Source organism: Geotrypetes seraphini, chromosome 12, assembly GCF_902459505.1.
Source record: "Geotrypetes seraphini chromosome 12, aGeoSer1.1, whole genome shotgun sequence".
NCBI lineage: Eukaryota > Metazoa > Chordata > Amphibia > Gymnophiona > Dermophiidae > Geotrypetes > Geotrypetes seraphini.
In genome coordinates, this window is record NC_047095.1 from 67,871,042 (window position 1) to 67,938,713 (window position 67,672).

Consider the following 67,672-nt stretch of genomic DNA (forward strand, 5'->3'; position numbering starts at 1 on the left):
AAGATCATCAAGCGGAGAATCAAAACTGGCTCTTTTCTAGATCTTTCTCCATTACAACATTCTCGGAAACTATTCCCTTGGCCACTAGAGGTCTCTCTTCTTAAGTACACTACACAGCATTCTTCATCTGCTACAATACAAAATCAGATGGCAGTGAGCGAGAGTGGTTGATCATTGGAACAAGCTTCCAGTGCAGGTGATCGAGGCAGACAGCGTGCCAGACTTTAAGAATAAATGGGATACCCATGTGGGATCCCTACGAGGGTCAAGATCAGGAAATTGGGTCATTGGGACATAGACAGGGGGTGGGTAAGCAGAGTGGGCAGACTTGATGGGCTGTAGCCCTTTTCTGCCGTCATCTTCTATGTTTCTATGATGGGTCATTTGGCCTTTATCTGCCATCATGTTTCTATGTTTCTATAATCAGAAAGTTCTATGACATCACAATGCAGGTGTAAAGAGCCTTAGCCTATAGGAAGAGGAGATGCAAATGTTAAGAGCCTTAGCCAATAGGGAGAGGAGGAGAGAGTGGCTGCTGCAGACACCAGAAAGTATTTCTTCACAGAGAGAGTGGTTGATCATTGGAACAAGCTTCCAGTGCAGGTGATGGAGGCAGACAGCGTGCCAGACTTTAAGAAGAAATGGGATACCCATGTGGGATCCCTACGAGGGTCAAGATCAGGAAATTGGGTCATTAGGGCATAGACAGGGGGTGGGTAAGCAGAGTGGGCAGACTTGATGGGCTGGAGCCCTTTTCTGCCGTCATCTTCTATGTTTCTATGTTTCTATATGAGCCTGATTTTCCCAGGTGGGTAGAGCAAAGTGCTGGTAATGGTGCTTTATTGGTCTATGAATGAGCACTTGCCATTTAGCTGGCACAGCTGAAAATATTCCCTCACATCTGGAGAACTACCTGCGGCCTGGAAAATGGCCGTGGTCTGACCGATCCTAAAGAAACCGAACGCAGACCCCAATCAACCAAGCAGCTTCAGACCAGTCTCAAATCTTCCATCTCAAATCGAAGATCTTAGAAAAAGTTGTCCTACAACTACAAGTTTCAAGTTTATTAAAATTTTTGATTAATCGCTTAATCATACTTCAAAGCGATGAACATACATAAAAAAAAACCAATTAAAATGACAATATTAAAAAGTAATACATTATTTAAACGTAAACATTAAAATAAACTAGACTATATACAAACTTAACAAACAAAACCAAAAAGGTGAAGGGGATTTGAACCACAAATTATTATAGAAAAGGAGGTCAGGTAAAAACACAAGGTTGGGAATTTATGGTGAATTTAAGGTGAATGGTCAAATACAACATTATTAATAAATTCAAGATTAAGAATTATTGCTCGAAAAAGCTCTGTCAATCCACCCATCGGGTTCCAGGAAATTCCACAGTACCGAAACCGTCTTATTAGACATTATCGATGACCGTTGGACATTCCTCAATAAAGGTGAAGATGCATTGCCTGTTCTTGAACTCAGCGCCACCTTCGATACCACTGACCACACTCTTCTCATCTCCAGAGTAGCCGGCATTGGTATCTGTGGCATGGCATTATGCTGGTTCTCCTCCTTCCTAATAAACAGATTGCAGAGTGTCCTGCAAGGATCTATCATGTCACATCCCAAACAACCCAAATATGGTGCACCCCCAAGGCGCTTTACTATCACCATTGCGCTTCAACCTATACATCGTATCAGCACTCGATATTGCTTCAAAATACAGCATTAACATCCACTCATTTGCCGATGATATCCAACTCTACCTCCTGCTAAATACAAACCGGGACACCCAAATAAAAAAAGCTACAATGCTGCCTATCTGAAATAAAAACTGGATGACTGCAAGCAAGCTACAACTGAATGCATCTAAGACCGAACTGCTCTGGATTCATAAGAAAAAGTGCACCTACCCTTGTCCAACCTTCTGGAATAATGCAACCCTCAAAGCTAAGGTCCATCAAGCCCAGTATCCTGTTTCCAACAGTGGCCAACCCAGGTCCCAAATACTTAGCTAGATCCTAAGTAGTAAAACACATTTTATGCTGCTTATCCTAGGAATAAGCAGTGGATTTCCCCTTGCCATCTAAATAATGGCCTATGGACTTCTCTTTTAGGAAATTATCCAAACCTTTTTTTAAACCCTGCTAAGCTAACTGATTTCACCACATTCTCCGGCAACGAATTCCAGAGTTTTACTACACGCCGTGTGAAGAAATATTTTCTCCAGTTTCTTTTAAATCTACTACTTAATAGCTTCATTGCTTGCCCCCTAGTCCTTCTGGTTTTCTCCATAAGCCCCAGGGGACAACTATGGATCAGAGTGGCAGCCCCTGTACTATTTCACCTCTATAGACCCCTCCAGGTGAGGAAGACCCAGCAAATCTTTTCTGGACTGCTTTGTGGGAAGAAAAACCTAGATTCTAATTTAATGCAATATAATGCTTGAAATGTTTAACTTGCTTAATCCCCAAAAAAGTCCAAAGCTGCACATAATACAATTAAATATATATAAAAATATCATAAATTATATCATCAACCAAAGTAAATATATAGTCCATAAGATTACGTTAACTAATCATTAGTCAAACATTTACCAAACAAGTACATTTTTAAACATTTGCAAATGAGATATAAGAAGAATTTTGTCTTTGAGCCAATAGCAAGAACATTACAACTGCCATACTGGGATAGACTGCAGGTTTCTCAAGCCCAGTATCCTGTTCACAACAATGGCCAGCCCAGGTCACAAGTACCTGGCAAGATCCCAAAGAGTAAAACATCCATCTTAATAACAGCTTATGGATTGTTAGGAAATTATCCAAACCTTTTTTTAAACCCTGCTAAACTAACTACTTTCCTCACATTCTCTGGTAATGAATTCCAGAATGTAATTACATGTTGAGTGAAGAAATATTTTCTCCTATTTGTTTTAGATCAACTACTTAGTAACTTCAATACATGTCCCCTAGCCCTGCTTGATATGAAAAAAAAATCCCTCTAGTAAATTCTTAAAACATGCCTCTTTAACCTCCCGTTTTATGAAGCTATTTTAGGGGTTTTTAATCGCCAGCCAAAATGGTAAAAGCTCCAATGCTCATAGAATTCCTAAGCATTGGTGCTTTTAACACCACAGCCAGCGGGAAAAAAAACCCCTAATGCGAGTTTTTTAATTGGGGGTGGGGGGTGTGGGTGGAGGGTAAATGAAAGGAAACACAACTTTGATCAGTCCATTGTTTGATTAATTCTCAACCTAGATAGGACATGAACTGAGTGAAGTGAATAGAGATTAGGCCAAGTAAAATTTTGCAAATAAAGCAAGTTCATAGTCTGTTATTGAGAAAGACATGGTGGTAGCCACTGCTTGCCCTGGATCAGTAGCATGGAATGTTGCTACTCTTTGGGGTTCTAGAATCTTGTTACTCTCTGGGATTCCGGAATCTTGCTATTTAGGATTCTGTATGGAATGTTGCTATTCCTTGGGTTTTGGCCAGGTACTAGTGACCTGGATTGGCCACTACGAGAACGGGTTACTAGACTTGATGGGCCATTGGTCTGACCCAGTATGGCTGTTCTTATGCTCTTACGTGTACCAAGTAAGGACAATCAAGCCAGTGTAACATCACTGATGAGGTTGGCTCTGAGGCACTGTGGAATGAGGCATTATGCACCCCTCCCCCTCCCTCCCATGTCCCCTCTCCCTACCTCCTTCCTGTGACCCATTGCGCCTCTCTCCATCCCTCCCTTCTGTGTCCCATGTTCATGCCCTCCTCCGAAGGGTGTGTACCTGTGTCCTGGCCAGCTCTAAGATATCCAAGTAGGCCTCCTGCTCCTTCTTTCCAGACGCACTTCTTTCTTCACAAAGCCAAAGGCTGCAGCAGAGTATGGCCAGAGGTCCTGGTGTGCTGGGTGCGTGGCCTGCTAAGCTACACAGCTTAGAGCAGGGGTGTCCAATGTCGGTCCTCGAGGGCCGCAATCCAGTCGGGTTTTCAGGATTTCCCCAATGAATATGCATTGAAAGCAGTGCATGCACATAGATCTCATGCATATTCATTGGGGAAATCCTGAAAACCCGACTGGATTGCGGCCCTCGAGGACCGACATTGGACACCCCTGGCTTAGAGGAAGCATTGCTTTATCCCTTTTCACTTTTTATCTAATCAACTTTCTATCTCCTTCTTTCATCCCCTGGCTTTCACCTTTCTCATCCTCCTATTCCCTTTTATCTGTTTCCCATCACCACATTTCTACCATCCTATACTCATTATTCTGCTCACTTGACAACTCTCCCACATGGATCCACCATTTCTAGCATCGCCCTCCCTTGTCACTTACTCCACCCTTGTAACCCAACATTTCCTTCCTCTCTTTCTTTCTCTCTCCCACAAGTCCAACATCTTTCTGCCCTTCCACTCCCTCCTCCCAAATCTGACATCTCTCATCCCTCCCCCTCTTCTAGCCCCAGTCCATATCCTCTCCGCCTTTCCCTGTCCATCTCTCCTCTGCTCTCCCGGAGTCATCCATCTCTCCTGTCCCTGAATCTCTTCCTCTTCCCCATTTTGCCCCTCCACATCCATCTCTCCCTTTCTGCCCCTCTGCTGTCTCTCCCTTTTACCCCCTTGTACCATCTCTCCATGACCCCCCTCTCCCCAAGTCATCTCTCCCTGTTCCCCCCCAAATCTGACATCTTTCCCTCCTGAATCTCAAATCTCTCCCTCCCCCAAGTCCTATACCGCTTCCTCTCTGCCTTCTACCCTTCTCCCAAATCTGACATGGTTTCGGCCAGCGGTCCTACTGGTCGGCTCTCTCTGCCGTGTCCCTTCTCTGCTTCTTCCTGACATCTCCCCCCCCCTTGTGTCTACCTCAGATGTCTTGTAAATCATAGCGCCAATATGCCATTGGCCCTGGCGTCTTCTCTCCACTGTGACCCACCCTCTCTGACAACTTCCTGTTTCCGCTGGGGCAGCCGCAGTGCAGAGAAGACACCGGGGCTGACGGCAGGGCAGCACTGTGTTTTTACAAGACATTTGAGGTACACGGGGGGAGGGGGGAGGGACAGAGTAAATGCCGCTCCCAAGCCTGCCTAAGTACACTACTGCAGCCTTGGAAGTCAGCAATTTGGGGGGAGGCCTTGGCCTCTGTGCCCCCCTGCCCCCATTCCGATGCCTATATATAAACAATCCAGTCTGGCATGTAGATTCAGTGCAGGGGCTTTTAAGGTCATTTGCACTAACATGTTCCAGATCAGATCTGTTTAATCATTTCCCCTAGGCCTTTGGTTAGGCCAAGAGAAAATGCTGACAGCTAGCAATGTAAGGCTGACGGGTGACCGTGGACAGATTCAGGAGTAATCTCCTCATCAAAAAAGCTGGTGGATGCGGGATATGGCCTGTCAGTGGAGGTGGTGACAATGGGATGAAAGCATGGGACATGAACAGGGTATCTCCAAGGGGGAGATGCGGATTGTAGCGCTTAGTGGACTGGATAGGCCGTATAGTCAATTTCCATTGTGGATTAGAAAAAATACAGACGTAATGAAACAATCGACAGATTTATCCGCTGTCACTTTTCTTGGTTTCCATGTTTGGTCGATGGCCCATGACCACCACAGCAGCTCCTGAAAATAGCAGTGGAGTTGAGCAGTTATAAAATACAGCTCTAATTTTAATTGGACCGAGACAATGAGAGCATTCTCCAAGCTGCTGTTTGTATAAATATCACTGCACATTAAGCAGGACCTTTTTTTTTTTAGCAGAAAGAAAACAAATATATTGTACTTCTAGAGCAAACAGCTCTTTCCATAGCAGCAGAAGTTAATAACTAACTATGAAAGAGAGCTCCTTGGTAGTTAGTGGCTACATTAGCTTCTGCAATGGGAAAGAGAGGCTGCTTCAGCTCATGTGGGGGACTCAAGCGTCTGACGAGAAGGACCTCGGAAGCCATTTCAAATCAGAGAGTTTTCTCAGAGTTCCATCTTTTCCTTGAGCTGGTGGTGCCAGGCAACTGTGCCAGCCCTGCTGTCACACAAGACAGAAAAACCAAGCTTTGAAAATGGTTTTCAAATAAATATAAAGCAGATCTTGCATGAGCTGGGTTTAGCATGATCCAACCCACAGGTCTTCGTGCGGAGGTCCCTGTAACATTTGTGAATTCTTTCAGCCTGCAGGTCTTGTATCAGTTTCTGAAGGGGAAAAAATCATTTTGAAATATGAGTCATGGAAACATAGAAACATAGAAGATGACGGCAGAAAAGGGCCATAGCCCATCAAGTCTGCCCACTCTAACGACCCCACCCCCTTGAATTTACCCCCCTAGATCTCCCACAAGTGTATCCCATTTCCTTTTAAAATCCGGCACGCTGCTGGCCTGAATCACCTGAAGTGGAAGTTCATTCCAACGATCAACCACCCTTTCTGTGAAGAAGAACTTCCTGGTGTCGCCATGAAATTTCCCACCCCTGATTTTCAGCGGATGTCCTCTTGTGGCCGAGGGACCTTTAAAAAAGAAGATATCATCATCCACCTCAATACGGCCGGTGATATATTTAAACGTCTCTATCATGTCTCCTCTCTCTCTACGTTCTTATGCCTAAGTCTTCTCTCTGTCCTATCCATGCTTCCCTGAAGTCCGGATTTACCTATGTGTTGAGTGGAAGTCTGCAAGTCAGTTTACCAGTGAACAGTTTTCAAAAACCCTGTTTTAACTGTGGAAATAGCTTTGAACGTTACTCTCCAAATCATTCGGGCTTCCTCTCCAATGACAGTGATATTATATAAGGATCTACTTCATCTGAGAAATGTCAGGTTTATGTTAGTGAACCCAAGCAAAAAAATCTAACGAAATGCAGTAAAATGTCGAACAACAAACCAAAAAGAAACCTGCAGCAAGAAAGTACAAGATTCCAAAGTCTTTAATCCAAAGATCAAACTCAAAACACAATACTTTGTTATGAACAGTTTGTATCCAAATTACGGACCAATTGTGTGGGAAATCGGGACCCGACACGGACAATGTTTCGAAAACACACTCCTTCCTCAGGGGTCCTAAAAAGTGTACAAACCACTTGCAGGGGAGCCATAAGGATAACGATTGAAAAAAGAAACGATCTAGATGACTGAAAACCGAATCGGCTAAGCTTCCAACACAGCACCGTGGAGGTACTTAGCCGACTCGGTTTTCAGTCATCTAGATCACTTCTTTTTTCAATCGTTATCCTTATGGCTCCCCTGCAAGTGGTTTGTAGACTTTTTAGGACCCCTGAGGAAGGAGTGTGTTTTCGAAACATTGTCCGTGTCGGGTCCCGATTTCCCACACAATTGGTCCGTAATTTGGATACAAACTGTTCATAACAAAGTATTGTGTTTTGAGTTTGATCTTTGGATTAAAGACTTTGGCATCTTGTACTTTCTTGCTGCAGGTTTATGTTAGTGAAACTTAATGAGCATTTCCTCTTCAATAAGAAACTGCAGTTAATTGTTACATCGGGCTATCATGATACCAGTAACCTTGGCAACTCCTACAACTCATTCCAGGAAGCATTTGACAAAGTGCTTCCTGAAAGACTTCTGAGGAAATCAGAAAGTCATGGGATAGGAGGCAATGTCCTATTACAGATGAATAACTCTTCAGGCCCCCTTAAAATCTGAATCCCTCCCAATTAAAGTCGTACCCACTTTAAAGCTGCAAGGAGTCACTCTTGACTGTAAATAATACAGTGGTCCAGAAATGCTTCCATCGCCTTAGAATGATACGTTCCCTTTCTAAGCTACTAGATCCAGCATCTCTGAATACATTAATCCACTCTTTGGTAATTTCTTGTATAGATTATTGTAATGCCCTTTATAAGGGCATTACAAAAAAGGAACTAAGATGCCTTCAGATAGTGCAGAATACTGCTATCAAGATCATTTATGGCGCAAAGAAATACGACCACGTTTCTCCTCTTGGCTACCCGTTGAACATAGAATTAGCTATAAAATTTTACTATTAACTTTTACAACTCACTCAAACAATCAACCAGAGTTTATTAATAGACTAAATCTCTTCATTCTACGTCACAGAACCATCATTAAAACGAATGAACACGTTGAGATCCAACAACTTCGCTGTCACTGCGCCCTCTCTTTGGAATTCGCTGCCTAATCATTTACGGATCGAATCCACGATAAAGCAATTTAAAGCAAAACTATAAACATTCTTATTTCAAGATGCTTTTGGATAAAAACTGTCCTTTTAAGGACTAAAACAATTACAGCTTCTACCCTCACCTATTGTTTTACCCGAAGTGTACTTTCTCTAAGTGTAGTTCTATCTTTCTTCCCTAATTGTCTGCAGTTAGTATTTTATGTTTTTGTATGTGTCTACTAACCGGTTCTGTATAGGTTTTGTTTCTTTTAAGATATTCTTTTATTACTGTACATCGCCTAGAAATATGATTAAGCGGTATAAAAATGTTTTTAATAAACTAGAAACTAGATAGAGACAGGTTGTTCACCCTCTCCAAGGTAGAGAGAATGAGAAGGGGATAGATTCCGTACAAACGAAAGGAAGTTCTTCACCCAGAAAGTGGTGGAGAGCTGGAACACTCTTCTGGAGTCTGTTGTAGGGGAAAAAACCTTCCAGTGTTTCAAGACTAAGCTGGACAAGTTCCTGCTCAACTGGGACGTACGCAGGTGAGGCTGGACTCATTTAGAGCACTGGTCTTTGACCCGGGGGCCACCGTGTGAACGGACTGCTGGGCAAGATGGACCACTGGTCTGACCCAGCAGTGGCAATTCTGATGTTTTCCTGTTCTTGCCCCATTCCTGCAAACTCTATCCTTTTCTGCACAAGCCTCAAACACTTTAAATCATAAGCAACAACATTCTAGAGCTGAGATTGTGATGTCATAATGCCTCATTCCACCAATGTCTAAGCTCCGTCCTCACCTGCACAAGCCTCAAACACTTTCAAATCCTAAGCAGCAACATTCTAGAGCTGAGATTGTGATGTCATAATGCCTCATTCCACCAATGCCTAAGCTCCGTCCTCACCTGCACAAGCCTCAAACACTTTAAAGTCATAAGTGTTTGAGGTGTGTGCAGTTAAGGCAGGGCTTGCAGGAATGGGGCAGGGACAGTGACAGTTGCAAAACTCACAGGGACAGGACGGGGAAATTGAGTTCCTAGGGGGACGGGGAAAAATTTGTCCCCGTGTCATTCTCTAGTACAGACCACAATGGGATTGCCAACAGACTACCTTCCTGATAGAATAAGCCAGTCCTGGTTTTTCCTGTTACACTACTTCTCTTGGGGAAGTTAGATTGGTCTGCAGGAAGGGAGCCAGTTGGCAGTCCCATAGTCTACCTAACCTGCATGAATTGAAGCATAAAGGGCAATCCGTTCTGAATGGATTTTGTTTTCCAGAATGTGAAACTCAACTCCTTTAGGGCTGCCAACCATTGTACAAAGCATCTAATTCATTACTTCATTCTGCTGTGAGACTGAAAGTGTGCAAAGAAGATGCCCAAAACTCTCTGATCGTGTACCGATGGTTGCTAAAACCAGTTTGATTGGTTTAGTAACTGACGGAATTTACTGACCCGATTCTCAAAACGGCTTACCACGTGCTTTTCCGTGCGGTCGTACGTTTCCCAATTCTGGCATGCAAACAACCTCATTATTATTAAAATGAGGTCATTCATATAAAATCCAGCCGTCCAATCGATGGCCAGGGGAGGGGCCTTAGGCATCTAAGCTAATCAGGGTTGTAGGCCCTTCCCCATGCATCCCAGGTTGCACCGGGAAGGGGAAGCCCGCCCTTTTGATGTGACAGGTCTACGAGCAGGAGGGAGTGGGCATCCCTCCTGCTGTCATTGTAATTTAGAGGTACATGGAGATTCGGGCAATGTGGGGCATCTGCTGGCAGGAAGAAATGGGCAACTTTCCTGATGATTTTTGGTAAAGGGGAGGAGAGAGGTTAGTTTTGGGGGGGGGGGGTCGGTTTGGCCAGGGGCAGGGGTCGTGGTGGAAGGAGGGAGTTGGCATCCCTCCTACCAATTTTTATTAATGTGGGGAGGGGTTTCCTGCCCAGGGGGGGGGGGGGGGTGGCTGGCACAGGGGGGGTTTCATGGCATCAGGAGGGAGTGAACATCCTTCCTGCCTTTATTTTAGTTCCGGGGGTTGATGTTAGGGACCATAATTGGGGGGGTGGGGGATGGATTGCAGTTTCCTTTTAATGAGGACAGATATCGTACATGTGTAACACACGTTCACCATCTGTGCCATTAAAAAACCAACAACCCCAATAGCTGCGTGGCAAGAGGCTGCTTTGGGGCTTCCTCTGCCACTCAGCTCTTCAGGCTCCCCCAAACCGGCTCTGCACATGTGTCAAAATCATTCTCACAGTGACCAATCGGACGGAATTACAGCGAACCTGCGTGAAAACTATTTGCATGCAACCTTGTTGGGACATCGGTTGCTGTTTTAGAATCTGCCCCTCCCCCCCCCCCCCAAAAAAAAAATCATCCCACAGCGACCTGCAGGGTCTTAGCGGCCATGTTTTGTGCATCTAGCCCATGGCTGCCTGTGCACAGAACCCGACCATCTGCAGTTTTATTAGGGTGCTGTGCAGAAGGGGAAAGGGACTGGCCCAGAGATATTTCTCTTCCTAGCTCCAGAAAAAGGAGGACGGATTGAGACATTGGGGGTTTCACTTTCACTTAAAGCAATGGAAGTAAAACCCGGATGTCTCTCTCCGTCCGCCTTTTCTGGTAACCAGCCATTTTGGAGGGCCAGAGTCAGCAACTGGTCTGTGCCAATATTCATCGCAGTGGTGTAACGGGGGAGAGTGGCACCTCACATCACTGCGCTGTGCCCCTTCCCCCACTCTTTCCCACTGCTTAGGTGCCCCTCAACTCTGCCGACTGAACCCCCTCTCCCAATTTTCGCCGGTGCAGCAGCATATGCTACGTGCTGTTCGCACCAGCATCGGTTTCAAGTTTTCAAGTTTTATTAGGATTTTATATACCGCCTATCAAGGTTATCTAAAGCGGTTCTACAATCAGGTACTCAAGCATTTTCCCTCTCTGTCCCTTCTAATGTCACATCCTGGCCCCCCCCCAAAAAAAAAAAAACACACATCCGACCCATGAAAACATTCTGTATAAAAAATTTCATCAAATGTTCACCAGACAGGGAAAAAAAAAAATATGCTAGGATTATAATGTTTTGTTGTTATTCTCATGAACCACTGGTCCTCGTTGTTTCATCGTATCAGTAAGCGTCCAGATGATCCACAATGATCAAGCTCGACACGATTCCATGTTTCGCCAGTAGGCGTCTTCAGAAGCTTAATCTGGTCACGGCTCTGCTTCATTTACACAAACTTCTTATTCATTATACATGCAGCTTACACGGTTGAAACATCCAAACCAGGAACAGATCACCAGTCTCAAACGGAAGTCAACGAGGACCAGTGGTTCATGACAATAACAACAAAACCTTATAATCCTAGCATTTTTTGTGCTGTTGGGTGAACATTTGATGAAATTTTTATACAGAATGTTTTCATGGGTCGGATGTGTGTGTTGTGGGGTCTTTGCTCATGTGATATTTGTGTATTTATTTAATAGTATCTTTATATAATAATAATAATTTTATTCTTATATACCGCCAAAGCCGTAATAGTTCGAGGCAGTTTACAATAAAGAAAAACTGGACAGTCAGCGAAAATAGGCGAATACAGGTGAGCAGAATACAGAGGTGAGGAGACATAAGAGATTTTAGGTAACAATTCGGTTAGACAGTATTAAAGAGATAGGGCTTAAGAGTTCTTAGGTCACAAGTTTGTTTTTACTAAGTAAATCAATAAATGATGAAATATTTTGAAAAAAAGAATGTAAATAGCTTTTTTGTATAATTGGATTAAGTTATTGTGTGAAGCTATTGATAATTTTTGATAAGTCCTGGTGGTGTTTAATTACTAATAAACTCAGCGCTCTGAGTATTTCTTCTGAGTAATTAAGAGCCAACCACAGAACTGACTGTTGCAATATACTGAAAGGTGTGGTCTGTTCCTGGCCAGCCCATACCTGAGATATTGTAAGCCATACATAAATATATTTAATAATAATAATAACTTTATTTTTGTATCCCGCAATGTCACAAGCAGTTCAGAATGGTTTACAGAGGAAGAGACTGTACCTATACAGCGATGTTACAGAAAGTATAATCAGGTACATTGGTAACAGATTTCAAACTGAATTGGTGACCCAAGGTAGGTAAGGAAAAGTCCAGAAACATATCAGAGGTACAGCAGGTAATACGCAAGGTGGGGGTGGGGGGGCGGTTAGAGAAATTTATCAAAGAGGTAGGTTTTAATAGATTTCCTGAAGGCTTGGTAGGAGGGTGTACTTGAAATGAGGGTGGTGAAGCATTTTTTCCATTTGCCAGCTTGGAATGACAGTGTTCTGTCAAGGAATCTCTTATTGACACAGCCTTTCAAGGAGGGGAAGGCAAATAGGTAGGCGCTACGTGTGCAGGTGGTGCCTGGAAACTCAAACTGGTGCGACAGGTAGATCAGGGATGAACCCGTTAGGGTTTTGAAGCAAAGGTAGGCGAACTTGAAGATGATCCTTGCCTCCATTGGCAACCAGTGAAGTTTTCTGTAGAATGGACTTATAAGTTCCAACTTTTTGAGGCTGTAAATGAAGCGGATGGCAGTATTCTGGATGATTCTCAGGTGTTTGATGGTTTTCTTGAAGGATCCTAGGTATATGATATTGCAGTAGTCTAAGGTATTTAAGATTAGAGACTGGACCAGCAATCTGAAAGAGAGGAAGTCGAAGTAGTGTTTAATGGTTGCGGAGTTTCCAGAGGGTGCAGAAGCATTTTTTAACCTGAGCATTGGTATGGTCTTCAAAAGTCAAGCTTCGATCCAGGATGACTCCAAGGATTTTAGTGGAGGCATTGATTGGGTAGGTTAGCCCATTTAATTTCAGAGAGGTATTCATTAGTTTGTGGTTGGGACTTGCGAGGAAATGTTTGTTTTTTTCTGGGTTTAGTTTAAGTTTGAATTGTGTAGTCCATTGTTCTACCATAGTGAGAACGGATGAGGTGAATTGTTCAGTCTGTTGTGTCAAGGAGGTTATGAGGATGATAATTGTAATGTCGTCTGCATATATGAATGATTTCGATTTTAAGGTGGATAACATATGCCCAAGTGATGTCATGTAGATGTTAAACAGAAATGGAGAGAGAGGGGAGCCCTGTGGTTACTCCAAGATTGGGAAAAGGTTCCATCGCTGTGGACCTGGTAGGTGCGATTTTTTAGGAAGCCTGTAAACCAGGTTAGTACCTGTCCCGAAATGCCAACAGAATCGAGGCAACTGATCAGAATGTCATGGTCTACCAGGTCAAAGGCACTGCTTAAGTCAAACTGAAGTACCAGTGCGCTTTTTCCCAGAGAAAACAGATGGAAGAGGTGGACAGTTGCGCAGCTAAGACAGTTTCTGTGCTGTAGTTGGTGCGAAATCCTGACTGGGAGTCGTGTAGAATGTTAAACTTTTCTAGATATGACATGAGATCATGATTAACTAGGCCTTCCATTACTTTAAGGAAGAGAGGTATGTTGGCAATGGGTTTGTAGTTGGTGACCGAAGAGATTGGTTCTTTGGGGTTTTTTAATGATTGGAGTCACAAGAATGTGGCCGAGTTCTGTTGGGAAGTAGCCAGTGGACAAGCAAAGGGAGATCCAGTGGAAAAGGTCGGCTTTGAATGGGAAGGGGGCTGTTTTCATAATAATCGGTGGGCAGTTATCTAGCAGGCAGTTGGATTTAGCGTATGTAGAGTAGAACTTGAGGAATTGGTTCCAGTCTGGGTTTTCGAAATGGTTCCAGGTCATGTCTGCTGTTGAGCCTTCATTATCTAGAGCAGGTGGATTGGTTGATGGGTCTGCGTTTGTAGCAGTGAGAGACGTTTTCAGATTACTGATTTTTGTGGCGAAGTGGTTGGCTAGGTTTGTAGCAGAGGGTGGAAGATCTGAGTGGGAACGTTTGTGGAGATCGATATCGAATAAGGAATTGACTATTCTAAAGAGTTCTTTGCTGTTCAGTGCAGGAGAATTGATTATTTGGGAGTAGTGTTTGCAGCGCTTATCTTTAATCATTCTTTTGTACTCTTTGACTTTTAGTCGCCAGGTGTATCTGTCGTTATTTTTTCCTGATTTGCACCATATTCTTTCTAATTTGTGAACTTCTTGTTTAATTGCTAATAGGTCGGCATCATACCAGCTGTTTGATGGACGGTGTCTTTTCTTACATACTTTCAGTGGTGCAATGTCATTTAGGATCTGATTGCTGAAATTATTCCATCCTAGGATGAAGTTTGTGTCTAAGTCGGGGGGGGGGGGGGGTTAAGTTGGGTTAAGTTGACCTCTAGTCCAAGTCTTTTCTTTGTGGTTGATCCTTGGATGCCTTTTGGTTTGATTTTTGACCCAGAGTAATTTAAAATTACATAAAAGGTGATCAGACCAGGGGGTGTTGGCCCAGGCTTCACCATAGAGGCTTATGCTGGGGGAAGTAGGGGCATTGGAAAGAAATGCGATCAAGTGTAAGTGGTGGCCTTTCCTGTGGGTTTTTGTTGAGGGGGGGGGGGTTTGGAGAAACCTAGAGATGTGAGTAAGGAAAGTAGATCTGCAACGTTGGAATTCTCTTCCTGCTCGAGGTGTAGATTGACATCGCCGGCAAGAAGATTGTAGGCACCAGCTGCCGAGTTTGTGAGGAGGAATTCGTAGAAATCTTCTTTTGCTAGGTTCCATTTGTTTGGGGGAGTGTAGAATACTGTAACGATCAGATTATCCTTACAGTCTTCTTTGGTTAGTTTGCAGGTGAGGATTTCCAGGTCGTTGGTTAGTTTAGAGTCGAGAGTTTGGAATTGGAAGTGGTCAAGGAGGATGATAGCTAAACCACCTCCTCTCTTTGAGTTCCTTGATAGGGGAATAATTTTATAGTTTGGAGGGAGTAAGTTGCCCATGATAGCGTCCTGGTCAGAAATTAGCCATGTTTTGGTTAAGAGTAGGAAGTCTAGGTGGATTTCAGTTAGCCAATCTTTGATCAGTTGAGCTTTGTTCCTAACCAAGCGAATGTTCAGGTATGCACCAGAAAAATTGTGATGTTCCGCGGGAGTTGAGGGCTCAGTACATAGTAGATTTTTTAGGAGTCATTTTCTTTGGTGCGGTGATCTAGAGGGGTGTTGGGTGGTATTGACCAAGGGGATGGGGAAGGGTCCTGATTCCTTGTAGTCATGGAGGAAACAAGGGGTACGAAGTGATTTTGCAGGACTAGTGATTCTGTCCCAAGTGAAGTAGGTTGGGATAGGTTCGAACACTAAGGTTCTAGAGATCCAATTTCTCGTGCCAAGTAGGTAGAGGAGGAGGAGGGCTAAAAACTTTCCTGTGGAGACGGACATGTTGGTCCTGTGGTTAAAAGAGAGAATTAAGGAGGATGGGGTTAGCAAGCCTGGTGGTGGATGGGAAGAGGAGTCAGCTGAATTCTCTGAAGACAGGGGGACGGAATTGCATGCCATACTCCTCACTGAGCTTGTGAGAAAGATAGCCATGCGTTGGGTCAGGGCTGGAAGAAGATAGGTGGAGCTGGTAGTTGTCTGGCCCTGCCGGTAATGGTTGGAAAAGATCAGTACTTATTGGAAATTAACTAGGTAATGGAATGTCCAGACATTTATGGACTCAGTATAGCTTAGAGATAGTTGGTTGCATGCAAGTACAAAGTAAGTGATACAGACAGGACAGAATTCGAGTTGTCCAGACTACCTGAAGGCATGCGACTGAATATCTGGAGTCATGCAAGTTATTAGAGTAAGTTATTCAGACAAGTCAATATACGAGTTGTCTGGACTGGCTGGGGGCATGCAACTGAGAGTCTTGAGTCATGCAGGAAATTAGAATATTACCGAGGCATGCCAGTACTTAGGTTAGCCGGGTATGTAGATACTTAGCTGTTTGGCCCGTCAGAACTACGGGTAGGATCTTCGGAGCAGGAAGTAGGGCATTTGTGGATGGTCGTCAGCAGTAGACTCCCACATCCACTGGTAGGCCACGTAGAGCAGGCGTGGAGTTGGAAAGCTTCTTTGCGCTCCGCTAAGTTGCTTCGCAAAGGCGCACGCTAAGATATGCGCCTTTGCCGTGCGCTTTAGCTGGCACACTGAACGGCAGCGCGCCGTTTAGCTGTTGAAGTTTAAGAGCTCCCGGCAGGTACTGGGGGGGGGGCGGAGCACGCGCACACGCCCGGCCCAGCACGAAGTAGGCAGTCGAGAGCTCTGGAGACGGTCTCGGTGGGAGCGAGGCAGGGCAGGCAGCGATGGAAGCATCGCTGCTGTGTTAGTCTGCATAAAAACATCAGCAGACAAGACGCTGAGGTGATCTTTTTTTTGGACTAAGATAATTCAATTCACGCAAGAGTTAAGCTCCCTTGAAGTCACTATAGAAGTTGCTTATGGCCAGGTTGCCTGAATGAGCATATCAGTCATTCCTTAAGTTACAATATCCTTGTTTACTTTTATAAATCCCCATAGCAAAAAAGATAAAAGGAATCAGGCTTAGATACACTTGAGTCATTACAGAGCTTTGTCTGTTTGTCGTAATGTGTGAGGAATGAGAAAAGACAAGCGAGAGGACACGCTGTTACTATAAAAACAGTTGCTTAGTCTAGTCCCTTTTTATTTGCTTTTGCTTTGTATTGTATGACATTAGGATTTAATGCGTCGTGTTTGGACTATATCTGCAGTTTTCATGTTGGCAATATAGCAAGTAATGGGCAACGCAAGTTACTTCCTACGGATTGCTACTTGCCCCATTCAACTCTGGCAAACACAAGAGCAGAGCCATCAACGACAGGACCTCATAAATAGTCAGAGACTAATGTAATGCCAGGAGAGGAAAAGGTCTCAGAAACCCTGCAGACGCTCCATTCAGGATAAACATAGGGCCTCGTCTATCAAACTGCGCGGGGAGTCGCGCCGAATGGCCCGCGCTGCTCCCGAGGCTCATAGAGTTTCTATGGGCGTCGGGAGCAGCGCAAGCCTTTCGGCGCGGCTGTTTGCGCTAAAAACTGCTAGCGCAGTTTGATAGAAGAGGCCCGTGGTCTGCGTTAATTCGGGTTCAAGTCTCTTTCATAGACCAAAAACCCCTCCCTACCACCGAAACTTTTTTATATTTAATTATTTTGCTATTGTTATTTTACGTAGTAGTTTACTATGAGCATATCAATCTTCGTTAAACTGGTGCATGTTAAAAAGCCAACAAAATCAGACTTATCTTAGACAACCCCAATAAATGGCTTCTGCTGCTCAGTGAACTCATTTTCATTCACTGCATCCCCGACAGGCCTCGTTTCGCCACTCGAAGGGGCTTTTTCAAGGGTCAACGCAGGAATTATTGTTTGTGTGAAAACCATCTATTTATGAGGTCCTTTCATTGGTGGTTATGATACATCCATTGGTTGGTGAAACACAAGAGAAGGCCCACCTCTTCCTCATCGCCCCTCCCCCCCATGTCCAGCCCACTCCAGCACCTTTACCACATCTCTTCCCAGTGTATGCCCACACATGGCATCCATCCTTAGCAATTCCAAACAAACGAGACTGTGGAAACTCAATGTCTTCGGACCTTCTTTTGTACTTTTATTCAATGTGTCCTTGATAATAACAATTAAAAACACTATCCACATTTGTCATTGGAGGATCCAATACGGGCCGTGTTTCAGCTGAACACGCCTTCCTCAGGGATCCAAGATTATATCGTACAGTCTTTTGGCAAATGTGGAAAAAGATGAGAAACTTGGTAAACCAAATTCTGAAGCCCACATACAAGGCACGAGATCTCAGTGTTGACAGAAGGTCCGAGAACATTGAGTTTCCACAGTCTCATTTGTTTGGAATTGCTCTTCTTTTCCTGTGGAAATTTGGGTCTTCTGTTTTTTGTTGTGATCCATCCTTAGCACTCACTTCTCACACCTACTCAAGCAGACCTGTCTCCTCCTCACCATGTCCTTGGGGTTGATACAGAAAGCCTAGTTGCAAATGTTAATTGTCGAGAGATCGAGTGTGGCTGCTAACCACTATGGAAGATGTGGCCAGCCACATAGTACAGTATACGTATAGTCACGAAGCCGTTACAGATTCTGGACAATGCACAGAAGAAAATAGTGGCTTCTGCTGCATGGACAAAAGAAGGAATTTTTCGTCAGGTTCGGGGCAGCGTGGAAGGGTTAGTGGAAAAGATTTCAGGCGAGTTTATAAGATTTAACTGCTTGTTTTCTCGTCTTCTGCAACGGAAGTGCCTGCAAGTTTAAAAGACTGACAAGAGGTAATAGAGCCTATGCGTATGTCAGAACAAAAACAAGTCAAAGTGTATCATACATACAAAGTATAAAAAACACACACACACGCACAAAGAGCATCCAGAATAAGGGATAAGCAGAGCTTTATTGTAGGACCCAATACAGGCTGCGTTTCGATGTTAAACGCTTACGTCAGGGGTCTGAATAAACAATGCAAATACAAATATAAGCCCTCTTTTACTAAGCCACAGTAGAGGTTGTACCGTGACCTGGAGCGCTACATGTTCCAACGCTCATACGAATTCTATGAGCGTCAGAGGAGTGTCGGAGTATTTAGCACTTTGGGCCGCAATACAACCTCTATTGTGGCTTAGTAAAAAGGCGGTGGGGGGGGACAATAAATTTTAAAAACATCATAAAGTGAAAATATACTGTATAACTATTACTACTAATTATTTCTATAGTGTTAGGAGACATACGTGGTGCTGTACATCACAACACAAAAGAGACAGTCCCTGCTCAAAAGAGCTTACAATCTAGTCAAGAAAGACAATCTGGACAAGAAGGTGTTTAGGTGGGGGCAATCTTGCATCTTCCCATGGTCTCGCGAGACTGCCACACGAATTTGCAGCAGCCATCTTTGATCATGCCTCTCACAGGGCAGGAGCGGAGAAAGATTGTTCCTGTCCTACTTCACTGCTAGACCACCAGGGCTTAAGGTCTAGAGGGATCGAGGAGGTGGGATGGTTTACAGTAAGCCGGGACAGGATGCGGAAAGGATCGCTCCTATCCTGGCTCACTGCTGGACCACCAGGGTTTCAGGCAGGCCTGCAGTGGGCATCAGGGGCAAGGCAAGGCACTTGAATATAAATCCCCCTGTTTATATTTGAGGCAACCTTTTACCCTTTTTAGGGAGAAAACAAGTTACCTAGGCTTATATTCGGGTAGACTTATATTCGAGTATATACCGTATTTCCCCGTGTATAAGCCGCCCCATTGTATAGGCTGCAGGAAATCCTGATTTCTGTTTCAAACCTGTTAGTTAAGCCGCGGCGTTTACTGGAGTACCATAGCTCAGAGGTAGGCGATTCCAGTCCTCGAGAGCCGGAGCCAGGTCAGGTTTTCAGGATATCCACAATAAATATGCATGAGATATATTTGCATCTCAAGGAGGCAGTGCATGCAAATCCATCTCATACATATTCATGGTGGAGATCCTGAAAACCTGACCTGGCTCCGGCTCTCGAGGACTGGAATTGCCTATCCCAGCTGTAGCTGAACTTTAAAAAAAAAATCACCCTCCTTAAATACCTTGTACTGCACTGCTGCTCTTTTCTCGAGCCTGGCAGGGTTCACGGCTGAATTTTGTGGAACAATGAAGCAGAACTCGAACGTGCCGGCTTTCCTGAGCAAACTGTGGACGCTGGTGGAAGGCGCGGATGCCGTCAGGTTGGTGCCGGCCATGGAGCTTAGGCCCAGGCCCCTTTGCGGGCGCCGCTGTCCGACACCGAAGACATCTCCGCTGGACCGGCTGCCTCCTCAATCTCACTGTGCAGGGCAGGAGTGATGTTTTTGATCTCAAGCCTGGCCCCGCACTGCTTCCTGACCGGCTGCCCTGGCGAGGAGGCGAGTCGTCCTTGCCAGCTGCCTGCCTACAGAACATGCCTCTCGTCCTGTAGGAAGTCAGCTGGCGCTGATGACTCTCCTCCTGGCCAGCATCGCTCCTCCTCTTCCCGCACCTCCCAGATCCTGCACACCGTCACACCCCACACACCATCCAAGGTCGCAGCCAGATGGGCCTTTGCACATGCGCGGACGTTGACGAGATGACATCATCGCGTTGACGTCCACGCACTTCTGGGTGCCTTCCGGCTGGGGCACTGGATTTAGTGTGCCACCGACCGGAACGTTTACGAGACACCGTCCTAGCCTTGCTTTCTTGTTCTGGTGCCCTGTGTCTTCACGTCCATCCCCCCTTTTGTTTTCTGTTGCATAGTTGATTGGATCAATCGTTCATCTTGTACTCCATTTGATGACTGGAACGTAGGCCTCTCTTTCTTCCTCCCCGTGGCTGCCATTTTTTTTTTTTCTAAACAGCTTAGATTTACTGGGCTTGGAACGACAGCATGCGAACATGAAATATTACAGACAGCAAGATTTTCCAGCTCTTGCATGGAAGGCATTTCCAAAGCAGGAACATCAACAATCATTAATGGCTCATTGGGCTGGGGAAAATCCCCAGTTACGGTCAGTGTAATAATTAATCCAGCGGCAGAAAGGGAGAGCTATAAAGATCTTTAGATGTGGTGCCCAAGGTCAGCGTCATAGCACATCCCTCAATCACTATTTTCCAAGGTCAGTCCGAGGAGTGTCGCCCTTCTCATTTGCAATTACTCTGCAGCCTGTCATTTCACAGCTCCAGAGGGCCAAATGCCAAACTAATTGGTTTTGCAGCAAGATATGGCACGAATTCACTGCCCTTTTTGCATCCCGTTTTACTTCAGTTGAAAGGGAAGTGCTCTCTAGTCTCTCCGTCTTCACTCCTACAATGACAGCTTCAGGTTGACACACCTGCACCATTAGGAGGTAATGTAAAAAGATCGAGCTGGAGTTGGGCAATGCACACAACTGCCGGTAAGAACAGAAATAAAAAGCAAGTCCCTGTCCCTGCAGGAACTCAATTTCCCTGTCCTGTCCCTGCAAGTTTTGGCGCTGTTCCTGCCTCATTCCTGTAAGCTCTGCCTTAACCGCACAAGCCTCGAACACTTAGGATTTTAAAGCGTTTGAGGCTTGTGTGGATGAGGACGGAGCTTAGGCATTGGTGGAATGAGGCATTATGACATCACAATCTGAGCTCTAGAATGTTGCTACTTAGGATTTTAAAGGGTTTGAGGCTTGTGTAGATGAGGACGGAGCTTAGGCATTGGTGGAATGAAGCATTATGACATCACAAATCACAATCTGAGCTCTGGAATGTTGCTACTTAGGATTTTCCAGACATCTGGTTACCCTAGTGCAGGCGTAGGCAATTCCGGTCCTCGAGAGCCGGAGCCAGGTCAGGTTTTCAGGGTAGACACAATAAATATACATGAGATAGATTTGCATCTCAAGGAGGAAGTGCATGCAAATCCATCTCATACATATTCACTGTGGATATCCTGAAAACCTGACCTGGCTCTGGCTCTCAAGGACCGGAATTGCCTACCCCTGCCCTAGTGTAGGTGCTACCTGTGTGCAGAGCAGGATTCTGCAAGATAAGGCATTTGTACGCATAAACATATAAATGCAAAGCAGGGAGGTGGGATTTATGGAGCAGCAGAGCCAACATGTACACGTACACCTTATAGAAACCTGTCCTTTACAAGCGCAGCTACGGCTGTAGTTCAGGGATAGGGAACTCCGGTCCTCGAGAGCAATATTCCAGTCGGGTTTTCAGGATTTCCCCAATGAATACGCATTGAAAGCAGTGCATGCAAATAGATCTCATGCCTATTCATTGAGGAAATCCTGAAAACCCAACTGGAATACGGCTCTCGAGGACCGGAGTTCCCTACCCCTGCTGTAGTTAGTTCACTCATTTACCACCAGCCGCAGAGATGGCTTAAGCAGACATACAAGTTTAAGTTTCAAGTTTATTTAAAATTTGATTTGATCGCAATATCGTGATCTAATGTGATTCACAAATATAAAAACAGGGTTTTAGTAAAAGACACACATACACAAAACAGGAGGAGAACGGGTTGAATTACAATGCTTTAAGAGAAAAGAGAAGATATAGGATTAGAACAGTAGGAAAGGGAATTGTTACCCACTTAATTTTCATTTAGACTTAGAGGATATTAGCTCAACGAGGGATAGATATTTGTGTTCTATAGCAGTGGTTCCCAACCCTGTCCTGGACGACCACCAGGCCAGGCGGGTTTTCACGATAGCTCTAATGAATATGCATGAGAGAGATCTCCATATAATGGAGGTGCCAGGCAAGCAAATCTGCTCCATGTAGGGCTATCCTGAAAAACCTAATGGCCTGGTGGTCCTCCAGGACAGGGTTGGGAACCATTGCTCTTTAGAATTTGAGCTACTCCATTGAAAGCGTCCTTAAAGGGCCAGCTTTTTAAAAAAGACCTTTAAACTTATTAAGTGATTTTTCTTCCGCGTATAAATGAATCTCAAGGCAGGGGCTGAAAGGAGAGAGGAGGCCATGTCTGGGGATCCAGGCGGCTTTTCAAAACCTGGCCCTTTGTCTGGGTTTTGAAAAGCTTCTGGCAACGAGCGATGTTGGCATGGCCTGCGCGCAGGCATGTTCTCATGTCATCGCATCACACCAGCGCACGTGCGAATGCCGTCCGACGTTGCTCGTGCAGGTCGAGGGGCGGGACGGGGGATGGTTGGGGGCAGAGCATGGGCGGGCCTGGGGGCAGGGCCTTGAGTCCAGATTTTCTGTTTGGAAAAATTGGTCAGCCTACCTGAACAGCAACGCTGTTATTCCATAATCACATGTATGGGTGTGTTCATAGACTAGGTCCACAACCTGTGGAAAGAATTGCCACTCCTCTGTCCTTCTATTTCTAGAAACCTTCTGCGCATCTCGTACGATCGTTAGTAAGCTAAAGACTCTTCCTAGTGACCTGATCACTTGATTCCATGAATCTGGCTCACGCTACCATAAACATTTTCTGCTGCCACTTCCTCAATAACTGCAACAGCCCTCTAACCTGTGTTTACTTAATGCCGTCATACGAGCTAAAAATAACAAAACATGACAAAAACTCAGGGAACATTCAGTTGCTTTTCCCTTAAACCAGGGGTGTCAAAGTCCCTCCTCGAGGGCCGGAATCCAGTCAGGTTTTCAGGATTTCTCCAATGAATATGCATTGAAAGCAGTGCTTGCACATAGATCTCATGCATATTCATTGGGGAAATCCTGAAAACCCGACTGGATTCCAGCCCTCGAGGACCGACTTTGACACCTGTGCAGGCTTAAACAAAAGCCTGAGGGGCCAGATCAGGCCAAATCCTTGGGGGGGGGGGGGTTGTTTTTGCAACAATTCAAACTATGGGGATAAACAGTGGAGCCACTTTGGGAGGGGAGAAAGGAAAAACATGGGTCACTCATCGGATTGAAACTTTTTTTTTTGACAAGCAACCCACCAAACCTAGCCCGACTATCTTCTCCCAAATCCCCTGTGATGTCAGCAGGAAGCAAAGCAAGAGCGTGCTCCATTTTGTGTCCTGCCTAGCAGAACCGATATTTTAATTGACATCTACTACTAATTATTTCTAAAATGCCGCCAGGTGTACATAGAAGAGAGACAGTCTTGGGCAACTTCTGTAAAGGACGTCTAGCTTTATGCATTCACAACGTGAACGTCCATCGAAAGCGGATAACAAGCCCAATTAATGACTTTAACAAGCATTAATTGGACACGATTCTACAAATAGACGTCCTCAATTTTGTGGACGCCTAGCAGAAAAAGTCAGGCCTAAAAAATAGGCATGGCGTGGCATAGGCGTGGCTTCGATTTGCACGTCCATTCACAGAATCAAATGCCGCTCTGCGCCCGAACACGTCTACCTCTAACCCCTAAAATATAGCCATTGCAAAACCAGGTCTACTTTTGAGCACGAGCTGGGTGTGAGTTAAGTGGACGTAACTTAGGCGTGCCATAGACATTTGTTTATGGATGAACGGAGCTTTTATTGTTGGAGTATAGAGGACTCCAGGTTGATATTAAGCTCAAAATATGTTTAATAATGCATTACTCATGCAAAGCGTTTGGTGACGGCTGAGGATTGTCGCAGGATCGCAGCTCCTTCTTGTCTGTCTTTTGGATGCCGAGGTTGTGACGGTGAACGGAACGGCTGCGGTGTTTGGGCCCAGTTCTGCCCTGCGCTCTCTCTTCTCTTCTGCTTGTTGGCTGCGCTCGGGATGGCGCTTCTTGCTTCGGGCACCGAGTTGGCGTGGTTCTTGGGGACTGCAGCTTTCCTTCTGTGCTGGCGGGACTGCATTGTACCTGATGGCTGCACTGTTGGCTCCTTATGGCGCCGGAGAGTGTTGTGCCCCACTTTTCTGGCGGGCAGGGACCAAGGACGGTTGACGGAGGCTGTGTTGTTGGCATGCAGCATCGGATGACCTTTCGTTGCCTGCCTCTTCTTCCCGGTTTCTTTGCCTTCGGCTCTTGGGCCCGGATTGCAGCCGTCGATTCCTTCACCTCTGGCAGGGACGGCCCCACAGCCCACCATCACTTCTCTGCGTCGATCCTTCCTTGCAGATGTGGAGCTCCATTGGAACGGAATGAAGATTGGACTTAGTACCAGATTGGAATTTATTTTGCTCAATCACCAATCTCTTAAACTTATTTGTATATTTTTATTTTATTCTTTTTATTATTATTTGTACAACTATATGTACAATTATTATTATTTGTACAATTTTTATTATTATTTGTACAATTTTTTGAATTTTGTTATATCTTTTCTATTTTAATAATTGTTTACTCAGGTACTTTAGTTAGATTGTGAGCCTTCGGGACAGATAGGGAAGTTTTAAGTGCCTGTATTGTATTTTAAACCGCTTATATCTGTAATATACTTAAGCGGTATATCAAATGTTAATAAAACAAACAAAACAAAGCACATGAAAAAAATATACCCTATTTTTTGCTCCCTAAGATGCACTTTTCCACCCCCAAAAAGGGGGTGGAAAAGTGGGTGCATCTTATGGAGTGAATACACCTCACCCCGCCCCCCCGCTACCTTTTAAAACTGGTGGTGGTCCAGCGCAATCTCCTGCTGGACGGAGCACGACCTTTGTGCTTCCTGCCTTATCCCATGTCACTCTGTGATTGGCAGAGGTCACAGAGCAGTGAGGGACCAGGCAGGAAGTGCAAAGATCGTGCTCCTGCATTGTGTGCTGCTCTGCAGCAAAAGGCAGCTGTCCAGCAGGAGACCGCACTGGACCACCACCAGTTTGAAAAGGTATGGGGGGGGGGGGCTTTGGGCTGCTTTAGGCTTCCCAGCACCAGACGCACCCTTACTGTAGAGGAGGATAAACCAAGAAAAAAAATTTCTGAACCAAATTTTTTTCCCTTGGTATTTCCTCCTCTAGAGGAGGGTACGTCTTATGGTCAAGTGCATCTTATAGAATGAAAAATATGGTAGATATTGCATACTAAACCTCGTTTCCAAAAAGTTAAGAATATAAAAAGAAATACACTACTCACACAATGGCTGTAATTCAGAGCTAGTGGATGTGCCTCATGCATAATCTTGACATCATCAAGATGCACCTAGATGGCAGAATGTCACTACAAAATAATAGGAACCTCTATCTAAACAATAGGTTCTGTAGCTCAGTGGTTAAAGGCACTGCTTCCATGTTCTAAAGATCATGAGTTCAAATCTACCTTCCCCCCTCATCAAAGACTTTTATAGCTTCCTATTTGCTCTTATAAGAGAGCATAGATTGTGGACTTTGCCATTTACATTAGCACTCTGCCCTTTCCAGGGTCCAGAGGGAAACTTATTTTTACTCTGAGGTGCCTATGATCTAAGGCAGTGGTTCCCAACCCTGTCCTGAAGGACTACCAGCCAGTTAGGTTTTACGGATAGCCCTAATGAATTTGCATGGAGCAGATTCGCATGCCTTTCACCTACATTATATGCAAATCTCTCTCATGCATATTCATTAGGGCTATCCCGAAAACCCGGCTGGCTGGTGGTCCTCCAGGACAGGGTTTGGAAACACTGATCTAAGGCAGACATGGGCAACTCCAGTCCTCGAGGGCCGGAATCCAATTGGGTTTTCAGGATTTCCCCAATGACTATGCATGAGATCTATTTGCACTGCTTTCCATGAATATTCATTGGAGAAATCCTGAAAACCCAATTGTATTCCGGCCCTTGAGGACCAGAGTTGCCCATGTCTGATCTAAAGTATCTCAGATGGCAGGAACTCCTGCCTAAAAGGAAGCACCTGTGGCTCAGTAGTTGAAGGCACTGCTTCCATCTTGCCCAGGTCATAGGTTCAAAACCAAGTATGGTCAGCAGCACATTTTCCTATTTTTTAGTGGCATTCTGCCATCTAGGTGCATCTTGATAATGCCACAATAATGTCAAGATATATATATACACACATACATACAGTGGAACCTTGGTTTATGAGCATAATTTGTTCCAGAAGCATACTAGTAAACCAAAATACTTGTATATCAAAGCGAGTTTCCATTATTTCCTATGGGGAAACTCGCTTTGATATGTTCCCACCCCCCTCACCCCCGAGGCCAGCGGTGCTGCTCCACCCCCCAAAGACCCCCCCCCCCTCCGCGCAAACTGGCACTCCCTGCCCGAACAACTTGAACTTACCTCCCCCCTCCCGTCTGGCACCGGCACGCAGCCCACAGGTCAGGCCGGTGCCGCTAGAAGATCTTTCTGCTCTGCCGGCCTTGAGCATGCATCTTCCCGGCAGAGGCAGGAAGATCTTCTAGCGGCACCGGCACGTCCTGTGGGTTGCGTGCCTGTGCCAGACCGGGGGGGGGGGGGGGTAAGTTAAAGTTGTTCAGGCAGGGGGGGGGGGGTGCTCGCAAATCGAGTCAACACTTGGTTTGCGAGACAAGTTTTGCGAGATTGTTTTGCTCGTCTTGCAAAACACTTGCAAACCAAGGTTTGACTGTATATACATTTTCTCATGTGCTTTGCTTAAGTAATGTATTATTAAATGTCAAAAAAAATAGAAGCCCCATTCACCTATATAAGGGTTAGGGAACTCCGGTCCTCAAGAGCCATATTCCAGTTGGGTTTTCAAGATTGCCCCAATGAATATGCATTGAAAGCAATGCATGCAAATAGATCTCATGCATATGCATTGGGGAAATCCTGAAAACTCAAATGGAATACAGCTCTTGAGGTCAGGAGTTCCCTACCCCTGACCTATATGAAGATGTCTCAAGCATACCTAAGTCACATCCACCTAACTCAGGGGTAGGCAACTCCGGTCCTTGAGGGCCGTAATCCAGTCGGGTTTTCAGGATTTCCCCAATGAATATGCATGAGATCTATTTGCATGCACTGCTTTCAATGCATATTCATTGGAGAAATCCTGAATACCCAACTGGATTCCGGCCCTCGAGGACCGGAGTTCCCCACCCCTGACCTAACTGAAGCCTATCTAGCACCCAACTCACGCTCAAGAGTAGACCTGCTTTTGCAAGCATGATATACACATAATATATTCATTTACTTTGAGGAGCAAAGAGGCCAAAAGAGGAATTGGAAAAGTGTTGAAGGCACGCTTGATATTTATCCTAGAGAAATTACCGTTTCTAAATCAAGAGGATATAAGCTTGACTTTGGAATTGACATGCACTTTATTATCCGAGTGTGTGCCCGGATATTGTTTGAATCCCACTCTGCTCCCTGTGACAGAAGCAAAAAAAATAAGGATTAAAAGATAGCGGTGCCAGCATAAAGTCACCGCATACAATTTTAATGGAAAATAGTATGAAATCACCATTCTGATGACATCATAATAATGAGATGCAACAACATTATAGATGTGGTAAATACACCTAAAAGGCAATTCTGTAAAGGATGTCTAACTATTTAGACGCGTCTAGACTTGCTGAGCGCAATTCTCTATAGTATGTCTTCACATTATAGAATCGTGCTCAGCATTCGACTGCTGGACGTCTCAACACCTTCTTTACAGAATCTGGCCCTCTGTGTCTGATAGAGCTGCAGTGCTTTGAAGGGAGAGGCCTAGACATGCTGGTAGACGCAGAGGAGGGACTGTAGCTGCTTTTAAGAGATTTAAGGCCAGCGGCCTTAGTGGAAAGAACACAGCGGATGGTCTTTAATCCCTTCTAGTGAGTGCATGATTAGCCAAGCTAGAACTCTTCTCAAAAGCCCTCTCTAACCACGAAGCAGGAAGTGTTCCGGTGTTGAAACCCTTACTGCACATTGCATTAAAATGCACAGTTAATGTGGTCCTTATGGATTCTGCAGTCATACGATAACAATTTAAGTGTGCTGTGCACAGGACAACCTTTCACAAGCTCTGAGGCAGTCTAGAAAGGTTGGTCGAGAGGAGTGGGTGTCTACGGACATCCCCAAAGAATTCCCTGGTAGTCTAGTACCCCCTTCTGCCCTCTCCCCCCTTATATTTAAAACAGACAAACAAAAAACCCCACCCTCCTCCAGCCCCCGTAACTTAAATGAGGCAGAAATACCCGCTCGCTCCTGCCTCTGGCGACATCTTCAAAATGGTAGCACCCTACCTCAAACAGTGCGTCTTGCCAGTAGGGACAGAGCAGAAGCCACAGTTACAGCTTTCTTTCAGACCAAGCTCCAAAAACCTACTTCAAGAGAGACTCTAAAAACACAAAATCAGGCCAATAGCCACAAAATGTTGACCCTGTTCAACACGGGTCAAGTGCTATCACGATTAGCACTTAGGCTTTGGAACAAACTGCCAAAGGATGAATTTTAAAGCCTTTGAGACCCTCTTAAAAAAAATTTTTCATTTAGGTTTCAGTTCCGACATTCCTCAAAATAATGCTATATGTTAATAATAGGTTTTGTGGGTTTTTCCCCCCTGTTTCCTGTATTTTATGGCATTCCTTTCTTTTTCATTTAATTGTTAACCACCGAGAACTGTGGTGTCAGCAGCATATCAAATTTTAACAGAGACATTAACAAGTGCTACCGTTCTTCCTGGAGGGAGTGTTAGTCAGAATAACGGGATGAAAACTCTCTGAAGTTGAAATCCATAGGCGCAGTTGCTAAAACTACAGCCTCAGCCCCCTAAAGTTGTGGGTTCAAACCCCACCACTCTTTGTGACCTTGGGCAAGTCACTTAATCCCTCACAAGTCAAAACTCCACCTCTCTCTATGAGAAAAGGAATACAAAAAAGTTTTTAACGGCTAATTCTCAAAAATTGAGATATGCCATAACATCCATATTTGATATGTTATGTCTTTTTAGCACTTGCTGTGATCTGTCATCCTCCAATCTTTCCAGAAATAAGACAAATCAGCGACATCTGATATTTCAATCATTTATTTATCCTTAATAATGCAAAAGAGTTTCAGCCTCTGATAATCAGAGCTGGTATTGCGACATCATTCCACCGATAAGAGCCACCCTCTTCAGTAATGTCACAATGGCTTCAATGTCCTATCCTTGGGTCACATCTACTATATTTTGATTTCTAGAGTGGCGCAGTGGTTAAAGCTACAGCCTCAGCACCCTGAGGTTATGAGTTCAAATCCCCACTGCTCCTTGTGACCCTGGGCAAGTCACTTTATCCCCCCCAGGTACATTATATAGATTGTGAGATCACTGGGACAGACAGAAAAATGCTTGAGTACCTGAATAAATTCATGTAAACTGTTCAGAGCTCCCCTGGGTGAACAGCATCGAAAATTGAATAAATAGTATGAAAAGTTTCTGGTAACCAGAGCTGGTATTGTGACATCATAATGCCTCATTCCACCAATAACTATGAGCCAACCTCATGAGTGATGTCACAATGGCTTGATTGTCCTATACTTGGCTCACTTTTACTACATTATGATTTCTAGAGTGGCTCAGTGGTTAAAGCTATAGCCTCAGCACCCTGAGGTTGTGGGTTCAAACCCACGCTGCTCCTTGTGACCTTGAGCAAGTCACTTAATCCCCCCATTGTCCCAGGTACATTAGATAGATTGGGAGGGAAAAATGCTTGAGTACCTGAATAAACTCATGTAAACCCCTGGGAGAACAGTAGAGAAAATTGAATAAATATTTTGTAGTCAATTGTCACATTAAGATACCCAACATAATCTGCCTGCCTGCATTGCAATTTGTTCAGATGTCCATAACCCCCAGCAGAGATATGCTCCCCCCCCCCCTTTTTACAAGTTTTTAGCGCCAGCTGGCGCTCCAAATTCTCCGTGCTGCTCCGATGTGCAGAGTTCCTAGGAGTGTTGGGAGCAGAGCATTCAGCGCACTAGCCGGAGCTAAAAACCAATTTGGGGTTTTCTTAAAAAAAAAAAAAGGGGGAGGGGTGATGGTTAAGAAGATTAAAGCAAAATCGCCATTTGAGATAGTTTGGTAAGATATAGTCAAAACTCTCAAATTCACCACAAACTTTTGCAACTGGTTCTGTTTTCCATACCACCCCCTCTTTTATTAAGGTGCGCTAGCCGTTTTAACAGGCACGCTAAATATTAGCGTACGCTAAATGCCAATGCGTCCACAGAATATCATGGACACATTAGCGTTTCGCATGCCGTAGTAAAAAGGACCCCTAAGCGTCTTTAACAATGAGTCACAAGGGATGGGAATATAATTACTCTAATTTTGTGTTTCAGCTAAGCCTCTCTCTCAGAACCCCATTTTTAGACTACAGTTATTTTAATAAATCAAAATTTTATTGACCGCCCCCCCCCCCCTTTGGTGGAAGATGCATTTCTTTTAGAGTGTTTTCCATCGAGCCTTATTCCAGAAAAAGCCTTTTCCTCAAGGGCAGGAGTGTCAAAGTCTCTCCTCGAGGGCTGCAATCGAGTCGGGTTTTCAGGATTTCCCCAATGAATATGCATGAGATCTATTTGCATGCCCTGCTTTCATTGGGGAAATCCTGAAAACCCAACACGATTGCAGCCCTCGAGGAGGGACTTTGACATCCCTGCTCTAGGGCTACTCTCGCCCTCTTAAGAGATGAGTTTTAAAATGTGTGTATCCAGGACATAAGAGATACGAGCTCTGGTTTCTAGCTTTGTTCTGGTGATTTCGTATTGAAAATACTAGAACAGAAAATAAACAAAACGTCTACCATGGCAAGTACCGAGCTTGCGTGCATTTCCATGCGTACAGGTGACCTGTCTTTCCACAGAAAGTCAAAACCAAGAGAATGTGTTCCCCACTAGAAAAAAAAAAAATGGATCTATGTTCCATCAACAAGATGTGACAAGTCAACCCCTAAAAGTCATTGCAAGATAAGAGACAAGACAAATCATGGTGAAAAGTAATACGTTTTATTCACTAGCATTAAAAAATAGATCATTTTTTGTTCACCCTTCTACAAACGGGCAATAATTTAAACACAATTTTAGAAATATCTTTTTAAAATAGTACAAAAATGAAGCCTACCTGATTTACAAAATTGTGGGAACCAAGAAAGAGCACAGAGGAGTGTATAAAAGATTCCAAGCCAAGATGGCCGATTTGTGCAATACAGAAATGAACTCCCTTCACAGGCATATGACACACGTGACTTATTTCCCTTCTTAGAGAAGAGGTATGCTTGCCGGCTCTTGTGTTGGTGCCGTTTTGACAGTCAATTCAACTGTGAATCTTCCTTCAGGCAACGTGTCCCTCCACTTTCATTCAACGTGAGAGAACAGTCCGGCCGTTTTCAATTACCTACACTGTAGAAAGGAATGTGGGTGCTTTTGTATCAGAGGGTTTCGTTACTGTTTTCAAAGAGGGAAGCTACACTTTTGAAAGATGCTTACAATAATAGACTCATTTTGAACCTGCTTTCCCATGGGGCTGCAAGGCTTATACAAAAATGTTCTCCTCCTTCATTATGGGCTACTGGCTGCAGTTCTGCCCGATGGACCTAAGCTGGTGTATGCATCCGCTTCATGTGAACTAGCTTTCACTTAGGGCTGGGGTAGGCAATTCCGGTCTTCGAGAGCCGGAGCCAGGTCAGGTTTCCAGAATCTCCACAATAAATATGCATGAGATAGATTTGCATCTCAAGGAGGTAGTGCATGCAAACCAGGGATCTCAAAGTCCCCCCTTGAGGGCCGCAATCCACTTGGGTTTTCAGGATTTCCCCAATGAATATGCATGAGATCTGTTAGCATACCATGAAAGTAGTACATGAACATAGATCTCATGCATATTGATTGGGGAAATCCTGAAAACCTGACTGGATTGCGGCCCTCAAGGAGGGACTTTGAGACCCCTGATGCAAACCCATCTCATACATATTCATTGTTGCTATCCTGATAACCTGACCTGGCTCTGGCTCTCGAGGACCGGAACTGCCTACCCCTGACCTAGGGGAATCTAAAGACCAGGGCTGGCTCTTGCTCTCGAAGACTGGAATTGCCTACCCCCGACCTAGGGGAATCTAAAGACCAGGGCTGCCCAAGTCCGGTCCTCAAGATCTACTGGCAGGCCAGGTTTTCAGGATATCCACAATGAATAAGCATGAGAAAGATTTTCCTGTACTGCCTTCTTGGTATGCAAATCTCTCTCATGCATATTCATTGTGGATATCCTGAAAACCTGATCTGCCAGTAGATCTTGAGGACTGGACTTGGGCAGCCCTGCTAAAGACTATATTTTAACTTGCCCAGCTGAATCCCTTTGAGAAACATTGCAATTGTGGGGGAGGGGGGGGAGCATCAATCCAATTCATCTGACCCTAGTAACAGAAAAAAAAAAAAATAGTTCTACATCTCATAGGTCCAGTACATCTGAAGTTCATTCACATTTGGGATATCCTTAAAAACCAGGATCCAAGATCACTGCTGTTGGCTACATAGCTAATGTAAGTTTACACATCTCTCACCCTTCCAGCAGGACCATGTTCAGAGTAAACACAGAAAATCTCAATGGAAAAGAGTAGGTGTACATTTAAGCCATAGAACCCAGGTTTTACTAAGCCCAGATTAAAAAGGCAGAGAATTGGCCAACAAAACAGCCTGAAAAGCAGGAGGAAAATAAACGCAGCCTTATCTAAACAGGAAGGCAAACTTGGAGAACTCAAATGCCGTTTCAGAACTGGTCAAAGCTATTACATCCGAAGGCCCGCATTGTGCCCTGGAGATGGGTGGGCTAGGCCAGTGGATCCTGCAGATGAGCTGACACACACATGAATATCCATGCCGTGCACCAAGTGTATGTGATGTTGAGTAAGACAGGAGCTGAAGGGTGCCGGGTCGACATTTAAAGCATATCCCACTTGCACGAAAAAGGACGAGACTTTAGCTTGTACAAAAACTACAGGGACACGATGCATTCATAGGAATTTACGGACACCCACACAAGGTTCTCTTATGCCAGAGAGTTACAAAAGTCATACAATTGAAACCGTTCTCCTGAGGATGCCAAGATGCCTTATTGAGAGAGACTGGTCAATTCCTATTCTCAGATTACAGCCTCTGAAGCATCTACTCCACTGGAAACCATCTCAAAAGTGCATTTTGGACAGCCTCCTGTCAAGTATTCACACACTTTAAGGGCCACTTGATGGCGAGAGATATTTGGCACATTACATAAGACCTTCAGCCTGTTGCTGCTACGTACTCCAGCCTTCGCTTTTGACTACAGTAGAGTCTTCGGGGCAGGAGGCGCTCTGTACATTAAATTATTAAGGGTTATACCCAGCTTTGCAGCTAGAGTCATATCGTAATCATAGTGTCTCTAAGTATTGCAACTTGTCTGGAGAAATTGTCAAACGTCAAAGAGGCAAACGTGTACACACACACACACATCAAAATTATTTGTGCCGTCCTGGTCTCTCTCGATTCCTCTAATGGCCACCTTTATCGATGTGGCAATACAGGTACATGGAGACCACCATCGCTGCAAGCTACAGAGAGAAAACCAGATCAATACGTTAATGCCGATAGGAGACACCTTTAAAACATTTCATTGAAGTTGCAGATCGTCCCAAGTCGATGAACGAGCAACTACAGAATCCTTTTAACTCCGTGCTTCTCAACCTAATCCTCAGAGCGCACCCAGCCAGTCCAGGTCTTCAGAATATCCACGGTGAAAACGCAGCAGAGATTTCCAGAGCAAGGAAGCAGTAAGTGCATAACCCGATGCTTATTCGCTGCGGATATCCTGAAGACCTGGACTGACTGGGTGCGCTCCGAGGATTAGGTTGAGAAGCCTTTCTCTAGTTGATCTTAGGCTGTGCATTTCTTTGTTAACTAAAGCAGCAGTTCCTTAGGAGCAGCAGACTAAGCAAACTCAGATGGCTGTTGGACCCACTGTGTTGCGGATATGTTAAAACCCCATTTGCAGCCTCTTGACATGTGACTTATTTCTAGTCTGCTTTATAAACACCTAATGAGTTTTCCTTATAAAAGAAAGGCGATGCGTCTTAGAACCCAATATTCCCAACTAGTGGCTTAGCGAAGGAGTTTGGTGCCCAGCATCGCTGAGCTGTGTGCCCTCTGCTCTTACCTGCTGTTTGAGCACCGGCCTCCCCCTCCACCCCCCCCCCTGCTGTTTGAGCATCTGCCTCCCCCTCCCCCCGGTATGCCTCTTGAAACATTTGTCAGCACGAGAGGCATCTTTCCACCTGCTGCTTGTGCTGGCCTTGGCTCCCTTCTAATCTCATGACCCGTGACCAGGACATGTCAGAAGGGAGCAGAGGCCGGCACGAGAAGCAGGTGGAAAGATGCAGTGTGTCCCCTTCCCCTAAGTACGCCACCGTTCCCAACCATTAAGCAAAAAAGGATAACAAAAGCACTGAAACCCAAATCCTGCCACAGGAGATAGATAGCTCAGTTTCTTTATGCTGGTGCTCTGAAAATTTGGACTCATGGAGAGCAAAGGATCTACTCTTGTCTTGAGGCAACAACAGAGAAATTAACATACAACAAAAGCAAGACATTACTTTAGTAGGAGGTGAACGTACTGATACAAATCCAACGGATCCGTTCAATAGCCATATACTAGTCTACGGCAATGGCATATCAAAGGGCGGGGCAGGAGGCGGACCACCCCAGGTGCATGCCCTGGGGGGGGGGGGGTGCACAGTTGGCTGGGTCCAGAACCTCCCACAGGACCTGTACCTCAGCACGGCTGCCAGTCCACCCCCTCCGACATACTTGCTCTGGAGCAGAGCCGGCAGCCGTGGGGTAGTGCAGCAAGGTCCCACAATGACTATGTCTGCCAGCTCTGCTCGGAAGTAGTAAGTGATGTCAGAAGGGGGTGGACCAGCAGCAACTCCCCGCATCTGCCAGTCCACCCCCCTCTGACATCACTTCTTCTGAGCAGAGAGAAAGAAAGAGCAGACATTGGTGTTAGTGGAGAGGGTAGAGTGGGAGCCTATGCTGGATGGAAGTGCAGATGGGAGAGAGAAGGGAGCAGATGCTGGATAGAAGGGGTTAAATGAAAAGAAGGCGCACGATTGAGGGAGGGTGGGAGAAGAGGATTGAGTTAGTGAAATACTGGTAGGGGTGGGGAAAGACAGTGAAAAGGGAAATTGATGACAGGGTAGTAAGAACGTAATCTAGACTGGTGCAGAAAAATTGAGGGGGGAAAGGGCGAGGAGAGGGGGAAGAGAAAGGGTGAGGAAAGAGGGGGGGAGAGAGGAAGGGTGAGGAAAGAGGGGGGGAGAGAGGAAGGGTGAGGAAAGAGGGGGGGAGAGAGGAAGGGTGAGGAAAGAGGGGGGGAGAGAGGAAGGGTGAGGAAAGAGGGGGGGAGAGAGGAAGGGTGAGGAAAGAGGGGGGGGGGGCAAGGCGAGATATGCCAGACCATTGGAGGAGGGAAAGGAAGAAGATGGATGCCAAACCAATGGTTGGTTGTACTGGAGACCGAACCCAACATCAAGCATCCATCTTTTAAGATGGACCTAATTATACCAGTGGTTCTCCAGCCAGTCAGGTTTTGAGGATATCCTTAGTGAATATGCACAAAATGTCAGTGACAGGTATGCAAATCTGTCTCATGCATATTCACTAGGGTCATATTCACAGGTTTGAGAACCACTGCTCTATACCAATTAACTCTCTTGGGGTGGGGGAGGCAATTTAAGCTACTTTACCTCAAGGGCACATATTCCTGCTGCCACTCCGCCAACAACAGCCGCGTTCTGTTTGAGTGTGGCTATCAACTGAGTGAAACAGCCCTGTGGGAGACAAGTGAGCACCGAAAATGAGGTTGTTCCAAGGTCATCCAAAAACACACAAAACAAAATTTAATTTTAACCTGCAATACAGGCTTACAATTCAAAGAAAAACTAACAGCAAATTACATAGCACAGCTGCCCACTAAACGATCAAATGTTTTTTTGTGGCACATAATTGAAATTATAAAACTGCAAAACCAAATTTAAAATTGAGGTTTAAAAAAAAAAAAAAAAAGTTCTTTAAGCCATGTATAGGTGATTATAACAATGGTCAAAGTAAGAATACAATCGTTAAACGATGTGACGGTGGAGATTATTTTGTCTGCAAATTAACTCGTAACATGGCTCTAGAGTTGACACGCAAACGCACGTTTCATCCATCTGCAGTCGCTCTCTCTTTTTTTTAAATTTCTGTCAGAGCTGAAAATCCAAGTTCACAAAAGTAAGGTGGTCCCAACGGTAAACTTTTGTTGCTCAAGTTAGGCTAATACTGCGTAAAAAAAAAAAAAAAAGTTGCCGTTACTTTTCAAGGACCAATCACGTCAAAGAGCGACGCTTGTCTGGGTGGTTATATCCTTATGCACACAGACGCTCATAACATGGACAGACTCTTGCACACGCAACGTACATGTCATCTATTCTAGAGCAGGGGTAGGCAATTCCGGTCCTTGAGAGCCGGAGCCAGGTCAGGCTTTCAGGATATCCACAATAAATATGCATGAGATGGGTTTGCACGCACTGCTTCCTTGAGATGCAAATCTATCTCATGCATATTCATTGTGGATATCCTGAAAACCTGACCTGGCTCTCGAGGACCTGAATTGCCTACCCCTGCTCTCGAGTATACCCTGAAAACCTGACCTGGCTCTCGAGGACCGGAATTGCCTACCCCTGCTCTCGAGTATACCCTGAAAACCTGACCTGGCTCTCGAGGACCGGAATTGCCTACCCCTGCTCTCGAGTATACCCTGAAAACCTGACCTGGCTCTCAAGGACCGGAATTGCCTACCCGTGTTCTAGAGCAGTGATTCCCAACCCTGTCCTGGAGGAACACCAGGCCAATCGGGTTTTCAGGCTAGCCCTAATGAATATGCATGAGAGAGATTTGCATATGATGGAAGTGATAGGCATGCAAATTTGCTTCATGCATATTCATTAGGGCTAGCCTGAAAACCCGATTGGCCTGGTGTTCCTCCAGGACAGGGTTGGGAACCACTGTTCTAGAGTATACTTATGAAGAAATTTTTAAAATAAAGCAACATTCTGAAATCTCTTGTGGCACTTGTTTGAGACACACCGACTGCATCATTCAGGAAGATAACATATAAAGTTTTAAATAATTTTCTTAAATGTGTGTGAAAACTTGCAGTGAGCAGTTCTTCACGATGGGATCTTGATCTGATCAGATTTTTTAACAAAGTCTCAGATACTGATAACACAGTCCTGGTTATTTGTCATCCATTGGCATCAACCTATGGCCCATGGTTGGTATGCAGAGAAAATATTAACCAGAGTTTGGTCAGTTTTAATACTGTATTTTCAGAATGGCCATTCATTTTACTTTCGTTTTTACTGAAGGAGAGATTCTCTCTGGAGCTCTGAGCATTGAACGTTATGCAGAGTTGCAGCCTGCAATGGATAGCATCAACATTCACACGGCCCTTTGTGTATTAAAGTTGCCCTCTCCCGTCTCGAGATCCTCCGCTCTGATCTAGAATCTGCGCTTCCAAGAGGATGCGGTTGGAATAGAAACTTGCATGATGCCGGGGGATGTTAATTCGTTAGCATGCACCAGAACAAAAAATATGAACCTAGACATTAAAGAGTAATTTAAAACGAGTGTGTGAAAAAAAAGGCCAAACGCCAATGCACATCCCCAGCATGGGTGAACCCAATTTCAGGGAGGATACAAAGCCCAGATCTTTTGGACATTGGTTTTGCTAGTTTTGACAAGAAAACTTGATCGGGAAGACCAAGTTCTGGGTAAGACTAAAGATGGCCTAGAAACAGAGGTGGCAGATTCTAGGCTCACTTAGGGCGAAAAGGGCAGTGGAAGAAAAAGGTTAAAAATGGTTTAGGTCAGGGGTAGGGAACTCAGGTCCTCGAGAGCCCGTATTCCAGTCGGGTTTTCAGAATTTCCCCAATGAATATGCATTGAAAGCAGTGCATGCACATAGATCTCATGCACGTTCATTGGGGAAATCCTGAACACCCGACTGGAATACGGCTCTCGAGGACCGGAGTTCCCTACCCCTGGTTTAGGTAGAAGATATGGAGAGGGAAGCCGTATTGAGTTAGATCAGAGGACCCCCAGGCCAGTCGGGTTTTCAGGATAGCCCTAATGAATAGGCATGAGAGAGATCTGCATATAATGGAAGTGCCAGGCATGCAAACTGGCTCCATGCCTATTCATTAGGGCTAGCCTGAAAACCTGAGTGGCCTGGGGGTCCTCCAGGACAGGGTTGGGAACCACTGAGTTAGATAAAGAAGTCACAGACTGGAATGGTCTATCAAAAGGATGGCTGATACTATGTCCCATCTAAAGATTATGAGCCTAAGTTCTACTGCACACAAAGGCTCGGATTCTTTAAAACGGTGCTGGTATCGGCAGCTGCCTAAAAACAGCTGTCAGTTGCAAGTCAATCACACATTGGTGCCGTTTATAGAATAATCAGAGCTGTAAACCCCCCCCAAAAAAAAACAAAACCCAACGTTTTACAGACTTATATTTAAGGCACCTGTCTTGCACCTAGGGTCAGCTAAGGATGCCCAAAGCCCACTTCCAGTGGAAACCAAGCTCACGCCAGCTTCAAGCGTCCTTAGGCACTTCTGCTGATGTGCGAACGGTGCTTTCAAACGCAGGCGCCGTTCGCCACAACAACAAAAACCTTGCTCCCGATGGGTTAGATGGCAATGGGACACCCACCGCCGCCTAACTTCGGGATGCCATTACTAGAATCCGGGTCAAAGTGTTAGTGCGCTCGGCGATAGAGTCCCAGTTAAAGGTCTCGTCTCAGGACGGCCTGGTTTACAGCGCCAGCGGTTCTCACAATCATCTACTAGTCCGCTTTCTCAAACCGTCTCCGCCTAACGAAGACGTACGAGAAGTCTGCAGACACTGAAGGCAGATCCCACACATTTTCATTAGGAGGGATATGAAAAAGGTTGACCAGCCAGGTGGTACCTGAGGGCTGAGAGAGAATCTTTCCCTCTCCAGAAAGAGTAAAAAGCACCAGGAACGATCTGGTTTTACTGTGCTAATAGAAGCCCATGGGGAAGGGGTATAACGCGGACCTCATGGACCTGACGGACCTCGCGGATCTAAAACCGCACGTCCTTAAAAATCTGAGGTCTATGTCCGTGCCGCTCATAGTTTCTGTCTTTTACAGACCTCTATGAGATTTTAGCGCCGACGGATCCTAATACTTTTCCCTCCCTATGTCGAGACGGATCCGTCAGAGCTAAAATCTCATAGAGGTCTGTAAGAGACAGAAACTACGAACGGCACGGACACGGACCTCAGATTTTTAAGGACGTGCGGTTTTAGATCCGTGAGGTCCATGTTTTACCCCTTCCCAAGCCCATGCATTAGGCTCCATGGCCAATCATGTGTTTAAAACTAGAATACGACGACACACAGAAAGGCTTTCAAGATCTTCAGTCAAGGACATTCCAAGCAATAGGCTGGTGAAAATACTATTAATCTATTTGACTCAAATATGGTTATGTGTAGAAAAGTCTAAAATTGTAAGGCGGGGGGAGGGGTAGATTGTTCTATTCAAATGGTGCCTCACCTGCACATTGCTTTCGAATGCTTCTGACCATGTACAAGAAGACACAACGGTCGTGTTACAGCAATACTTGGGGTAAGCACCATTATTTTGTTTGCTGTAAAAGGAATTGTTGAAGTCCGAGAAGTTATTAAATCCACAGCACTTCAGCTGAAAGAGAAAATACATTAAGAGTGAAGTCAAAATTTAACACCTGAAGCTTTGGCATCACCCACCAGGGGCCACACACACACATACTTCACCCATCGTGCTGTTCCAGATCTGCGTCACATCTTGTTTGTTGCCATAGTCTTCTTTCAGTACCGGTACCACAAGGGTCTGTAGCAGGGTTTCGGCCTATCATGAAAGATGAAAAAAACAAACAAAACAAAACCACACACCTCACTGGACTGGGTGAAAGCAGGGGTATAAGTCTTAAATCAGTCTAGCTTGAGATTAATGATTGGGCAGGATGTAGAACTCAAGTCTAAGTCTGTGTACCACTTTTCTTGGAAGCCAGGTCTCAGAAGTACACTGCCAGGATTTCAACCTACAACTGGCTCCAAGTGAAAGGAATCTCATTTGAAAAAGGTGCCACCTGAACCCAATAACCTAACGGTGGACGCCTACGAGGCCTATCCAAGATTCCCATTCACTTCCTACTGCAATATCAAAGAAATCTAATCCCTGGCATTTTCTTCACCACTAAGGCATGTATGGGTTTGTGTTAGGCTCATTCAAAGTTCAGATAGCTCTCATCTTGCTTTATTCAACACTGGGAGAATGTTCTAGACCGGTGGTTCCCAACCCTGTCCTGGAGGACCAGCCAGTCAGTCAGGTTTTCAGGATAGCCCTAAGATTTGCATGCCCGTCACCTCCATTGTATGCAAATTTCTCGCATGCATATGCATTAGGGCTATCCCAAAAACACGACTGGCTGGTAGTCCTCCAGGACAGGGTTGGGAACCATTGGTCTAGAACATTTTCCTTGTGTCTCTGCTGAACTTTCCCTGTCCAGGTTGATTTTATGAGCAAATCCTTGTTCTTGACCTAGTCGGCTGTAGAAAGGAGAACCTGAACCTGCATTCTGCGCATCTAGGTAGCACTGCCGCCATGGAGGACACGCAAGTTTAACCTCACATTTCAAGAACCATATTGTATATATTTTGCAAAGTGTCATTTTGCACAGGGATGCATGAAGTACAGTACTTTTTAACGTTGAAATTAGGTTAATAAGTGCAGTGGGCGAGATCTTACGATAATTGCAGCTAACAAGAAGAGAAAAAGCGCTCGACAGGCCAATGGTTACCGAAGAGGAAAACTCCTGCTGCCTGCTTACGAGTTTGACAAACGTTTAGTCATGCTGGCGAATCAGGAAGATGATCTGGGACTCACCATCGATGTGTAGACCAGAGCAACGACAGCAGCTGCTACTTCAGCGATGAAGATAATGAGGATGATGGAGAAGAACTGGAAGAAACAAAAGTTAAGTGGCAACACAATGGATGTGTCCTGTAGAGGCTGTAAGGCCCAGGGTACAAGGATTGGAGGGGGGAGGGGGAAGACGACACCATTCAAATCTACACCACTGTTATTCTGATCTCCTTACTAATCACTTGAACAAAGATGTATAAAAATCTACATAAGGAAGCAGCTCTCCACCCCAAAAAAGGAGCACTCCCCTCTCCTCCCCCATTAGAACACTCAAAATCAGTCCATCTCAAAATTGTGCACCACAGCCGATTCCGAGTGTGCCTCCAGAGGCCGGCAAGGAGGAGAGGCACCAGCTTGCTGCTTACGGGACGCGTCTCTCGCAGCGAGAGGCACGGCCCGTAGGCAGTCAAGTTCCGGCGTCTCTCCTCTCCTCCAGGATCCCCCCATTGGCGAAGTGACAGGTTCAGGGTCGCGGCTGGATGATGTCGACATCACACAGGTGCATGGCGTTGCGTCAACATCCATGCACTTCCGGATGCCTTCTGGCTGGGGTACCGGGTTTAGTGTGCTGCTGCGTCAAAAAGTTTGTGGAACACTGAACATAAGAAGTTGCCTCCGCTGAGGCAGACCAGAGGTCCATCTCACCCAGCGGTCTGCTCCCGCGGCGGCCCATCAGGCCTATTGCCTGAGCAGTGGTCCCTGATTAATTTTATAACTTGCCTCTATTCCTATCCCTATAACCTACCTCTACTCCTATTTGTACCCCTCAATCCCTTTGTCCTCTAGGAACCTTTCCAAACCTTCTTTGAAGCCCTGCACCGTGCTCCTGCTTACCACAGCTTCCGGAAGCGCGTTCCATGTATCCACCACCCTCTGGGTGAAAAAGAACTTTCTGGCATTTGTTCTAAACCTGTCCCCTTTCAATTTCTCCGAGTGCCCCCTTGCACTTGTGGTTCCCCATAATTTGAAAATTCTGTCCCTGTCTACTTTTTCTATGCCTTTCAGGATCTTGAAGGTTTCTATCATGTCTCCTGTAAGTCTCCGCTTCTCCAGGGACTAGGGCATTTTTTTAAACTCCAGCTATCAAACGCACTGTCCCTGGCAAAAGGTATAAGGAGATGCATATTGGATACCCCCTGTTGGGAGGGTTTCCATGAAAATACTCTAAATCCCCCTTATTTTTTCCTAACCTAGGATGTTAACTGGGTCTTCAGGAATTAGTAGTGCCCCCCTCCCTTCTCCAAGATCCAAGAAGAGCTCAAGGATAAAAGGGTTGTTGGCTTTATTTCCAGTGCAAATATTCACCAAGAAGACATGGTGTTCCAAAGGGGGGGAGGGGAAACCCAAATCAGATGTTTTTAAATGAAAAACTCTTCTCTGCCACAAACCAAGTTTGCTACATCTCATCAAGAAAACCAGGAATCTTACTGTAACATTTGTTGATGGCGTTGAAAAAAATGAACTTCTGATAACCAGCCAGCATGGTTTCTGCAAGGGAAGATCGTGCCTAACGAACTTATTGCACTTCTTCGAAGGGATCAACAACCGGATGGACAAAGGAGACCCCATAGACATCATATATCTAGATTTCCAAAAAGCCTTTGACAAGGTGCCCCATAAACGTCTACTCCGGAAATTGAAGAACCATGGGGTGGAAGGAGACGTACATAGATGGATCAGAAACTGGTTGGAGGGTAGAAAACAAAGGGTAGGAGTGAAGGGTCACTACTCCGACTGGAGGAGGGTCACGAGTGGTGTCCCGCAGGGCTCGGTGCTCGGGCCGCTGCTATTTAATATCTTCATAAATGATCTAGAAACAGGAACGAAGTGCGAGATAATAAAATTTGCGGACGACACCAAACTATTTAATGGAGCTCGGACTACAGAGGACTGCGAAAAGTTGCAAAGGGACTTGAACAAATTAGAAGAATGGGCGGCGAAATGGCAGATGAAGTTCAACATTGAAAAATGTAAAGTATTACATGTGGGGAGAAGAAACTCGAGGTACAACTTTACAATGGGAGGGATGTTATTGAATAAGAGTACCCAGGAAAGGGACTTGGGGGTAATGGTGGACATGACAATGAAGCCGTCGGCACAGTGTGCAGCGGCCGCTAAGAGAGCGAATAGAATGCTTGGTATAATCAAAAAGGGTATTATAGCCAGAACGAAAAAAGTTATCCTGCCGTTGTATCGGGCGATGGTGCGCCCGCATTTGGAGTACTGCGTCCAATATTGGTTGCCGTATCTTAAGAAGGATATGGCGCTAGTTGAGAGGGTTCAAAGGAGAGCAACACGTCTGATAATAGGTATGGAAAACCTGTCATATTCTGAGAGATTGGAGAAGCTGGGTCTCTTTTCCCTGGAGAAGAGGAGACTTAGAGGGGATATGATAGAGACTTACAAGATCATGAAGGGCATAGAGAGAGTAGAGAGGGACAGATTCTTCAAACTTTCGATAAATAAGAGAACAAGAGGGCATTCGGAAAAGTTGAAAGGGGACAGATTCAAAACAAATGCTAGGAAGTTCTTCTTTACCCAACGTGTGGTGGACACCTGGAATGCGCTTCCAGAGGACGTTATAAGGCAGAGTACGGTACTGGGGTTCAAGAAAGGATTGGACAAATTCCTACTGGAAATGGGGATAGAGGGGTATAGATAGAAGATTACTGCACAGGTCCTGGACCTGTTGGGCCGCCGCGTGAGCGGACTGCTGGGCACGATGGACTTCGGGTCTGAACCAGCAGAGGCATTTCTTATGTTCGGGATTGCATAAGATCAAGGCATTGTTCTTTGCCAAGTTAACTCACGTACGTCAAGTCTAATTTTGAACACCAATCTGATGCCAACGTGGGTGGGGTGGGAGAAGGTCAGGATGTGCCATTTGTGTGCAATGACTTGCACCATGTTTATAAAGAAAAAGTGCACACTCCTCAGGCATAACTAATAGTGCATACTTTTACCGACATTGGGTGTTTGCTTTTTTTGCTTATACTAAACTAAACCTTAAGTTTATATACCGCATCCTCGCCATAAAGATAGAGCTTGGCATGGTTTACAGGTACTTTAATAAATGAGGAAGAATGTAAGAATTAGTGGTTATAAATGGGGTGGTGAGCTTTACATTTGAGAAGCCAGGTTTTCAGATGCTTATGAACGCTCCTTCTCTCCAGTCAGCAGGTGCAGCAGAGAAAGGCTCCAGTTTAGGTCATGACCCTCTGCGGAGCGTCGGAGAAGGGAGCTGCAGCAATATTGACTTGGCACGAGGAGAGGTAGCTGGAGCGCTGCACCCCCGCTACTGTTGAATACACATTCAAGGTGCCCGGCCAGAAACGGAGAGATGTTGGATCCAGGCTTGGGGGGGGGGGTGAAGATGCTGAACTGGCTGGGGGGGGGGGCATTGGTAAAGAGATCGAAAGACTAGACCAGGGGAATGAGGGGGGGGGAACAGATGCTGGAACCAAAGAGACATAGTATTGGTGTTAAGACATTTGGGGGGGGGGGCAGAGACAGTACCAATGCTGGAACCAAAGGGAGTTGAGAAATATGCTAGGATTGCAGATGTGGGGTGGGGTGGGGGGGGCATGAAAAGAGGAAAGAGAAACTGGACGTTGGGAAGATCAGGGACAATACTGGGCACAAGAGGTGGCACAGGGACAACACAGGAAAGATGAATACTGGACACAGACAAACAAGCATCAGAAGAGACAAGACCAAAACGAGGTACAGACAAACAAGAGGTAAGGGAAAAGTATTTACTAAACTAATATGTTAATTTTGGGAAATTGTGCATCTTTCCCCCTCCCCCAACCCCCACTACCTTGCGAACAATAGGATTCTATAACAGTTGTGCACACGGTACTTTGCGGGCCTCGGCTCAAATTATTTGGCATAGCCCTGCGCTGGTACCAAGAGACCAAACCTTATTGATTTATCATAGTAAAAAAAATAAATCTTATACCTGTGGCCGTTTCATCTGCCACAGCCTTCCATAAACACACACACACACCCCAACTGACTGATGACACCCAGGAGAGTCGAAGGGTCCCAGATTCACCCTATAAACACAGAAACGTCAATTTATCCCAACACTCACTGTGATCAGAAGGCATTTGCTCTCCTTTTGAGCACCACAGCATCCCAGGAAGCCCAGGACCACCAAGATGGCTCCAATGGCAATGAGGAAATAGCCAACATTAACGAACTGCATCGCAGAGGAGGAGAGCGCCCCAAAAATTTTCAAGAAGGAGCTGCTGTCCACCGAGACCCAGATCCCAACGCCCAGCAATGTACCTCCACCAAGCTAAGACAAAACAAACAAGTTAGTATGTTATTACAGAAAAAAAAAAAGGCATTTTATGGGTACAGAGGCTGTGTCTGAAACGTGGTCCAGCCATTTGAGCTCCACTTTTAGAGAACGACAGGGGGACAAATCGCAGGAACTCATTTTCCCATCCCTCAAATACTTTAAAATCATAAGTGCTTGAGGCTTGTGCAGTTAACCCTTTCAGGACCATAAGGATCGTAGGCCAATTTTTGTGGTTTTGACGACATTTTTATGGTAAAAAGGGCTTGCAGATGCCAAAAAATTGATTTTTTTTGTGAAATATCATTATTTTTATTTAAAAAAATCAAACTTCTGGCTTATGGACAGTGTGGCAAGTGAATCTTCTCGTCAATCTGGCAACGACGCTAATGAATGAATGTCGGAACCAGTTTGTTTACATAAAGGCAGTATCATATGGAATCCGTACATATCAAATTTAGAAATGTAGACTATCCCAATCAAAATTTATAGGATTTTAAAGTTATGGGACAAATATGTCCCTTGGTCCTGAAAGGGTTAAGGCAGAGCTTGTAGGAATGGGACAGGGACAAAATCTGCGGGGATGGGATGGGAAAATTGAGTTCCTGCAGGGCCAGGGATAAAATTTGTCCCCATGTCAATTCTCTATTCCTACTGTACACAGGAATGATTTAAGTTCTTCTCAGCTTCAATTTGTAACATGGGACAATATTCACCTAGCATTACAAAGGAGTTTTGGAAATCTTTAAGGACAGTTAATGTTACATCATTGCAAGGTGCATCAGTACCAGATTTACCTATAAGCTAAGTAAGCTACATCTTCAGGCCTCTGAGAATTGTTTAGGTGGAGGGGGGCTCTGAAATGATTAAAAAAAAAAGCCCAACCCTTAAAGGCCCCCTTTTACGAAGCCACGGTAGGCCTTTTTTTTGCTGGCCGTGGTGACATTAGCTCCGATGCTCATAGGAATTCTTTGAGCGTCTGAACTAATCCCGTCACTGCCAGCGATAAAGCCCAACACAGCTTTGTATGCAGTCTATAAATTTTTAAATACAATAAATTTTAAAGCGTTTGAGGCTTGTGCAGGCGAGGACGGAGTTCAGGCATTGGAGGAATGAGGCATTATGACATCACAATCTGAGCTCTAGAATGTTGCCACTTAGGATTTTCAAGTGTTTGAGGCTTGGCAGATGAGGACGGAGCTCAGGCATTGGTGGAATGAGGCATTATGACATCACAATCTGAGCTCTAGAATGTTGCTACTTAGGATTTTAAAGGGTTTGAGGTTTGTGTAGGCAAGGACAGCGCTTGCAGGAATGGGGTAAAACAGGAAAAGAACTCATGGGGATGGGACAGGAAAATAAGTTCCTGCGGGGATGTGAAAAAAAATTTGTCCCCGTGTCATTCTCTAATGCCAGTAAGGAGGAGAGGCATCGGCTGACTGCTTACAGGACGCGTCTCTCGTGGCGTGGATTGATTGGAAGAAATCCGAGCAAATCTTCCTGCCTCTGCTAATATAAACCTCAGTGAAGCAAAGATGAAATTATGAGCCCGAGAGCTGGCAGTTAAGCAGCTGCTGAGAAAAGCTTTCAAATGCACAGAAGGCGCAATGAGCAAGAGAGATTCATTTGTAAACTGCTTAGATGTGTCATAGGTGGGTTCTATGGTTTTTGCCAGCCCAGATTTTCAAAGGGAAAGCCCACAGAGAAGTTGGAATTTAGTACAGTGCAAAAAGATAGGGACGTAAGACTGGCCTTACTGGGTCCATCTAACCCAGTAGCTTTATCTTCAACAGTAGCCAATCCAGGTCACAAGTAGCTGGCAAAAACCTAAAAAGAGTAGCAACATTCCATACAAAATCCCAAAGACTTGCAAGATTCCGAAATCCTAGAGAACAACAAGATTCTAGAATCCCAAAGAAGCAACATTCCATGCTACTGATCCAGGGCAAGAAGTGGCTTCCATCATGTCTCTCTCAATAACAGACTGTGGACTTTGTCCAGGAACTTGTCCAAACTTTTTTTTTTTTTTTAAACCAGGTACATTAACGGCTCTTACCTCACTCGTTGTTACAATTTTCAGATCATTTATAAATAAGTTAAATAGCACCGGTCCCAGTGGCACTCTGTTTACCTACTCCATCAAGAAAAATGGCCATTTAATCCTACCCTCTGTTTTCTGTCTGATAACCAAATTTCTAACACACAACTAAACATGGCCTCCCATCCCGTGACTAATTTTCTCAGAATTGGCTGTTCCTCACTATCTTCCTTCTACCACCACGATGGCCATCTTATTTGGTATAGCCAAGTCAAATTGTTAAAAACGATTTGTGCCAGTCACTACAGACCGGACTTCTGATCTGTTGCGTTCAACCCCTGCCTCTAGATGGCAGTGAGCTGGAAGTCAGGACTGCAGTGGTTCAGCTGGGAATCCCAGTTAGTTGTACTAATCCTCTAGGAATTTGGCAGGTCTTCCTGCAGGATGCAAAGTGGTGCCCTCACTTAGCGAGATTGAAGGTAGGATCTGAGGAACACATTTCCTGCCTATACCTCCCCAAGCTATCCCATTACATAGGTGTATCCATCATCATGTGGGCATGAAGTAGAAACCACAAGAAGGATTTTTGGCCCTTATGTTTCCTCTTAGAAAAAAAGAGTCTCCATTGGACTTTTTAACGTGAGCCTTTGTTTGCAAAGCCACAGGATTTGCATGTTTTTCATAGGGTTACTAGACATCCGGGAAAAACCCGAACATGCCCTCTTTTTAAGAGGACTGTCCAGAGTCCTGGACAGACTTTCCAAAATCCAGTTTGTCCAGGTTTTGAAAAGCCTCATCGAGCTCCGGCCGCATCTGGAGGGCATCGGAACATGCACAGATGTCACACACGTTCGCGCATGCTCCAGGCCCTTCAAACGCAGCCAGAGCTTGTGGGGAAAGAAGAGGAGGTTTATGGGAGAGCGGGACTGGAGGCGAATAGGGCGGGGCCATGTCAGGATTTTTGTGGTAAAAAAAAAAAAAAAAAATTGTAACCCTAGTTTTACAAAAACAAACCGACAAACACGTAAACCCTCAGCCTAGACACTAAGAATTCCTGGCCAGAGAGCAGAGAGCAGTTCTGGTATAGAAAATCACAAGTTCAGCCCTTGGGGGAGGGGAAGAGAAGAGATTATACAGATCCCTAAGTTTATCCCAGGGATCTCAAAGTCCCTCCTCGAGGGCCACAATCCAGTCGGGTTTTCAGGATTTCCCCAATGAAAATGCATGAGATCTATTTACATGCACTGCTTTCAATGCATATTCATTGGAGAAATCTTGAAATCCCGACTGGATTCTGCCCTTAAGAAGAGACTTTGAGATCCCTTAGTCCAGGGATAGGGAACTCCGGTCCTCGAGAGCCGTATTCCAGTCGGGTTTTCAGGATTTCCCCAATGAATATGCATGAGATCTATGTGCATGCACTGCTTTCAATGCATATTCGTTGGGGAAATCCTGAAAACCAGACTGGAATACGGCTCTCGAGGACCGGAGTTCCCTACCCCTGCCATAGGCCATTATTGAGATGGACTTGGGGAAATCCACTACTTACTCCTAGGATAAGCAGCGTAAAATCTGTTTTACTATTTGGGATCTAGCTGGGTATTATTTATTTATTTTAAAAATTTCTATACCGTTTAGACCAGGGATCTCAAAGTCCCTCCTTGAGGGCTGCAATCCAGTTGGGTTTTCAGGATTTCCCCAATGAATATGCATTGAAAGCAGTGCATGCAAATAGATCTCATGCATATTCATTGGGGAAATCCTGAAAACCTGACTGGATTGCGGCCCTCAAGGAGGGACTTTGACACCCCTGGACAGGAGTGAGGGTTGAATGAGGGGCATCAAAGTCCCTCGAGGGCCACAATCCAGTCAGGTTTTCCCCAATGAATATGCATTGAAAGCAGTGCATGCACATAGATCTCATGCATATTCATTAGGGGAATCCTGAAAACCCAACTGGATTGTGGCCCTCAAGGAAGGACTTTGACACCTGTGGACAGGAGTGAGGGTTGAATGAGGGGCATCAAAGTCCCTCGAGGGCCGCAATCCAGTCAGGTTTTCCCCAATGAATATGCATTGAAAGCAGTGCATGCACATAGATCTCATGCATATTCATTGGGGAAATCCTGAAAACCCCACTGGATTGCAGCCCTCGAGGAAGGACTTTGAGACCCCTGGTTTATCCTAACCGCAGAACAGATGGTCGACCCCAAAATTAATCCTAGCATTTCCCCAACCACAATACACAGCACTGCCACTAAAGCCAGGCACTCGCCAATTTGATCCTATTAAAACTCCCCCCCAAGCAACCTTAAATAGGGCAAATGCCGTTATGTTGACCTTCAGAGCTGCGGTGTGGACTCGGGGGAGGAGAGCGAGACCCATAATTAAAGTTTGGATCAAGATTATTAAAAGAGAAACAAGGAAAGCGTCAGTGACGTTTAATTTATTAATTTTTTTTTTTTCAGAAGCTAAAAACTTAGGGCTCCTTTCACCAAGGCGCGTTAGGGCCTTAATGCGCGGAATAGCGCTCGTTAAAAAACCGCAAGCGCTAGCCGCTACCGCCCCCTCTTGAGCAGGTGGTAGTTTTTTGGCTACGAGTGCTATGGTGCGCGCTAATCCGGTGCGTACGTTAAAAATGCTGGCGCACCTTCGTCAAAGGAGCCCTTAGAGAAGATCTTTTAAAGATTCAACCATATTACGCCTCTCTTAAAAAATGCACATTGGCTTCCGGTTATCCATCGGATAACATACAAACTTTGTTTGCTTACTTTCAAGTCTCTACTGCAGGGGTGTCCAATAGTCGGTCCTCGAGGGCCGCAATCCAGTCGGGCTTTCAGGATTTCCACAATGAATATGCATGAGAACTATTAGCATACAATGAAAGCAGTGCATGCAAATAGATCTCATGCATATTCATTGGGGAAATCCTGAAATCCCGACTGGATTCTGCCCTTAAGAAGAGACTTTGAGATCCCTTAGTCCAGGGATAGGGAACTCCGGTCCTCGAGAGCCAAATTCCAGTGGGGTTTTCAGGATTTCCCCAATGAATATGCATTGAAAGCAGTGCATGCAAATAGATCTCATGCATATTCATTGGGGAAATCTTGAAAACCCGACTGGACTGCGGCCCTCGAGGACCGACATTGGACACCCCTGCTCTACTGTATATAAGACTCCTGCATTCATATATAAATTACTAATACCTTATCACCCAACCAGAACCTTAAGATCTATTGACCAGAATTTATTGACTGTTCCATCACTGAAAATTATAAACACCAGACGGCAGTTTATATTTTCAGTAACTGCACCACAGACCTGGAACGCTCTTCCAATTTTTTTACGAAACGAGCAAGACTTGGTAAAATTCAAAAGTAATTTAAAAACATTTCTTTTTAACGATGCTTTTAATACTTAATTTAATAATTTCTTAAAGTCAGTAATTTTAATAGTTTACACCTTAGCGCTTAAATGTCTTCCCTACTGTGTTTTTCCTTTGTTTTGCTTTTACTTAACAAATGTATTTCAATACCCTTCTTACCTTATTTATAGTTTGTACTGTTTGTTTCTTATTGACTATCTTTTTAATATGTACATCGCTTTGAATTTGATTAAGCGATTAATTAAGAAAAATAATAAACTTGAAAGATCATTTTAGATGGGAAATGAAGACTTGGGATCCCTATATTCAAAACCTTTCACCTAGAGCAAGAAATTTAATTCTTAATGAATTATATTGAAGCCATTATATTCCAAAATTTGGCTGTTTTTGTCACCTTTCATCTTGGGTGGGAAGAGAGAGGGATTAGGGTTTGTATCACATCAAGATTTTAGTCAAGCTATCCATCGATTGCCTAAAATTATTACGGGCTATATTTGGAGGGAATGTACATATAGAATGCTACATAGGGCATATAATAATAATAATAATAACTTTATTCTTGTATACCGCCATACCCAGGGCGTTCTAGGCGGTTCACATCAATTAAACAGAATTTAATCAGATCTACAGATCGCACAAGTGGAAGCATTCCATGCGGGATTAGTTAATTCTCCCAATTGTATTCAATGCGATAATGCTCCTAATACACTCTCTCATGCTTTGTGGCAGTGTCCTCTTATTAAGACATTCTGGTCTGCCCGCCTATTATATTTGGGTTCATTAGTGGAATCCCCAAGGGGGGTGTTATTTGGTAAAGCTGCTGCTTGTGGGGTATATGGACAAGGGAGATGCGTTTTATTTCAAAAGGCATGCATGATTGGTCACAAATGTATTTTGCAATATTGGTTACAGAAAGATCCTCCTAGTTTTGGGCATTGGAGGAACCAACTTCAGTTACTTTATTCGAGGTTTGGGAGGTTCGTAGATTTCCTAGACAAACTCGTCTTTTTGAAAATCTGGACTTTAGATCATTTGTTATTCTCCTGTCCGTTTGTTATAAATTTTTGGAAATCAATTTGGGACCAAATTAATTGTTTATTGGATAATCCAGTGGCATTGTCATACGATACTGTGCTGTTTGGTATGGCAATGAGAGCAAAAAGTCAGATTTATTCAAATAAGAAATTATTACTTATAATGACTGGGGCTGCCATTCAACAAATTACTTATAACTGGAAGAACCGGAGTAGACTAAATTATAATTTTTGGTGGAATTCCCTAGGTCACATATATAAAATGGAAAGATTTCTTGCCATACAGCGAGGAGGTTTTAGGAAATTTCAAGATGTGTGGGAGCCATTAACAAAATATTGTACTGATTAGATGACATCTTTTCCCTTAAATTTACAGGTTCAATTATGAGGGGGGGGGGTAATTTATGATTACATATTGTATAAGGTATTTGATTATATAATAGGAAAAGGTGGGACGGTGGGAGATAAGAGCATATCATTTGTGTTATTGATGATTATTAAGTGATATATTTATCGTTAATCTGTTTAAACATATTGACACAATTATTGTAAGTTTGAAAATGAATAAAGATTAAAAAAAGAAAAAAAAAGAAAAGGAAAAGAAAACCTGGGACCCCTATATTCAAAATCTTTCCTCTAGACCAGTGGTTCCCAACTCTGTCCTGGAGGACCACCAGGCCAATCGGGTTTTCAGATTGCCCTAATGAATATGCATGAGAGAGATTTGCATATAATGGAAGTGAGAGGCATGCAAATCTGCTTCATGCATATTCATTACCGCTACCCTGAAAACCTGATTGGCCTGGTGGTCCTCCAGGACAGGGTTGGGGACCACTGCTTAGTACCATTCTTAATGTTTTACACTGAAGCTTTGGAACCTTTCATTGCATTCCAATACCTGATAATTTGGGTCACCTTCCATTCCGGGGGAGGGATGATAGTAATATGTATGGAAATTTAAATTGTTTATTTGCTTAATTCCTTAAATACAATGTTATAAATTGAATATAAAAAGAATGAGGGGGAAGGGTAGGGGGGAAGCGGAATGGATTAGCTCATATGGAAATATATTTTGGAGGAATGATAGAAATATGTATGGAAATATTATTATTGTGAATCTAATTGTAATGAATATTTCTTTGTATTATATTATTGTATATTTATTTGATTCCTTCAATAAAATGTTATAAATTATACTGAAGCTGTGGTTGCCTTCATTGTATTCCAGAATTTTGCTGTTTTTGCCACCTTTCATCTTGGGTGGGAAGGAAAATGGGATGATGGGAAGGAGGAATGGGAAGGGGGAAGGAGGTGACTTGGGGGGGGATTAGGATTTGTTAAATAGAATGTTTTGAGGAATGATAGTATTTGATAATATTTTACATATTATATTAGTGAATTTTTTTTTGTAAGGAACCTCTTTCTATATAATATGAAATGTACTTTGTTCCTTCAATAAAAAATGTTTGAACATAGATCGGAAATCAGTTAACCAAGAGGCTCCAGTACAGACCCAGCACAAAGAGGTAAAGGAGAGGTTTTAAACCAGGAAGTTGTACTGGATGCAAACTAAAGGACATGTACTAAGCCAATAAATGTGACAAAGATGGCATTAGGACCATTCAGAAAGTCAGCAGCAGCATAAAATGTCACTCGGAACCCGCTTCATAACTAGAAAAAAGTCTTCTGCTTCAAGGATATTTTGGATCTAATAACCTTGCATTTATCTATATTTAAAGCACACCGTTTTTACAATCTACCAAAGCTATTTCTACAGAATTACTCCCAAAATCTCTTGCTGGGTCTAGAGCAGGGGTGGGCAACTCCGGTCCTCGAGGGCCAGAATCCAGTCGGGTTTTCAGGATTTCCCCAAGGAATATGCATCAAAAGCAGTGCATGCAAATAGATCTCATGCATATTCCTTGGGGAAATCCTGAAAACCCGACTGGATTCCGGCCCAAGGAATATGCATCAAAAGCAGTGCATGCAAATAGATATCATACATATTCATTGGGGAAATCCTGAAAACCCAACTGGATTCCGGCCCTCGTGGACTGGAGTTGCCCACCCCTGTTCTAGAGAATCTTTTCTGATGGTAAACAGCACAGCAGTTCCATGATTGAACGTGTGTGTACACAGGACAAGATGTTAAGGCCTGAAGTAGCTATACAGTTCCAGACAAACTGTAGAACAGGGGTGGGCAACTCTGGTCCTCAAGGGCTGGAATCCAGTCGGGATTTCAGGATTTCCCCAATGAATATGCATCAAAAACAGTGCAAGCAAATAGATCTCATACATATTCATTGGGGAAATCCTGAAAACCCGACTGGATTCTGGCCCTCGAGGACCGGAGTTGCCCACCCCTGCTCTAGAACATGCTACAATATTTGCATGAAATCTAGAATTACTTTTTGTACAGAAAAAGTCGCTGAGCATTTTATAGGTACATCTCCAGAGGGCAAATTGTCTTAAACACTAAACCAAACAGTCTGAGTTTGAGCAGAACTTTCCCCAATGACTTAAGAAGGGAATACGAAAGGAATAAACAGCGATGGGCAGAATTCACTCCCAGCCCTGACAGATCTGTTCCCCCAACATGCCACGGTTCCTCACTCAGCATGGCGTGGAGATCTTTGACCACCAATCTCCAAATACCTCAGTCCATACATCCTGCAAACTGCATACTTACAAAAATCGCCAGGTTGAATAAGATCATCATTACTTTAATGAACGTGAAACACCCCATTGCGACCCCTGAAAACAGAGAATTGGAGACAATCAATGTGTATCAGAAGTTAGCTCATACATATCTAGTCCTATAACAGGGTGCAGGGATCATGAGGGCAGAGGTGGAAAGCTTCCATACAGAGCCATATTACCAGTTCTTGCCTGCCTGGGGCTGGAGTCCCCAGTAGAGAATGAAATGGGGACAAATTTTCCCTCCTCCCCGCAGGAACCGTTTCCCTGCCTCGTCTCTGTGAGTTTTGTGAAATCGCGAGTAGGGAAACCGCGAATGGGGAGGGGGAAGTGTATAAGGGATTGGGTTCTTGAGGATGATTTGTTGACTCCTTTATCTTATGACAAGGCATTTTTTTCATCCTGTTCATTTATTATATTTAATTCAAGTGCCTAGGTCAAGATTACCAGATCATTTCAGGTATAATTCTGTCTTGACTCCATTAAGATCAGTTTGGAGTAGAATGTTAAAGTTATGGAAGTATCATCCGAGTGTATCAGAATTTTTACCTATTCAAGGAAATGGAGATTTTACCCCGGGAATGACTAATGTGATTTTTAGATCTTGGGGAAATAAGGGGGTTCGTTTTATTACACATATTATGGCTGAGATGGGGATGATAAAGAGATTTCCAGACCTTTCCTTAAAAGTAGGAAGTGGACCAGGGTCATTATATGGATATATGCAATTAGAACATTATGTTAGTCAAATACGAAGATTGGGTCTTTCTTGTGGTGTTCGTGAAAGGCTTCTCGATTTTCTTAATCAATGTACGGATGTTCCAATCTCTGTATCTTTGTTACATAAGTGGTGTTGGAGTTTACTTCCAAATCGAACATATGATAGCATTTTACAAAAATGGTGCGAATGAGTTAGGGATTCAAATATCACTTGAAGATTTTTAGTCAAGCTATTCATCGGTTGCCTAAAATTATTACGGGCTATGTTTGGAAGAAATGTACGCATAGAGTTTTACATAAGGCACATTTCTCACAAGTGCAAGCATTCCGTGCGGGATTAGTTAATTCTCCCAATTGTATTTAATGTGATAATATTCCTAATACACTCTCTCATGCTTTGTGGCAATGTCCTCTTATTAAGTCATTCTGGTCTACCATCCTATTATATTTGGGTTCATTATGGGATAGTTCATTAGTGGAATCCCCAAGGGGGGTGTTATTTGGTAAAGCTGCTGCTTGTGGGGTATATGGACAAGGGAGATGCGTTTTATTTCAAAAGGCATGCATGATTGGTCACAAATATATTTTGCAATATTGGTTACAGAAAGATCCTCCTAGTTTTGGGCATTGGAGGAACCAACTCCATCGTTTACAGTTATTTGAGGTTTCGGAGGTTCATAGATTTCCTAGAGGAACTCATCTCTTTTTGAAAATTTGGGACCCCTATATTCAAAATCTTTCATCTAGAGCACAAAGTACGATTATTAATGTTTTACATTGAAGCTTTGGAAATATTCATTGCATCTCAATACCTGGTAATTTGTGTCATCTTCCATTCAGGGTGGGGGTAGGATTAGGATGGAATAGGTGATATGGAAATGTATTTTGGAGGAATGACAAGAAATATATATGGAAATATCATAATTTATCATAATTTGCTTAATTCCTTCAATACAATGTTATAAATTGAAAATAAAAAGAATGGGGGAATGGGAAAGGGGGAAGGGAATAGGGGGGTTGACATAGGTCATATGGAAATATATTTTGAAGGAATGATAGAAATATATATGAAAATATCATAATTGTGAATCTAATTGTAATGAATATCTATTAGTATTATATTGTATACTAGTGTTTAAGCCCGTTACATTAACGGGTGCTAGTAGAGCCTCCTTCCCTCACATGTGCCCTATTTTCAGCCCCAGCTCCAAACCCATTTTTACACCCCTCCCTCCCACCACGGTCCAACAGCACCTCTTCCCTGCTCCCCCGGTCAGCAGCACCTCTTCCCTGCTCCCCCGGTCAGCAGCACTCTTCCTTGCTTCCCTGGTCAGCAGCACCTCTTTCCTGCTCCCCTGGTTCCTCTTCCCTGCTCTCCCAGTCCCTCTTCCCTGCTTCCCCAGTCAGCAGCACCTCTTCCCTGCTCCCCCGGTCAGCAGCACCTCTTCCCTGCTTCCCTGGTCAGCAGCACCTCTTCCCTGCTCCCCCGGTCCCTCTTCCCTGCTCCCCTGGTCCCTCTTCCCTGCTTCCCCAGTCAGCAGCACATCTTCCCTGCTCCCCCGGTCAGCAGTACCTCTTCCATGCTCCCCTGGTCAGCAGGACCTCTTCCCTGCTCCCCCGGTACCTCTTCCCTACTCCCCCGGTCAGGAGCACCTCTTCCCTGCTCCCCTGGTCAGCAGCACCTCTTCCCTGCTCCCCTGGTCAGCAGCACCTCTTCCCTGCTCCCCTGGTCCCTCTTCCCTGATCCCCCGCTCAGCAGCACATCTTCCCTGCTCCCCCGGTCTCTCTTCCCTGCTCCCCTGGTCAGCAGCAACTCTTCCCTGCTTCCCTGGTCAGCAGCACCTCTTTCCTGCTCCCCGGGTTCCTCTTCCCTGCTCCCCCGGTCCCTCTTCCCTGCTCCCCCGGTCAGCAGTACCTCTTCCATGCTCCCCTGGTCAGCAGCACCTCTTCCCTGCTCCCCTGGTCCCTCTTCCCTGATCCCCTGCTCAGCAGAACATCTTCCCTGCTCCCCTGGTCAGCAGCAACTCTTCACAAATCTCTCGCCTGTAGCAGCGGCCGCAGCACTCTACACACGCTGCTTCACGGCCTTCAACTGCCCTGATTTGATTTGCCGCATTTCTGATGATGTCATCAGGGACGCGGTGGAGCAATCAGGGCAGTTGAAGGCAGTGAAGCAGCGTGTGTAGAGTGCTGCGGCCGCTGCTAGAGGCGAGAGGTTTGTGGGGACCGCGTGAAGGGGGGGCGGCAAGGGAGTAAGGGTAGCGGTCAGACCGCGTGAAGGGGTTAGTGTGCGCAGAGGGAGGGGATGATGGCGACAACGACACAGAAACCGACTCCTCCTGGGGTCCGCGGGAAGGAAAGGGTGGGGTGGCAAAGGACTTGGGTCCAGGGCGGCGGGGTCAGTTTTTCGGTTCGTCCCGGGGGGGGGGGGGGGGGAGGAGGCGGTCTTTGTACCTCAGTCCCGGCTTGTGGAGGCGATCTTCGGGTGGCTGGGAGAAGGCTTGTGGAGACGATCGTCAACGTGTGAAGAAACTTCCGTATTGTGAGGTGGCTGTGAGGTAAAACCCGCGCATGCGCACTCGTGTTTTCGCGACGGATCAGGGAACACGTTTTTTTTAGTGCGCATGCGCGGCCTATCATTTTATTATATTAGATTTACTTGTTTCCTTCAATAAAATGTTATAAAGCGTTTTGAGGCTTGTGCAGATGAGGGCGGAGCTTAGGCATTGGTGGAATGAGGCCTTATGACATCACAATCTGAGCTCTAGAATGTTGCTACTTAGGATTTTAAAGCGTTTGAGGCTTGTGCGGATGAGGACGGAGCTTAGGCATTGGTGGAATGAGGCATTATGACATCACAATCTGAGCTCTAGAATGTTGCTACTTAGGATTTTAAAGCGTTTGAGGCTTGTGCGGATGAGGACGGAGCTCAGGTATTGGTGGAATGAGGCATTATGACATCACAATCTGAGCTCTAGAATGTTGCTACTTAGGATTTTAAAGCGTTTGAGGCTTGTGCGGATGAGGACGGAGCTTAGGCATTGGTGGAATGAGGCATTATGACATCACAATCTGAGCTCTAGAATGTTGCTACTTAGGATTTTAAAGCGTTTGAGGCTTGTGCGGATGAGGACGGAGCTTAGGCATTGGTGGAATGAGGCATTATGACATCACAATCTGAGCTCTAGAATGTTGCTACTTAGGATTTTAAAGCGTTTGAGGCTTGTGCGGATGAGGACAGAGATTGCAGGAATGGGGCAGGGACAGGAAAAGAATTAATACAGACAGGAAGGGAAAATGAGTTCCTGCAGAGACAGGGAAAAATTTGTCCCCCTGTCACTCTAGTCTCCAGTCCCCTATTTTGTGGAATGCCCTAGTCCATATAAAATGTGAATCTTCTAATGTCAATTGAAGACCTGGCTTTTTCCTCTTAAATCTTTCCATCGTAGAGCCGATTCTCCAGAGGCATCAGTTCATGTGTTTAAAAGATTTAGCTCATACCACGTCAGTACTAGTTCAAGATGAGTAGCCTTCAGTAGGGCTACCATATGGTTCCAGAAAAAGGAAGATGGATTAAGACATCCGGGTTTTACTTCCATTGCTTTCAAGGAAAATAAAACCCCGGCGTCTCTATCCATCTTCCTTACTGCCATTGCTTTCCATGGAAGTAAAATCCCAATGTCTCAATCAGTCCTCTTTTTTTTCTGGAGCCATATGATAACCATAAGAAAAGAAGATCTCTTTGCCCTCAAGGATTTACAGTCTTATGTTTGTAAGAGAGGCAATTGAGGTTAAGTGACTTGTCTGAGATTACAAGCAGCAGCAGAGGGATTTGAATCTGGTTTCCATACTCAGCTTTAACCATTAAACTCCTTCTCCTTTAAGTACCAGCGTGGCATATCCTTCTCCCCCCCCCCCATGGGCTTCTCACATTACTGTGTATGGTCCCTTCCCTCCCCTCCCAATGTATCACCATTCTTGTAGTGATCAGATCATTAAAGTAAAGAGTTCTGTCCCACTACCTAACAAGATAGAGAATCACATTTTTGTTTGCAACCTGGTCCATTTTTTAAACTCCATGCAATTTGGGCTACAGGGAACGAAGACACAAACCAGGACAGAGTTACCCTGGCTTGGTTGTCTCCCCCAGATCAACCTAACAAGAACAGCTATAACACATGCAGGACACCTTGAACATTAGAAAGCCAAGAATTCCAACATGGAGGTTCAGCAAGAATCTTTTTCAGAACTAAGACTTTTTGTTAAACTCTCTCAAAACTTCTGACACAAAAACTCTTATGTCAACATTAAAGAGATATCAAGCTACAGCAATTGGTGAAAAAACACAAATTTAATGTTTTTTAAGGGAAGTTTTTTCACCTAGAAACTAGTTCTACTTTTTTTAAAACCCACATCCTGACCTCTGACAAAAAGCTTCTGTACGTTGCATTTTATCAAATTTAACTCGATTTGAATAGACAAAGGTCAGTTTCTTGTTACTAAAGCTAGCTTTCCTTAACATAAAAGAGAGATATTTCCTTGCAGTCCTCCCTTAACTTTTAATAGCTTTTATTATTATATAATCCATTGAAACGGTGAAACTTACCTTAAGAATTTAACAAGTCCCAAAGGAAGAAAGAAGAAAAAAATCTAACTAATCCCCAGGAGCAACGAGACCACCTTTGAGCTACACCTGTTGCTGCTCCAAGCTACTTTAGACGGATAGCATCCACCTCCCCCCTCCCTTTCGGGAGACGCCTATGTGACATGCCTTTCAACCAATCAGAACCCACCTCCCCAATAAAATGACATCACCTGTGTGTGATACTGTTGGGGAGGGGGCGGTAATTTACAGGTAATAATATGTGATTAGCATATGCTGCTCTCTAGTGTCCAAGTCTGGTACTGCACCTCGCTGCTGCTCTCCACTTGGGATGTTTTTTTGCCAGGTGTGATGTGGTATAAAGTTGAAACAGGGTTTCACATCCTCTTCCACTATGGCAAAGCTGCTTCACCTCATTCTTCCCTCATCTTTAATGAAGTATGCTATCCAGATAAATGCCAGTATCAACGCTATTCAGATAATAGTGGCAGTCAGTACCAATAGTAGCTAATACTGAATATCTGTGGATATGTTTAAACATGTTTTTAATATTGACCAGATGGACTTATAATAGCAGATAAAAACTGTCCAGCTATGTCATGGCCTATGGATTTCTCTTTTAGGAAATAGTCCAAACCTTTTTTAAACCCTGCTGAGCTAACTGATTTCACCACATTCTCCAGCAACAAATTCCAGAGTTTAATTACACGTTGAGTGACGAAATGCTTTCTCCGGTTTGTTTTAAATCTACTACCCAGTAGCTTCATCGCATGCCCCTAGTCCTGGTAATTTTGGAGTGAACAAGTGATTCACATCTACCCTTTCCGCTTCCCTTTACAATCCCCAGTGATCCTCAATCTCCCCACTCATCCTGCTGCCGCTCAGTGTGCCTCACCCCACTACTGCTCAACTGTCTTTGTTCCTAATCGCTTTCTCTCTGTCCCACTGGTTTTCCTTTTTGGCCCCCATCTCCCATATAACCCAATCGAGCCACCCTTACCCTCTCCAGATTCTGGCATCTCTCCTCCCTCCCTCTCTCCTTGACATGGCTGATGTTCCTAGGCCCCTTCTTCCAGCCTGCACTCCTCCAGCTTAATTTTGGGGGTGCTGGGCTTGAGCCAGTCATCATGCCCTCCCCTCTCCACTGAAGGAGGGATTTATTTCCCTTGTGGGGGAGATGGCTGGAATGGTGGTTCATCCCTCATAACTAGCTATCCTCTCACAGTAGTGGCGAGTATAGACACTGACCATATCTGCTCTCCGCACCTCCTTCTCACAGGAAAGGAGATGGCACAGGGGAAGAGAATGAACCGATCCAGATGGTCTCGCTTTGACTATGCCACTTGGCATTCACTATTGCTGAGCAGTCCCTGATGCCAGTCCTGCCAATGCCCTGGGCTTCCTCCACTCTCTGCTCTTCACCACTGAACCCGTTTCTAATCCAGTCCAACACCATGGGACCCTCAAGTCAACACTGCTCAGTTTGGAAATTAGCCTCCTCTGTGGGACTGTGTCCAAACTTTGCAGAAATTCGGGTACCCCACATTCAGTGCTTGACCTTGATTTAACAGATCAGGTTTGCTTCACACAATCTCCTTCTGGTAAGCATGTGGGTTTTTTTTGATCCTGCAACCCACTGGATTCGAGGTGCTCCATCGTCATTTCCTTTGGTAGTAATTTACCCACCAGTGAATTTGGATTAACTGGTCTGTTTCTGATTTTCACTTTTATCTACTCATCATGCAATTTTGAGTGGGCCTGAGCCCACTTTGGGTGGGCACAATATTTTGGTCTGCCCCTGCTCCCATGCTGATCTCTTGCCCCCCTCCACCACATCAACTCAGACTATAAATGCTTGAGCTGTCAGAGATCTCCAAGTCCTGCCACCTGAAGACGTTCTCTGACTGCCAGAGCACTCTCCTGTGTTTTGGTGGCATTTTCAATGGGCTGTTGCCACACTGCTTCCCTGCACATGCTCAGGGGGGTCTGATACAGTAGTGGCCCATGTGGGGTGCCACCAACTGCTGAGCGTAGGGGAATGTATGGGGTACTGGAAGAGAATCTTTCTAGGTGACAAGGTTTGGGGGTCCCCAACAGCCATAGCAAGAGCACCACAATTCTGGGTGGGCCTGAGGCCAAAGTTGGTTGGTCCAGGCCCACCCATTGCTAGGCCAATGCTGCTCATCACCAATCCTCTAAGCACACAGTGGTGTGGCCAGAATCTCTCTGAACACCCTATAAGAAAGTAAGAATAGCCTTACTGGGTAAGCCCAATATCCCGTCTTCATGGCCAAAACCCAAACAGTAACAACATTCCATGGCTTCCCCCATGTCTGTCTGAACTATGGACTATGGACTTTTCTTCCAGGAACTTGTCCAAACCTTTTTTAAAACCAGATACATTAACTGTTCTTACCACATCCTTTGACAACGGGTTCCAGAGCTTAACTATTCTCTGAGTGAAAAAAAATTTCATCTTATTGGTTTTAAAAGTATTTCCTTGTAACTTCATTAAGCGTTCCCTAGTTCCTGTAGACTTCAATCATATCTCCCTTTCAGCTGTCTCTATTCCATGCTGAAGAGCTCTGTTGCAGGACTTCAGCTATTCTTAGCTGTCTGTCTCTGAAGAAAGGTCTTGTGTGAAAAGGTAAATAATAATTCAGGGTCACCTTTGGTCAGTCCTTATGCTGGTTTAGTAAAATAAAATGCTGAGTAATCATTTCATGCTTCAGGGATAGTTCCCTTTTCTACCACTAGAGGGCACCTGCTCACTACATTTCTAGACACAGGCTCAGGTATTCAAAAAGCCAAGGAGTGGACATGTACTGGTTAACTTAATTTTATATCGTTAATGTTGTCTGAATATTCAGCCACAGGTAAGTTTGGCATGGTGCAGTTAAATTCAAGGCAGTATGTCAGAGGTTAAGGTTGTGTTTAACACTAACTGATGAAATCTGAAGACCTGCCTTGATCTGGCTAAATCGTATGGGTGGTGATTTTGTGCAGATGGATCACACAGAGAGTCAGTGAAGGAGCTGGGGATTAGAACTGAGGCACAAGAGAACAAATTGACCTGCCCTAGCTCACACACACAAGGGATCATTCTAGAAGGAATGAGTCAACATGTAGGCATCAAGAACCTGTGAAACTAAGCAGGATTCGGACATACACATATGCACACATGTATGATTGTGTGGTGCAGTGGTTGTGGGTTCAAACCCCGTGCTGCTCCTTTTGACTCTGAGCAAGTCACTTAATCCCCCACTACCCCACCGGGACAGACAAGGAAAATGCTTGAAGCACCTGTATGGAAACCGCTTTGAGTGGGTTTGTATACAAATCCCTTTCCCTGATGTCACAATGCCTGGCAGAATCCCAAAGAGTAGCAACATTCCAGAGCTGAGATTGTGATGTCATAATGCCTCATTCCACCAATGCCTAAGAGCCAACCTTAGCAGTGATGTCACAATGGCTTCATTGTTCTGTACTTGGCTCACTTTTATATTTTATATTATATTGGAGGAGAGTGTGGTGTAGTGGTTAGAGCTCCAGCCTCTGCACCCTGAGGTTGTGGGTTCAAACCCTGCACTGCTCCTTGTGACCCTGGGTAAGTCACTTAATCCCCCACTACCCCAAATATATTAGATAGGTTATGAGCCCACCGGGACAGACAGGGAAAATGCTTGAAGCACCTGTATGGAAACCGCTTTGAGTGGGTTTGTAAAACGACAAAAAGGCAGTATATCATTCCCTGTTCTGGCTACACATTATTCTAGAACAGGGGTTCTCAACCCTGTCCTGGGGGACCCCCAGCCAGTCGGGTTTTCAAGATAGAGATTTGCATATAATGGAAGTGACAGGTATGCAAATCTCTCTCATGCATATTCTTGAGGGATATCTTGAAAACCCCCAGGAAAGGGTTGAGAACCCCTGTTCTAGAAAATGGTGGCTGTTCACATGGATGGGGCTCACAGATCCAGTCCACAAGGTCTACAACAGTGATTCAATTGCACTGGCTGCCCAAATTGAATTCAGCATTGCATACCTGGTGTTTAAAATCTTAAATGGATTACAGACTTTTTTTTCAGAGGACTGGCTCAAGGGACTGTGCCACCCTCAGCCAACTTTTCTATCGGTATCTCCCCCCATCCATGATGTGGTATCGCTCCTTCTCTATTCTCCCCACCCCCAATCCTGTGGATATCAAACCTCAGACAAAGGGATGGAGGGAAGAGAAGAGGAAGGGGAGACGCTAGACCAGGATTTTGGCACTCTTTATCACTGGCACCCTGAGCCAGTGCCTCACCCGGTCCATAGATTCTAATCTAATCTTCCATTTGTGAGTCGCACAAGCTCAAGGCGTAGACAGGGGGTGGGTAAGCAGAGTGGGCAGACTTGATGGGCTGTAGCCCTTTTCTGCCGTCATCTTCTATGTTTCTATGATCCAAGAGGAAGAGGGAAATGGAGTAGGGATGGGGGGCTCGGAGAAGCAAGGGGAGGGGGCCTAGAAGGAGGGGGTGCTATACAGAAGCTGAAACAGTCAATTGTCAAAGAGGTGAGTCTTCAGGTTTTTCCTGGATGCGGTGTAGTTTGTCTCCTTCCTGATTGCTTCTGGGAAGTCATTCCAGGTTTTTGCACCCAGATAAGTTGGCCTAGAGTGGAAAATTTGCTTGTAGTGGAGATATTTTTGTGGATGGCAGGTTGAGCTGAATTCTGTTAAGGATCATTTGTTGTATTATTGTCCATTGATACTTAATTTTTGGAAGTCGATATGGGAACAAATTAATGTTGTACTTGGGTCATTGATACCACTGACTTATGAAGCTATAATTTGTGGTACTTTATTATATGTTAAACCTTCTTTGGATCATTGTATAAGCCGATTTTTCTTAATAATGACGGGAGTAGCTATTCAAATGATAACACGCAATTGGAAATGTTATGATCAACTTAATTATACTTTCTGGTGGGCAAACTTGTGTTCTAGTTATAAATATGAAAGAATGAATGCTGAAATTTTAGCTTATAGTAAAGTATTTAACAGGGTCAGGAGCCAATTGGCATCATAATAGATGTCATGCACCTTTCCTTTTTATCTGACCTCCTTACACATCCAAGGTGGTGGGAAATGTATTATTGTTTGTTATTCCTATTTTATTTATTGTATGGAAATTATAAAAGTATATCTACTTTTATTAGTTAAGGGGGGGTGGAGAAAATGAGTATTTTTCAAATTATTTGCATATTTAAAGTGCGTTTCTTGATTTGTTTATGTTTATATTTTAAAATTAATAAAGATTTACATTTAAAAAAAAAAAGGATTCTTCTTGATGAGGAGCCCCGGCCTTGTTTTTCCAGTACACAATTTATATATTACCCTGAACATAGGGATTTTTTCTAACTTTCATGCCATTCTGATTTTGAAGTGTCCTCTGTGCCCAGAGAGTGTGAGGTCAAATCCCGGTGCTGCTCCTTCTGGGCAAGTCACTTAATCCTCCAGTGCCCACCGCTATATCTTTTTTGAGATAAGAAGAGCAGAACTGAACGCAATACTCAAAACGAAGTCGCACCATTGAGCGGTACAGAGGCATTATAACATTCGTAGACTTGTTTTCCATCCCTTTTCTAATCATTCCTAGCGTCTTGTTTGCTTTATTAGCCACCGCCGCACACTGGGCGGAAGGTTTCAGCGTATTGTCCACGATGACGCCCAGATCTTCTTGAGCGCTGACCCCCAAGGTGGACCCTAGCAACTATGATTTGGACTAATCTTCCGTTTGGACGCCCAAGCTTCAAATATCCTAAGATCCTAACGATGCGCGCCTCCGCGCTGCGCTCAATTGTCGGCACGCGCTTTTGTCTTTCGCGCCGTTGTCTATGAACCGCTTGGCAGCACCAAAATTGAAAAAAATACCCCTGATCTGCCCATGCCTATATGGTATTAGGTACCTAGGTGTAGGCGGCTACCGACTTCGGCACCTTCCACCCATTCAACCTTAAGTTCTTGTTACAGTACTCCCCTGCGAATTCGCAGTTTACAATTTGTTCCCCCATTGCATCATTTGTGTGTGTGGGGGGGGGGAAGGGGTGTTTCTTCTTCCTCCTGCTGCTTTCGAGAAGGGCTCAGGTGAAGGACCCGTGAGGAGAAGCAGCAGCTTGCGTCCATGTGGGAGGCGACTCGGAGGCGTTCCCACCGCCCGGTGCTCATCTGCCCCACCATCACCACCCCTCGCGCCGTGGAATCTGGCACTCCAGCTGCTGCAGCGGCACCTACTACATCTGGTGCCCACATGGAGATTGGGGGTGGGGAAGAGGGGAGATTGGTGTCAGTTTCAGCGGTAGAGCACGCACGCGCGATGGAGCCTTCCAGCTAACGGCGACCAATGGCAGCAGCCAAAAACGGAGCGGGGAGGGCATTTTTGTGCCACATCCATTTTTGAGCGGTTTTTCACTTTTCACGCTCACTCCGAGAACATAACCCCCGCGAATTTCGGGGGAGTACTGTATTGTGAGTTTGTTAGAGCTCATTAATGAAGCCATTAACAATAATTTTGAAATAAAATTTGGCACTTTAAGCAACACTTACAGAATTCCCCCCCTCCCCCCCATTGTGTTGTTCTGTCCTGATTGTAGTTTCATAAAGGCAAGTGACAATTTGTAATTTCTTAGCAATGTATGCGAGGGGTTTGAGACAGGGATCTCAAAGTCCCTCCTCGAGGGCCACAATCCAGTCGGGTTTTCAGGATTTCCTCAATGAATATGCATGAGATCTATGTGCATGCCTTCTTTCAATGCATATTCATTGGGGAAATCCTGAAAACCCAACTGGATTGCGGCCCTCAAGGACGGACTTTGAGATCCCTGCTTTATATCAGGGGTAGGAAACTCCGGTCCTCGAGAGCTGTATTCCAGTCGGGTTTTCAGGATTTCCCCAATGAATATGCATGAGATCTATTTGCATGCACTGCTTTCAATGCATATTCATTGGGGAAATCCTGAAAACCCGACTGGATTGCGGCCCTCAAGGAGGGACTTTGAGACCCCTGGTTTGAGAGGTCTTATAGAAAGCCAAGTTAAACAACGTAGTCTCCGTCGAGGGCTAGACCAATTTGTGTAAGTGCCCACTTTGCATGCGCAAGTTAATTAAACAATTAGCGCAGTTAATTGGATGCTAATTATCAATTATTATCACCAATTGGCAGCAATCAAAATCTGAGCACCCATCTTGCTAGGTGCTGCTCTATAAATGTGAAATCTTGCGCATGGATCCAACAGGGGCTGTGGCCATGGGAGGGGCGCGAGTGGGTCATGGGCGTGTCACGAATTTTGCACGCAACACGCCTGGTCTGCACCTAATTTAGGCATGGGGATTTGCGCGCATCAGGTTTCAGCTGGGGGTAAACCCTTAAACCTAACCGTTAGGTGCGTATCTTAGTGCTAGGCGCTGTTTTATATATGGCGTCCAGCTTGGAGCGT

General features: G+C 44.8%; 1 protein-coding gene across 1 annotated transcript; it reads right to left on the bottom strand.

The window, feature by feature from the left end:
• Nucleotides 1-32,302: 32,302 nt before the first annotated feature.
• Nucleotides 32,303-60,354, bottom strand: TSPAN1 (tetraspanin 1). Its single transcript, XM_033916985.1, has 8 exons — nt 60,200-60,354; nt 54,866-54,930; nt 45,510-45,716; nt 41,375-41,449; nt 40,238-40,336; nt 40,004-40,150; nt 36,126-36,209; nt 32,303-33,935 (listed from the first exon to the last, which is right to left on the bottom strand). Exons 2-8 carry the CDS (start codon nt 54,920-54,922, stop codon nt 33,876-33,878), a joined length of 729 nt encoding a protein of 242 aa, XP_033772876.1. The 5' UTR covers nt 54,923-54,930; nt 60,200-60,354; the 3' UTR covers nt 32,303-33,875.
• Between the last annotated feature and the right edge of the window lie 7,318 nt (nt 60,355-67,672).

What these genes read in the sequence shown, in the direction of transcription:
- TSPAN1 (XM_033916985.1), bottom strand. Translation starts at nt 54,922, where the DNA reads ATGGGGTGTTTCACGTTCATTAAAGTAATGATGATCTTATTCAACCTG. An exon ending in GCAAATGCCTTCTGATCACA is followed by an intron (nt 41,450 to 45,509) that starts GTGAGTGTTGGG and finishes TGTTTCTTCCAG; the next exon opens with TTCTTCTCCATCATCCTCAT. An exon ending in CAGGAATATGTGCCCTTGAG is followed by an intron (nt 33,936 to 36,125) that starts GTAAAGTAGCTT and finishes TTCTCTCTGTAG; the next exon opens with CTTGCAGCGATGGTGGTCTC.